Raw genomic sequence first — 65040 nt, 5'->3', positions numbered from 1 at the left:
GGTCGCTTTGGCTCATTCCCCTCCCCTGCTACACTTGGCTAGCAGTCGCATAACACCTGCCATGTGGCAAAGTATCACAGATGGTACACATACCACCGGTTGAAAAGCCCTGTTCTAGTCCAGCCCACTGCTCAAGCAGAAAAACCTATACCATATCAAACAGGTGAATGTGCAGTCTCTTCTTAAAAATCTCCAGTGATGGAGCGCCCACAATTTCTGGGGGTAAGCTGTTCCACTGGTTGATTGTTCTCACTGTCAGGAAGTTTCTCCTTAGTTCCAGGTTGCTTCTCTCTTTGATCAGTTTCCAACCATTGTTTCTCATCCTTCCCTCTGGTGCTTTGGTGAACAACCTGGCCCCCTCTGCCTTGTAGCAGCCCCTTTGATACTGGAACACTGCTATCATGTCTCCCCTATTTCTTCTTTTCTTTAGACTAGCCAAACCCAAGTCCCGTAGCCGTTCTTCATATGTTTTAGTCTCCAGGCCTTTGATCATCTTAGTTGCTCTTTTCTGAATTTTTTCAAACTCTCAACATCTTTTTTGTGACCAAAATTGACTGCAGTATTCCAGGTGTGGTCTTACTAGGGTTTTATAAAGCGGTAATAGTACTTTGCGTGATCTTGATTGTATGCCTCTGTTTATACAACCCAGGATTGTATTAGCTTTTTTGGTTGCTGCTGCTTGCTGCTGGCTCATAGTCAAGTGATCGTCCACTAGGACTCCAAGGTCCCTCTCACAGTTACTGTTTTTAAGCCAGGTCTTGCCCAATCTGTATTTGTACCTTTGGTTTTTCCTGCCTAAATGTAAGACTTTGCTTTTCTCCACATTGAAACTCATTTTGTTGGAAAGGGCCCATTGTTCAAATTTGTCAAGATCTTTTTGGATCCTGAGTTTGTCTTCTGGGATGTGGGCTACTCCTGTCAGTTTGGTGTCATCTGCAAATTTGATGAGTTCCCCTTCAATTCCCTCATCTAAGTCATTGATGAAGATATTGAAGAGTACTGGGTCTAAAACGGAACCTTGTGGTACCCCACAACTTACTTCTCTCCATGTGGATTTAGTGCCATTGAGGACTACTTGTTGAGTACAGTTTGTTAGCCAGCTACAGATCCATCTGGTGGTGATGTTGTGTATTACTCCTTTTCCTAGCTTATCAAGGAGTAGGTTGTGCTGTACCTCAGACATGTCAAACACAAAGCCTGGGGGCCAGATCCGGCCCGCGAAGTGGATTCATGTGGCCCACGAAGCCATCCTGGAAACAGTGAGGGAATGGCCCCCACTGCCTTGGCCCTGGCCCAGAGACCCTCCTTCTGCCAGAGACCCTCAGATCTGTCCCACTCCTGCCCAGGCCCCCATAGGCACCCTTGATGCGAACGATGTAGAGCTGGCCATGCCCACCCAGTAGGCCATACGCACTCTAGCCACGCCCACCCAGTAGGCCACGCCCACCCAGGCCATACCCACCCGGCCCCCTAAGGGCAACCTCAATGCTGATGTGGCCCTCAATGAAATTGAGTTTGACACCCCTGCTCTACCTTGTCAAATGCCTTACTGAAATCTAAATATAGTACGTCCACTGTGTTTTGCTGGTCTAGTCACTTTATTGAAGAATGAGATGAGATTGGTTTGGTATGATCTGTTTTTAACAAACCCTGCTGGTTACTAGTTATGACTTTGTTTGCTTCTAGTTGTTTGCAGATCTGTTTTTTGATATTTTTTTTATTAAAGAGTTTTACAAAATTTTACAATATATCCCCAAATCCCTCCCACCCCAACCCCCCCACTTCTCCCCCCACTTTCCAGAGCTAAATACAGGATTATAGTTACAACAATCATATTCTAAATAAAAATTTACACAATATACAATCAACCAAATTCGTACTGCGCTTTAACTCTCTCTTAGCATAACTACTAACAATAACAATATCCCACTAAATTCTACTCATAAGCTAAATGGAACTTTTTGGTCCCATATTTGTTTTCAATATAATTTATCCATCTCCTCCAAACTGAAATATATCTCTCCTGTGAGTGATCCTTTAAATAAGCAGAAATCTTGGACATTTCTGCAAGATTAGAAACTTTAAACACCCATTCTTCTACCGTGGGCAGATTGTCCTTCTTCCAATATTGTCCCACCAGTAACTGTGCTGCCGTTATCATATTCAACATCAGATTAGTCTCTTTGACATCACAATTTACAACAATACCCAGTAAGAACAATTGCGGGGAAAACTTTATCTTCCTCTTAAAAATCTTTTGAATGTTCCACCAAATTTTAATCCAGAAGGCTTTTATGTTTCTACAAGTCCACCACATGTGGAAATAGGTGGCTTCTAAGCTACCACACCTCCAACACTTAGACTGCAGATTAGGATACATGTTGGACAACTTCTTGGGATCCAGATGCCATCTATAAAACATTTTGTAAAAATTTTCTCTTAAATTTTGAGCCTGGGTAAATTTAACATTTCTGACCCAAATTATCTCCCAGGTGTCCAACGAGATTGGTTCCTGAATATTTTGTGCCCACTTTATCATGCAATCTTTAACCAATTCCGTTTCCAAATCCAATTCAATTAAAGCATTATATATCCTCTTTATATGTGCACAATTTGAATCTCTAATTTGCTTTACTAAATTTTGATCCGTAATTGTGATACCAACCTTTTGATCTGACTTCCACCTAGCTTTCAATTGGGTATATTGAAACCAAGAGTACACAATTTGACCACAATTTATTGTATTTATATTTTTTTTGCCAGAAATTGACATTTACTTCCAGTTTCAGTAAAAATTGCCCTTTGCAAATAGTAGTTTCACTTAATGAGTGTGGCTTTATGTCCACCACATTCACTTAACAACTGCCTCAAAATTGTGAAACATTCGTTTGTGGTTGCATGGTGACCCCCTATAATGATCAGCACGACTGTAATTCAAGAATTATCTCTATATATAGTGGCATACCTATATTTCTTAATTGTCCTACTTGTTCTCTGATTCCACAAGTATTCCATATCGTCACTTTGATACACTCTTAGACAGAATCAGTACTAGAGAAGAGAAAGAGGGGGAAAAATAACTTTTTTAAACTTCTTGGAAATCCAGCCCTTTTGTCCAACTGTCTTCACTGACACCTGATCCGGCCTTTCCAAACGCAGTAGTCTTGGCCACCCACAGTCCACTCTTTGGTTCTCCCTTCCAGGCCCTTCTGGCCCTCAGTTGCAGATCCCTCCTCCCACAATTTCTTGACAGAACCCTGAATATCCAATCCACGTAGCACAAATACGCCTCGAGCGATGTCCAGCATCCATCAACAAAATACTCCACAGCCTAAGAAATCTATTCCTTTGTATATTTTCACTAAAAGATCTCTCAATTAGGAAGAAAACTTCTCAGTGTTTGTATGACCCTATGTATTGTGCTGGCAAACAAGAACAAAACACCCTCTAATACTGAGACTCCACTCATCTCACTCTGCCACAGGATCTCTGCTGGAGATGATGCTAAATTTTCTGAGCTAGTATGGTCAGTGATGAGAGATGCCTGGAATGGTTGTTCAATATCTGGGGGTCTAATGACTCCTCATTCCCTTTCTTAAGGAAATTGTAGTCCTTTAAGTAACGTAACTTTGTATACCTAAGACAGGTGCAAATACATGAGGTTTATTTTATGATAACACTATTTCACAGGATTCCAAAATATCTATGCTCCAGAATAAGAGGAACTATCTTGGGCTGGGTTGCTGAAGAATTCCCTGAAGTTTTATTATTAGAGATAATGGTGGGAGCAGAGGTGATCCCCAGGTTTTCTACTTACAGCTTTGAACTAAAAAAAAAATCTCTGCTTCATCCTTTATACCCCGAATGTCAAGTAACATAACTTGTCCCCTCCCTTGAAATGACCTATAACACAGTAAACAGTTATTAAATTTCTACTCAACAATATGAAGTTCATACTTCTGCTAGTGAAGAGAACATGGGGGGGTATCTGAGGAAGTGCACTGTTGTATTATGACATACATTTTTATGGACTGCAGAATAATTTATATTATAATTATGTTGAAATAAATATTATCTGTTGGTGTTTAAGATGCTGAAAAAAGACCCTCTGCTGTTTTTGCTGTAAGACTAACATGCGTAGCCATCTGGAAAAAACCTGTTTGATGTGTTCTTGAGATGCCATACTTCCCTGTTGCACATTCTAAGCTTGTAATACAAAAGTGTTGTTACCTGATCTTAGTGCTGTGCTAAAATATTTTTCTTCAATGTTTTCTGTCAGAAGAATACAGGCAAAAAAATCCTTATGAAAAGATGAACACTGAAATCTACCTTTACAGAGATATTGAATGCACAGAGAAAGAAATTGTAAGTATTCTACTGGTCAGCGACTGCCTACTTGGTCTCTTTGGATTAGTTTCACATATCCATTGAATCATAGTTTGTTTTACCCAGAAAAAAAGGTAAGGGCAGTCTCGTCATGGCTTCTTACTAGTAAGGAATAATACTAATCATGGTTATAGTTCCAGTTACGATATCTGGAGATAGCTATCAGAAAGATGAATTGTCAAGTATATTACACTAAATCTACACTTTATAACAAGTTATTTTATTCTAATGGTTTCCTTATGTTAGATCAGCAGTCAAAAGTCTGCTTAAAATCCACTACAGCTGCTTGAGTATACTTTTCATTAGAAGGAAAAGCACTGATTTAAATGGATCAAACTTAAATTCAAACATACCCCCCACACACATACACACACCGCTGGTCTCACCACTTTCAGTTTAAATACAAATCTTACTGTTTATTAGGCTGAAAAGATAGTAGTTAACCAGATCATTTTTCCTGACATTTTTAAAAAAACAGGATAATTATGATCAAATCTTTGGGTTTAGTGTACAAAGCAATCTCTCAATATAGTTCCCCAGCATCAGAAAGAACTTTTTTTTCTGTTCGGAAGATATTAAATGCTATCCTGAATATTATTTAGGACTTTAGGTGCTTCGTTAATTTGTATACTTCTGAAATCTTAACTGGTGGCAAATCAGACAGTTGCTTATTATTCACCTCTAGACTAAGAAAAAATGGCTTTCTTGCACATATAGCCATCACAAATGGCCTTCTAGATAAATATTGCAATTGGTTATTGCAATTAAGTGGGAAGGCTGAGCATTAAGTTCCCACTGTTTGTTTTTGGGATAATTGTTTCTGGCCAACTTTCCTCCTCCTCCTCATTTGTAATACATTTTTTTAAAGATTTATCTGCCTATACTGTAGACTCATAAATTACAGTGCTTTTCCGCAACCCTGCTCAAATCAATGTTTTGACTTATGTTGGCCGGCGTATTACTGATTAAAGTTATTATCTGCCAGCAGAATCAAATCAAATTTTCAGGGCACAGAAAGGTTTTTCTTTGGGGGTAATTGGTAACAATTAGGGAGTGGGATAATAGAGAATAAAGTTTCGCATCTCAGTCAAGAATATTATTTCTTCATGGAGCTTTATACCACCTCATCTTTAACCATGTTATAGGCAGAATATCTATTAATCAAAAATAATTTACACAGTGAAAAATCAACCATTTAAAATAAGACAGTAATAACAGTAATACAAATAATCATAAATACAAACTAGAACTTTCTGTATGTCTTAAAGATTTATTTTGGATAATCAAAAGAGAAAAGACAGTTTCTTTGGAGTCAAATAAAAAAGTAGCATATATTGTGGCTAATAGAGCTCCTCAAATCAAATGTCTTGGGTCTCCTCCTCCATTTCTTCTTATCTTGCTCCTTCTCTGCTCTTTCTTCTTCGGTGAATTATTGGTAACAACTAAATATGGAGATTCAACTGTAGTTTGAGAACATGAAGAAAACACATTAAATGCATCCCAGGCCAATTCTCTGGGCTACCATTTAGATTCTCATTTAATTGGAATTCCAATAATTTACTTTCAAATTTCATGGAACTATAATATACATTCAAAATATAAAGGACAACCTGCAGAATCAATAACACTTGCCTAAATTGATTTTCTTTAAAAACTCCTTTTCTTGATATACCATTCTCCATCCCCATGCATGTAGAGTTGGGGATGACAAAATATGTGGACTTTTGAAAAAAGATTTGTAGAGCTTTAAGAATATTTGGATATGCTTTTATTATGTTTAAATATTATGTTTAATGTTAAGCCACCTTGGAAATTAAAATCAAATCTTTACTATGGTCATAGACCAGCATAAACCTTTAGAAGATTGTGAATTTGGAAGGCAGTTAGGAAATGCATTATACATTTTCAAAAACTAGAAAATAAACATGGGTTTCAATTTTAGATTAGAAAAACTAAACAGAATTTGAAGGCATATGAAAGGAGCACCATTTCATCAAGAGCCCGGTGTCGAAAGGCTTTGAGAAAACTAGAAGAAGTCACTGAACAAGAAACAACAGAAACAATGGGAAAAGATGTTCCTGCTCTGAATTGGGCTCTTGCTTTTGCAAAGTGTGAGTAAACATTTTAGAGAAATAATAGACTGCAGGAGTATGAGGGATTTTGTGATTTTGCGGTCTTGGTTGAGTTGATGTTTTGCTAGATGTGTGAGTACTTGAAGTAACCCATTATTGTCTCTTTTCTCTAAAATGTCTGTGATTGGTTCAGGATCATCTGACCAACTTAGTGGTTTCTAATACACAATAACATCATTGTTGTTTCCCCTTTCTGGTATTCTTGCACAAATGCCCTCAACTGGATTCCTATGCCTTGGTCCCTGGATCTCAAAAATGTGTGAACACCTTTCATGTTTAATGTCACTCCTGCTCTCCTTTGTCTGCCCTCGTCTTTGGAGTAAGTGGTACCTTTCCAATCCTTGCATTTCACACATGAGTTTTATCTCACCAGGTATTAGTAGATGTAGTCCTTACCTTATTGCCTCATGACCACAACTTCCATCACTAAGCTAGGCAGTCCTTAAGTGAGTCATGCCCTATTTTGCAACCTTTTTTGCAGGGTCATACAGGAAATCTAGCTTCCCACTTTGGCTTTGCTTGTCAGGGTCCTTGGGAAAGTTATGGATGATAATCATATGACACCCGGACCCTGCAATTGTTAAAAATACGTGCTGGTTGCCAAGGGCCTGAATTTTGATCATGTGACCACAGAGACACTGTGATGAACAACAGTCATTAAACTAATGGTCATAAACTGAGAATTACTGCTTACTATCATTAAGACTTCTAGTTTTTCCTCTTTGTTCTTCATAGCCTCTAATTATATAAAGACTCTGGAAACCTCGAATCATATAATATGGGGAGTTCCTTTCAACTTACTACTAGGTTGATGCCTTCAGATCTTGCATGTTATTCTCAGTAATGAGGTCACACTATTTTCTGGAGTTTTTTTCTCACCCCTCATTCATTCCATATGGGTGAGAAGAAGTCACTTTAAAATTATCTGTATAAGGGGTGTATCTTCTAAATACATTTTCCCAAGCCTCATACAGCTATGCTGAAACATCAACAGGGACCCTCTGAAATCTATTCTGAAGATTTTTTTTTTAAAAAAGGTCTTATTTGGTAGATTTGTTTTCTTGTTGTCTTCAGGGAACCATGAAATACGATGGCACATCTCTGGCATGTTCCTCAAAACATGCTTTTGTGGAATACATTTACATAGTCATCCTCTAAATGGGCATTTTACAAAGTAGTTTACTTGAACTATTCTGTAAAACTCCTGTTGGTTCACTAACTAAATGAATTCTTAGTTTTGGCTTTATTTCTAACATAGTTTCCTTATCCTTTGGTTTGACATTATACAATTTCATTTTATTATGTGGAGAAAGAATTAATATTTCAATTTTTTAAATATCAATTTATTTGTGTTAAGTCATTGATAACACATAACTTTATTTCAAAATATGGGCTGCAGAATAGCAGGGGGAAAAATCACAAAATTGTATTTATTTTTTTAAAGGTTGTCAAAGTGACAAACAGTCTATAGCAGATTACATCAGCGAAGAGAAGGAGCTATTTCTATTGGAGGTAACAGATTTCATAAACTTTATAAAAATAGTATGTGTGTATATGTTTCTGCAGGCATCCTTGAAAACCTTCAAGACTTGGCTGTTCCCTTAGGTCTTGGGTTAGATTGGTTGGAACACTTGTTGAATTGTGTATGGCTGTAGTTATTTGGATCTTTTACTTTTTTATCATTCTTGCATTCTGTTTTCATGTTGTTGGCTTTATTGTACACTATCAGACTAGGTTGGAGTTGGGCAGTGTCTAAATTGAATAAGTTAAATTAAATATCTATCAGTATAGCATTTTTCATATTGATAGTCCTTTACTTAGGACTATAATTGAACCCAGAATTATTTATTTATTTATTTTTATTATTTTAATTCCATTTATATCCCGCCCTTCTCCGAAGACTCAGGGCAGCTTACAAGCTTAGCAGTAGCCTTCATTCTATGTATATGCCTGCTTATTAGGGCTTTCATACACCCCCCAAGTGGCATTATTACAAAGTCAGCTTAATTGCCCCCAACAATCTGGGTCCTCATTATAATCATGTCATGGAGATCCTTAAGTGATCAGGTCCAATTTTACAACCTTTTTTGGGGTGGACGTTAAGCAGATGCTCTAGTTGTTAAGCAACAGAGCAATCGTTAAACAAATCTATTTTATCCAATGAGAGGGCTTTTTGCTGGAAACCAAAATGGCCCCAAACTGGCAAAAAACACCAAAAATCACAATCATGAAACCACAGGACACTGCAAACAGCCGTAAATGCAACCTGGTTTCCAAGCACCCAAAATACAATCACATGACCGTGGGGGTATGTGTCTGTCAGAACTCTGGAACTGGGTCATAAGTTTCTTTTTGGAAGTTCACTGTAATTTTCACTGGTCATTAAAGGACCGGTTGTTAAGCAAAGACTCCCTGTATGAAAATTTTCAAATCTATATCATTTTATTAAAATATATTAAGCTGACTTGGACATATAGCAGCTCCCAACTGAACATAGCTCATTGGCCCCAGACCTTTGCAAAGCCTTCCCTTCCCATCTTACCCTGCTATTGTCTCTCTGCCCACTCTAATTATCTTCCAATATATTATTTCAGTTACAGCACAAACTACCTGAAACCAGCTTTATCATGCACGGACTTATATGTGCCATTTTACACGCCTCTTGTGCTGTGGCATAATTATTAGGCTGAGGGAGAAGTGGGAAACAACTGATGAGGAAAAGTGGACTTTGCTAGAATACCAAAAAGAAAATATGGCGAAAAGATCCAGTTTGGAGAGTTGAAACAGGAAAATAATCATGGGGCTGTTTAAGAACAGCTACAGTAGTTTGAAGACAAGCTATGTAGCTGCAGCTGATACAAAGAGAATAGGAGAAAGAATCCTGACACTTGTAGGAAGATTTCATTAAATGGGATGTGAATGAACTAATGATTCCCCTTTACCAGTTTCGGAATCAAGAAACGGATATGATGGACTGCCAGTTAATAATGCAATTTCAAGATTTTATAAAAATTTTTTAAAAATAGAATATATGTAGTTGTATGCTCAGTGGGACGCGGTGGCTCAGTGGGTTAGGACGCTGAGCCTGTCGATCAGAAGGTCGGCAGTTTGGTGGGTCGAATCCCGAGTGCCGTGTAGCAGAGTGAGTGCCTGTTACTCGTCCCAGCTTCTGCCAACCTAGCAGTTCGAAAACACGTACAAATGCAAGTAGAAAAATAGGGACCACTACGGTGGGAAGCTAACAGCACTCCGTGTGCCTTTGGCGTCTAGTCATGCCGGCCACATGACCACGGAGACGTCCTCGGACAAGGCTCTTTGGCTTTGAAACGGAGATGAGCACCGGTCCCTAGAGTCGGAAACGAGTAGCACGCATGTGCGGGGGAAACTTTACTTTACCTAGTTGTATGCTAGCTCACATTTCTGAATCTATCATGTAGCGGTAAATGGTATTGATATTTTTTGTAACAGAGAAATGTGACACACATGTGAGAAATGATTGCAGGGAAGTAATTTGGGGAAAGTGATCAATGGCTTGACAGGCTTGTCTCTCCCACACATATGAAATCCAAGTGACTATTTTAAAAGCATATAGGATTTAGGTAATCAATATCTAAGTCTTAAAAAAACATCAAGTTCTCTTCAAAAGGCTCAGTGCCAGATAAGTGCAAGGGGATGATTTGGGATGACAAGTTACTGTACATTAAGAATTTTTATACATAACATTTTGCTATGGTTTTCTTTCTCCAGTACTCTGTTAAAATAAAACAGCGCACCATGGCAAAGCTGGAGAAGATGGCCGCAAGAGAAGAGAGGAGGGCCAGAATGGCTGAAGCAAAATTAGAAGAAGATACCCTTGAATTTGAGGAGTTTCTCAGAGCAAATGATAGGAGCTCTGTAGAGGCCCTTAAATTGTTAGTTACAATTATGTTTTTAACTCTACAGCTGATTGTAGTAGCCACATTTGGAGTGTGATTCCAAAGGTTCATTGTCTGGTTCCCTCTTCTGTTCTCCCAAGTAAAAAGCCCTCAGAGAAGCATTGCAGGAAATGGACACTCTCTCTTCTACCTAAGTGCTTTCCTTTTCTCTGTGCTAGATGTGTTTCTTAGGTTGTAGAAGGGTTTTTTGTAGGTAAATTGATCATCCTTGGCTTTTGAATGGTGTCATGGGGGATCACATCCTAAAATATTAACGTCCCAGAAAAAGCAGTGTGTTAGACCAGTCACAAGTTTGATTTAATTTAGCTTATAATAAATAAAAATAAATATTATTAAGGTGCCCATGTCAGATTATAAACATTGTAATTCAGCAGCTTTTGCAGGAGTTTAAGGAGCCAAACATAAGACATTCAGGAACTGTATATTCCCAGGGCTTTTTTTCCTCATAGAACGCCCAGAATGGAGTTCCGGCACCTTTTTTGGATGGAACCTTGTAGGGTAGGCAAGGCGGGTTGTATGACATGTGTGAGTTCCGGCACCTTTTTCTTTTACAAAAAAAGCACTGTATATTCCTATTACAGAATATGAATAAACATATGTAAAAGCCCATAGACAGCTGTTTTCTAAACTGCATCTATGCATTCTATGCAGTGGTCAACTGGCATAAGGAGTTTTACTTTTCCCTAACCCAGGTCCTTAAATAAGCTTCTATTCACCTCTAGATTCATTCCTGCCCAGCCTGCCAAGATATCTCAAACCTATCTTTACCACAACCATCATATCTGCAATGGTAACTGTGGGATTTATGATGTCCCCACATCAATCATTGCTACTATCAGTTACATTGCAGAACTGCAATGGGCTTGCACACACATATACCCTCTGAGTCATCCCAAAAGAGACTCTACTGCCCTAGCATCATGATTAGGCCAATTTTGTTCAAGTCCTTGCTTGAATAAGAAGTTAATGAATTTAGCGGAACTGCAGAGTAGTGTAATGGCATAACAACAACAACAACAACAATATCATCTTCCATTAGGTAAATACTACCTACTAGATTTGGGATCTCTCTAATTTATGCTATTAGATTTCAGACATAATACTTCATAATCACTCATTGCCAACAGCTAAAGGGGTAACAGCTAATAGGAACTAACAATAAATTAATTCAGTTTTAGAAACAATTCTATTACAAGTAAAGAAACTGTTTTTCTAAATGAGATTTCACTGTCTACCTTATCACACACAAAAGGAATGGGGAAAGAGTTTCCAAAGATTCCCAAAGAATTTCTTATTATAAGAAGAAGCTGATATTAGGACTCAGTTACCTTACAATTTCCTTTAGTTAAAAGAGTTTACATCGAGGGAATTTTTTTATTGTGTTTTTCATTTTCAGTATTTTTTACATAATAACAGTAATTGCTGAATGTCACATAGAATTTTTTTTAGTTTTCACATTGATGAAAAATAGGTTTGATTGCTTATTTTTTATTTTTTAAAGTTTTCTTTAAAATTATCCTTGAATTATTTTCTTATTAAGTTTCTGGACTACCAATAGTTTATACAACTATCATCTCTTATTACTAAATTGAAGAGACAAAGATGCCACTTTTTTCTTGGTTTAAGAGGTATAAATTGCATCTGAATAACTATTTCAATATTTGGAAGAGGGGTGCTTATAAGAGTTGACTCCTGGCAATTGCCGGAGTCCCTGCAATTTTCTTGCCAAGGTTTTGGAAGTGGTTTGCTATTGCCTGCATCCCAAGGCTGAGAGAGACAACTGGCCCAAGTCACCTAGCTGACTTCATACCTTAGATGATACTAGAACTCACAGTTTCCTAGTTTCTAGCCTGGTGCCTTAACCACTACATCAGATTGGCTCTCTATTTAAATATGAAGAACTTGTATTAAAATAACATGCAGACTTTTTTTAGGGCAACTCAAGAAGCAAAATACAAAATGGAAGTAACAACAGAACTGAGGACAGCAATGAATGAACTGTTCTCCCTTAAAAGGTGAATTCTTTCTTGTTGCTTTATGAGAGAAATTTATGGGAAGGATTCTTGATGATGTGATTCTTAGTATATTTTCCACAATGCAGCATCTTCTTGCTCCGTGAAGTTGCATTTCAAGTACAAGGGTCTTTATACATCTGGCATACAGAAAGGCACCAAGTGATCCAGCTCAACATCTTTAAAATAATGTAGTAATCATAATGTACATTATTTATACCATGGACAACTAAGTGCACAGCTGAGATTCAGAAAGCTGAGTCTTTAGAACTATAAAATAAATAGAAAATTGACTAGATGTCCTTATTAAGCCCAGGTTAATGGTTCCTATTCTTTTTATAAAGCATATACCATTGTTCTTTTTTAAATTTCTGAACAAGTTCACAGCTGTTTGTGATAAAGGACAGAAAGTTTCTTGATGAAATAATCTTCCCCAAATTAAAGTAATTTTGAAAAACCTTGTTGACCAGACATAGCACTGTAGCTCCAGTGCTAATAAGAATGATTATAAAGCCATATACTTTAATTCAGGGGAAATGCTTTTCTCAGCTTTTTGAGGTATTTTTAAATGTCTGTTAGGCATTGTACATCTGTAACATCTGAGGACTTGCTTCTTGTATCCCTTGCTCTCTTTTGACACGTGCAGTGAAATTGCAAACACTGAAGACCTTTTGAAGATGTATTTATCCTATGAAGCCTTTTTGTTTAGTATTTCTCCCAAAGCTTGGCAAGAGCAGCAGATAGCAAAGAGGAAGAAAGACCGGAAAAAAAGCCCATCAAAATCCCTTATTTCTTTCCCACCAGCTGTGGACAAAGCCAAACTAATCTCAGCCTCCATTGTATTACAAAATAAAATAAGTAAGTACATGGTTTTCAGTGGTCCATTGACCATATAAAATTACAGTGTGGGGTAATAATACTTTGCTGTAATCATTCTATCAACCACACCAACTAGGAATTTTGAGTGATGCAAGGCTAACATATCTGGAACAAAGTAAATTGAAAAAGGACAATATATAAAGTGGAGACAGGAAGTTTCAATATGTCTTAATATATGTAAGAAAAGAAAAGCATTGAACTTTCATTAATATGAGATGGTGAGTAAAGTTTCTGAATAACTGGAGAAATTTAGCATACTTTCTCTATGATACTTTTAATAAACAAGCCTAATCAAGAAACTACCAAGGAGAAAACAAAACCTCCATCGACTGACAGGATAAGCTACTGTATATAAACAAGGCAATCCCTCCTCCCTTCTGGCACTGAAGATGTTACTTAACTGAGTAATAAAACATCTATGTGAAAACAACTATGCTCAGAAAGCACCTGGGGTCCACAATAGGTGAAGTATTAAAAAAAAAACTGAAGGAAGAAAAGTATTGTCTTCTTCACAAAAGGGAATTATTGCATTAGTCAGTCTGGCATCACTATCTGAGCAGGTTCCAGAGGAGGAAACCATAAAACGAAAACACTATATGAAATAAAAATTTGTCAAGACCAAGTCTTAGCAGATTAAATTTATAGTAAAGTTTAGGTTAGATTATATGACAAATGTGTACAGTGTGACTCAAAAATTGTATTTAAAGAGCATTCATGAAAAATCTTAATTCAACAAGAGAGTTATAATTCTAGTGGATGCCATTGCCATTTCTAGTAAAGTTGTGTATTATTGAATAGTAAAAAAAACACCTTTAAATTACTCCTTTATTGTATTGGTTTCCTCATAATTGCTTTTGGGGGAATTTTTTTTTTTAGAAATTTTATCTAGGTATGCCAACATATTATACCGTAAACTTGGAGAGAACAATGTCCTAAAAGAAACACTTAGATGATATAAACAAATTTTGTCATATCCCAAGTTATTGAAGATCCAAAAAAGAAATCAGTTCATGCAGGAAGGAACATTATGAAGCATATACTTTATATTTTAGGTCCTAATGATGTTTATATAGTGAAATGACTATAGTGAAATATTTATATAGTGAAATTGTCAGTCCTGCCCTCTCTTTGGCTCTGACCCTTCTGGCTTTCTGGAAAGCATTTAAAACTATTTCTTTAAACAGACTCTGAGCCAGGATCATCTTGTTTAAATATTTAGAATATTTGTGCATTTCTCCAGGTTGCTGATTTTGGTCTATTTGCTTCAGGGTTTTAAAAAGACCTTTCAACCAACTGGATGACCTGGAGTAATGTTTGATTAGATAACTTTAGAATTTGAATAAATAATTAGTAGTGGCATTACATCAAGATTAAAGAGAAATCTAAGAGCATAATTGTTCTGTTGATGTACAGCTGAAATAATGTATGAGCATTCTCTTTTGCTGCATCCTTAATCTTAGTGTGAGTGATTTCCCTAGGTTTCCTGCATTATAGTTCATTCTCCAGTCACATAATTTGGCTACTTACTTTGTTTGACAACACTTTACAGTGGTTGCAGATTGTTCCCACTTCCTGTCAATGGTAGCCTTGTTTGGCTTTAGCAAGGATTAATAGAGCTACTGACTTGTTCATTTTACTCTTGTGTTATTTGGCTACTACTTTTAGGCAAAATAGCACATCATAAAGGGTCACAGCCAGCCAAGAAAGTGATAATAGACAAATCAGCATCCGTCATCTTAAGCAATCCTGAGGAAAAGGCACAAGTTTCAAATAATGAGGGTAAGGAATAAGGAAGACCTTTGAAAGAAAGGAGTCTGGGCTTTGGGGTGAGATGTTATGGTTGATTAGACAGTTCTGTGAGCAGCTCTGCAGGTGGAGACAGCACAGTGGTTCAATTGCCAACCAAGAGTTGGTTCTGGTGACAGAAAATTTCTCTGGAAGCAGGAGAAATCAGGGGATTACCCACTTGTGCTCTGGAAAAACAAAACAAAAAAAACCATGCAGCAATTTAGTTTCTTGTGGTGAATTATGAGTCGACTAATTTGGGAGGTAAGGGATTTACAATTTGCCCTGAATTGCAGGCTTTTTATGGACATTTGAATGGCAAAAAATTCACCCTTTTAATTACGTCATAATTCAAGTACTTTACAATCTAAGAAAGATATTCCAAACAGCAGGGAAGATTAAATAATTTCGTTGTCTTCTTTTTGAAATTAAAAAGAGGAAAAAAACATATCTTAAAGGATTTTAAGTTAAAGGCACTTTCTCGCCATGGCAACCACAAGAAAAGCTGCCAAACTGGAAGAAGGATGCAGAGGTGGTTAAAAGAGTTGAAATTTACACAGTGTTATGATCTCAAAGAGAATTTTTATAAAATCATTGATACATAATGCCAGAGAAATTATTTAGAATGTAGAAAGGCACTTCAAATGTATGTTGGAAACGTGATGAAGGAACATTTTATCCTGCTTGGTGGATGGGTAAAAAAGCTAAAAAAAAAATGGACCCAATAACTACTTGGATACAGATGATTTTAAAGGTCAACATTCAACTAAAGCCAGAATTTTTTTCTTTTAAGTTTATTGGATAAATAATTAGAAAAAAGCCATGAAACATTATTTCAGCATATGATCACAGCAGTGAGATTACTGTATGCACAGATTTGACATTGCCCATTATGGAGGGATAGTTGAAGTTGACAGATTTTACTGAAATGGATAAATTGATTTCTTTGATTAGAGGGAAAACATTTTTACATTTATTGCTGACTGGATTCCTCTTATGGACTTTTTTGCATAAAAATGAAAAAAAATGAACTTGTGGCATGGTTTTGATGATTAAATGGGATAGATAATAGAAAGAAGCATAAAATGATGTAACTTTATAAAGAAAGGTCAAAATAAGTTTGCTTAAAACTGCTATGAAAATATGAGAAACTGCTTCTATATACTTTTTTCTTTAACCTTTTTCTTACTTCTATGTTAGGTTTTTTATTTTGTTTGTTTTATGAAAATGCATAAGATAGTAATTGGGCAATGAGTATTTATTACATAGAATGCTTCTATTTTTCTTTAAGGACCAAGAAATATTACCCAGTTTGCATTGAAACACCTGGAAATTTTAAGGGATAAAAATAGATGCTTTAATCATTGCAGGAGTTTAATGTACCCGCTTTGCCCCTTATTATAGCAGAACATTCTGCATATTCCTGCTTAGGGTAATCCTTTCCTAGTGGATTCATTTCTCCACTGTGTATGATATAATTTTAGTAAACTCCTGTTGCTAAATAAAAATAATATTGTATATTTTCTTTCTTTCTTTCTTTTTGCAGGAGATTACAAGTTCTTTAGAAAGTCATCACAAACAGTACTGGACCCAAAAATATTCATAGATGATAAAAATGTATCATCAGAAAGGTGACAGCAATCTGAATTTGAAAAAAAAACTAAACAAGCTTATCTATGGATACCAGCTTCCCTTTCCTCACCTCTACTCACCTTTCCACCTTTGTTTTACCAAGCATAATCTTCCTGCTTGGCATTAAACACGTACTTGGCAAGCTTCAGGGTATACACACAAATTATATCTAATAATTTTTCTTTTAATAACAGTGGTTTAAGTGAAACCAGCTTCTCTCTATCTTCAGAAGACAATTTTAACTTGGATGATATCCAGAATTGTGACAAAGTAAGAAATTTATCTTTAAAATATACATAGCTCAGAGTTGAACTGTGGGGTTCTTGGTGCTGATTTGGTTGTTTGCTTGCAGACATTTCATTACCCAACTAGATAACATTATCAATAAAGTCATCATCAGTGATTGTTACTAGTTGGATAATGAAACATCTGCAAGGAAACAACCAAGCTCAAAGAGTCCCCAGGGCTCCTGCGCTCCCACAGAGAGGGCCTCCTCAGGGTGCCTCCGATCAAGGAATGTTGATTGGTGGCCCCCAGGGGGAGGGCGTTCTCTGTGGGCGCGCCAGACCTGTGGAACCGCTTGCCGGTTGAACTCCGAACGGCCCCCGACCATCGCTCCTTTCGGCGTGATCTCAAAACTTTTCTTTTTGAACAAGCTGGCCTGGTCTGATGGGTTGGGGCTGGGTTTTATAATCGGTTTTAACTTTTAATATGTATTAATTTATTACGGGCATTGTAGTTTAATTACTTTTTAATTTTTGTATTCTGTTTTTTATTATGTATTGCCCTGTTCACCGCCCTGAGTTCTTCGGGAGAAGGGCGGTATACAAATTAAATTATTAAATTATTAAATTAAAATTAATCTTTATTTTTTAAATTATATTTAGGCTGCCCACTAAAGTTATTGCTAATTAATTGTTAAGCATGCCTGGCTGAGGAATTTGGGGGGGGGGGAGTCCACAAGTCATAAAAGGGCCAAGTTTGAAGACCTCTGCTTTAAACAGACACAAGCAGATTAAATCCAACCTCTTCTGAATTCCATTGACCCCTATCTAACAGCTAACAGGAATATTCTCAAATATTTGAGAGTCTTCCTGTGCATAGGCCTGAGTAACAATAAATCAGTTTATTTCTTTTTATATAAGTTTTTTTATTCATTTTTTCCATACATACAGTAGTAATTTTTCAACCAACGTGCTGTCTGGGTTTACATACTAATACATATTTAATTCCTAATCCTTTCTTCTTTCCTCCAGCCAATGGTAGAATAAGTCCCAGGTTTGATAATAGTCTGTTTCTTCTTTTTCTTTCAGTCTGTCCATCTCTGCGCATTCTAGTATTTTTTTAATTATTTCTTCATCTGATGGTATTCCTACATTTGTCTAGTGTTGCGCAAATATAATTCTTGCCGCTGTTGTGACATGCAAAGTCACGTATAAGCTTTATTAGTCTTTTCTGGCATTATACCTAATTAAAAAGTTCAGGTTTAAAATCAACATGTTCTCCTAACAACTGTTCTAGCCAAATATGTATCTTTTCCCAATAATTCTTTACTTTATCACATGTCCACCAAACATGATAATACGTGCCTGACTTATGGTTACATTTCCAACATCTATCTGACATATTTTTAAACATTTTTGCTAATCTTGCTGTTGGAAAGTGCCATCTATAAAACATTTTGTATACGTTTTCTTTATAGGAAGTTGACAATGTCAGTTTATAGTTTCTTTCCCATAAATTTTGCCATTTTTCTAATTCTATATTATAACCAAAATTTTTCACCCATCTTATCATTGTTCTTTGACTTGTTCAATTTCCATTTCTAAAGTTAATAAAAAATATACATTTTCTTAATTAATTTTTCATCTGAAGTCAACAATGTCTTATCAAACACAGTTTGTTCCTTATAAAATCCACACATTTTAACATTTCTATGGTATCTAGTTTGCATTTGTAAATGTGTCCACCATGTTAGGTTGATACCGTGATTTTCCATTTCTTGTTTAGATTTTAAATTTCAGAGTTTAGAATATCTCTATATGTCCAGATTTTTTCTCGATCCACATACTGCTGGAGTCTAGCTTGTAGGATTTTAAGCATAACTTTGCTAGCATGTGAAATGAGTGCAATGGTGCGATAGTTTGAATATTCTTTGGCACTGTCTTTCTTTGGAATTGGAATGTAAACTGATCTTTTCCAATCCTGTGGCCACTGTTGAGTTTTCCAAATTTGCTGGCAAATTGAGTGTAGCACTTTTACTGCATCGTCTGAGCTGAATAGCTCAGCTGGAATACTATCACCTCCACTAGCTTTGTTGTTGCTCAGCTTTCCTAAGGCCCACTTTACATTATAGGATGTCTGGCTCGAGGTCAGTGACCACCTCATCGTGGTGATCAGGAATGTTAAGCTCGTTCTTGTATAGTTCTTCTGTGTAATTTTGCCACCTCTTCTTAATCTCTTCTGCCTCTGTTAGGTCCCTGCCATTTTGGTCCTTTATCATGCCCATTTTTGCATGAAACATTCCCTTCATCTCTCCAATTTTCTTGTAGTATTCTTTAATTATCTTTTTTTATTTCTTCATTTTTAAATTGTAAACCACTTTTATCTACTAATTTGTTTAGCATTTTCTTCTTCTGTTTTTTAAGTTTATAAGCTAACCATCTTTCTGGTTTATTTGCATTTTCAAAAAAGTTTTGTTTTGCTCTTTTTATTTGCTGTGCCAATTTTTCTGAGTTCAACAAATTTAATTTATATTTTATTATTTCCATTTCTCTTTTCAAGGTCTTATTTTGCGGATTCATTTGCAGTTCTGATTTTAGTTTTCCAAATTTCTCTTTTAATAGTACATACTGCTGTCTTTTCTGTTTATTTTTCTTTGCCGTGTAGGTTATAGCTATACCTCTAAAATATGCTTTAGCTGTATCCCATACATTTTTAGTGTAGTATCTTCTTTTTTATTTTCTTTAAAGAAAAACTCCATTTCTTTTGTTGCTAATTCTATAAATTCTCTTTCTTGTAATATAGATTGGTTCAAAGTCCATCTTAGGTTTTTTTGTATTCCTCTCCACTTCACTTTTAAAGGGTTGTGATCTGCCTATGTACCTGGTTCTATCTAATTTCCTGTATATTCATCCTCAATTCAGGTGTCATCCAAATCATGTCGATTTTAGACCAGGACTTTTGACTGTTTGAATAAAATGTATATTGTAATTTTCCTGGATTAATTTCCCTCCAAACATCTTGTACTCCAATCTCTTCTATCATATTAAAAAAAGTCTTAGGTAGTTTTCTTTCTTCTGTTTTACTGCTTTTATAGTCTATTGTCCCATCCACAATTGCATTAAAGTCTCTTACTAAAAAATGTTTTGATACTACAGTTCTGTTATTTTTCTATGAGGATTTTGGTAGAATTCTTCCTGGTTGTTATTTGGTACATATATTACTACTAACAATATTTGTTTTTGATGTAAATATATTTCTACCATCACAATTCTTCCTTCTTCATCTGAATAAATCATTTTAGAATCTATTGTCTCTTTAATATATACTGCAACACCTATTTTCTTTCGTTGCACTGATGCATGATAGAGTTTCCCAATTTTGGGGTATTCCAACAGCTTATAATATTGTTTTTTTTATATGTGTCTCATGCAAGCAAATTATATCTATATTTAATTTCTGTAGTTTCCTAAAAATTGTGCTTCTTTTTGATGGGGAGTTTACCGTAGTCCGTTTATATTCATTGAAAAAAATTCCATTTTCTTTCTCCATTTCAGTTATTTATGTTTAGGTCTAGTAGATCTCATAATCCTCTGTTCTCTGGCCATTCCTTCACTCTCTTGCTCAGATTTCTCTCTCTGTTCTAATTGTGTAAGTGCTTCTTCAGTTGCTTCTTCCATTTGTTTCTGTTCTTTTCTCTCTTGTTGATGTTGCGCTCCTTCATCTAGAAATGCTCTGTTTCTTTCATCAAAATCTTCTGCTTTCCAAATTGAATCCAACTGGTATCTTGTTATTCCAGTTGATTAAATTCCCTTCTGGCATTAACCGTTTAAAGTTTATGCCTTTTGCAATCAGCTTTGTGGTTAAAAAATAATATTGTCTTCGAGTATCTCTTACTCTTTTAGGTATCTGCTTTAGGACCACAATTTCTCTACTCTTATATTGTAATAGTTCCTCTCAAACTCTTCTCAGTATTTCATCCCGTGTTGTTTTCTTTATAAATCTCACATGCACTTCTCTGGGTAGTTTATGTTTTCTTGCATAGCTTGAGTTCATTAGGAATATTTCATCTATCACCATTTGCATCTCTGCTCTGTCTGCTTTCAGGGCTTCTACCAAAAGCTCAATAATCACAATTGCTATATTTTCTTCTCTATCTTCAGGGATATTTTGAAATCTTAGGTAGTATTTCGATTTTTCCATTTCTAAGATCGCCTCCACTCCTTCAAGATTTTGATTTGCTTGTTATAGTGTCTCATTTTCTTGCAGTAGTATTTCCTTTTTTTATCAATATCTTCTGTTTTATTTTCCATTTCCTGAATTCCTTGATCATTTTTAAGCATCATTTGATGGTGAACTTCAAATTATGACTTTATATACAAGATTTCTTTGCTTAATTTGTCAAATTTACTTTTTGTCTTTTCATGATTTTTTGCATTGATTCTTGAATCAATTTTAATGTGGATTGCATCTCATTTTGTGCAGTGCTTATTTTCTCATGCTGCAGCATTGTTTTGATAGATCCCTGAGTTGTTGGACTAGATGTTCCCACAGAGGGTGCAGAGGAAGTCTTTTTCATAAGTCTAATAAGGTTTGATGTACTCATTCTTCCAGCCAACTATCTTAGGCTAAAATCCAAACTGTAAAAGGAGCCAATTTCTTTAGGCTAAATGCAATATCTCGAGCTCAGGGTAGGGGAGGTGGCGTGGCGGTCGCTATCAGAGAAACCCTCCATCCGCGGGAGGCCACTGCCCCTCAGATAGACGGATGTGAATCCCTCCTCTTAAGATGGGGTCCTGGTGGTCAGTTGGGCCTACTTCTGGTATACCTCTCTCCAAGCTGCACAGCAATGGTTCTACCCAGACTACTTGACGCCATCTCAGGATTGGCGGTTGAATTTCCAAAACTTATAGTACTGGGAGACTTTAATCTACCTTCCCTGGGCAGTGCATCAGAAGTGGCCCGAGAGCTCATGGCTTCCATGACGGCTATGGACCTGACCCAAATTACTCAGGACCCAACTCACGAGGGAGGAAACATGCCTGATCTTATTTTTATCTCTGGGCAATGGCTAAATGGACTGGGTGGGGTTACTCCAACATCACAACCCCTTTCATGGACAGACCATTATCTCCTGCGGTTGGGCCTCCGTCACGTCACCCCCCACTGTCAGGAGGCGGAACCGACCAGGTGGTTCCACCCCAGGCGCCTGATGGACCCAGATAAATTCCAGATGGCGCTTGGACCGATTCCCACCTCCCTCTCCCACAGCCCGGTTGAGTCCTTAGTTAATGCCTGGCAACAGGCTGCTTCGGAGGCTCTCGACCGCGTTGTCCCTTTGCGGCCTCTGACCCGGCGCAAGTCCCGACTCGCTCCTTGGTTCTCCAAGGACCTGCGGGAGATGAAACGCCAGAGAAGGGGCCTAGAGAGCATTTGGAGAACCAGTCGGTCTGAGTCTGACCGAACACAGTTAAGATCCTTTTCTAGATCTTATCTTGTGGCAATGAGGGTGGCAAAGAGCGCCTACTTCACCACCCTCATTGCGTCCGCAGATAACCGCCCGGCCACCCTATTTAGAGTGGTCCGCTCCCTTTTAAATCAAGAGATGGGAAAGGACCTGCTACATGGACGGGCTGAGGAATTTAGTAAATATCTGGTGGACAAAATTGCTCAGATTCGGGCTGGTCTGGACTCTGACTGGGCAGTATCTGACGAGAGGAAAACGATGAATTTGGCCGAGTACATTTGGGAAGAGTTTGATCCTGTGACTCCGGATGAAGTGGACAAGATCATGGGGAAACTAAGTGCCGCCACATGTTTGTTGGACTCGTGTCCCTCCTGGCTAGTCTATGCATCTCGGGAGGTTACACGAGGCTGGCTCCTAGCAGTTATCAATGCCTCACTGAGTGAGGGGTACTTCCCTGCCACCTTGAAAGAGGCGGTGGTAAGGCCCCTCCTCAAGAAACCGGCATTGGATCCAGCTGTTTTAAACAACTTCCGTCCTGTCTCCAACCTTCGCTTCCTTGCGAAGGTCATTGAGAGCGTCGTGGCACGACAGCTCCCTTTGAACCTGGAGGAAGCTGAATATCTGGATCCGTACCAATCGGGTTTCAGACCCAGGCATAGCACGGAGACGGCATTGGTCACACTGGTGAATGATCTCTGGCGGGGCCGAGATAGAGGTTATTCCTCTGTCCTGGTCCTATTAGATCTCTCAGCGGCTTTTGATACCATCGACCACAGTATCTTACTGCGTCGTCTTGAGGGGTTGGGAGTGGGAGGCACCGTTCTGCGGTGGTTCTCCTACCTCTCGGACCGTTCACAGATGGTGTTAGCAGGAGGGCAGAGGTCAAGCCCTAGGCCTCTTAGTTGTGGAGTGCCTCAGGGATCGGTGCTCTTGCCCCTCCTGTTCAACATCTATATGAAGACGCTGGGAGAGATCATCCGTGGCTTCGGGGTGAAATATCATCAATATGCTGATGATACCCAGCTATTCATCTCCACCCCGAACCAACCCAGTGATGCCCTCGATGTGATGTCCCGTTGCCTGGAAGCGGTACAGATTTGGATGGGAAAAAACAGGCTTCGACTCAACCCAGCCAAGACTGAGTGGCTCTACATACCGTCATCTCGTTTAGTCCAAGAGGTTCCATCTTTGACTATAGGAGGAGAGATGTTACCTCCCATTGATAGAGCACGCAATCTGGGCGTCCTCCTAGATTCACGACTCAGTTTTGAAGATCATATTGGAGTCATGGCTAGGGGGGCATTTGCCCAGATTCGCCTAATATACCAATTGCGCCCCTTTTTGGACCGAGATGCCCTACGTACAGTCACCCACGCACTCGTTACCTCCCGTATAGATTCTGTAATGCTCTCTACATGGGGCTGCCCTTGAAGACCACCCGGAGGCTTCAGCTGGTGCAGAGTGCAGCTGCACGGGTTGTGATGGGAGCACCCTGATACTCCCATATTACACCCCTCCTGCGTGAGCTGCATTGGCTACCGGTTGCCCTCCGGGTGAGATTTAAGGTGCTGGTACTTACCTTTAAAGCCCTACATGGCTTAGGCCCGGGATACTTGCAGGACCATCTGCTGCCAGGAACAAATTCCCATCGCCCAGTACGCTCACACAGAGAAGGCCTCCTCAGGGTACCGTCAGCTAGGCAATGTCGGCTGGCGACCCCCAGGGGGAGGGCCTTCTCTGTGGGAGCACCAGCCCTATGGAATCAGCTCCCCCCTGAGCTTCGGATGGCCCAAAATCTCCAATCCTTTCGCCGCAGCCTCAAAACACTCCTTTTCCACCAGGCTGACCTGGACTGACAGGCATTTTAATTAATTATATTTAGAATTTTTAATTTATTTTTAGTTTTTAATTTTAATTTATTGCACAGACTATTTTAATTTTATTTTTATCTTAATTTCTGTACTTATTATATGTTTTGTTGTTAGCCGCCCTGAGTCCTTCGGGAGATAGGGCGGGATATAAATCACATCAATAAATTAAATAAATAAATATCTCAGGGAGAGAAAACAGAATAAAGCAAACAACAACAAAAAAGAGGGGAAAAACACCAACTGTCTTATGTTAAAATCTAGCCAGGAAGAAACAAGCCAACTTCTTTAGGCCAAATCCAGCTCCTCCAGTCAAATAAAGCATTCACTGTCTTCAAATAATTTCTGTTTTAGTTATATACAGAGTCAACAAGTCTAGTTATGAAGAGTCTTTTCACTTAAAAATTCACACAAAGGCACTTTGTTTAGAACAGGTGTTGTCTCAAGGTCACACACTTTGAGATTTTTTTGTTTAATATTACTATAATATCTTCTTTCACCACTAAATGTCCTCATATGCTGTTTAGTCAATGTCTGGTTTTAAAAGTTGTTACAAAGTTTTCCTTTTAAAGTTCTTTATATGTTATTTACTCTTAGAATTATAGCTAAAAAGGTTTTTCCACCTCTTGTAAATTAAGTTTTCTTTGAATCAATCTGAGTTCAGTTTTAAGAGATATTTTGTATTCCTTAAAAAGCCTTCCCACTTGTAGTTGCCTTCCACCTTTGACTTTCTCCTCTAGTCCTTCTGGGATCTTTACTTTTTTTTAACTTTCTCAATCAGGGGGTCAATATTTTTAATTGTAGTTCCAAAAGAAAAAGGGAAAAAACTGGCTCACCCAGTTTCAGCATGCTGTTGACAGTCAACTGTTTGACAGAGCACCGCAACTCCTCACTTTTCTTCTGGTTAGTGACAACTTGGGCTGCCTGGACAAACCCAGCAGCCTTTCCTCTGTCCTTTCAGAGGGTTTCTTCAGTCCATCTGGACCAATTGCTGTCTGGTCCGGACTCCTGAACCATCCCTCCTTCTTTGGTTGCCCTCCAGGGCAACTTTCTGATCCCTTAGGGTTGCTGGGCAGAAAGAAATCGGGCTTGAAAGCCGGAGCCCCGCCTTCTTCCACCCGTCTTGTTGCGTGCCAAACTGGAAGTCCCAACAATAAATCAGTTTAATTGGACTACATATTTGGACTTGATCTTTTGCACCTGACAAGTAATCGAACTTATTTTATTGTGTTCTTTATAGCAAATGGTGGTGTCTATAAATATATCATAAACTTGTGTCAGTGAGGGACACTTATGAAGCACTTCAGTGTGTTATCAGTTCCCATCACATTTAAGCACGTTTACAGAAAATTGGTGGCATAGCAAACCATACAGTCTGCATAATATATAAATTGATAATTGAAATTAATATATTTTGCTGACTTATGCATTTAATAATGAGGGAAATGTGGTCCTTTATTGCCAGTTCAGTATAATCCGCAAATGCTCTCCTTTACCATATTTCCATTTTTTCAAAAAATGTTTGGAAACAGATGTGCCATTCCACAGATTATGCATTACTGTTTCTCCTTCGTTAGGAGCCAGAGATTTATTTCAAAAACACAGAAGAGTTACTTCAGATGTTCAGATATCTTGAAGAGCAAAATCTTTCATTATTCCAAAACATTCAAGAGATTAGTGGCACATTGGAGGAAAGCCAGCAGAGAGAGAAAATAGTTAAGCAGCATATGTAAGTTATTAATTTAATAGGGTTATTTTATATATTTCCAAAGTGTGAACGTAGGTACAAGGTAGTAGCAATTTATGCTCCAAACAAGCCTATTGAGATCTTGTGATTTTAGCCAAGAAAAGAAGCTGAATTCAATATGCTGCTCTTTTTCAGGCACAGCTGATTAGCTTAATTTTAAGCAAGGTGTGCGTGTGGAATGGTTTCAGCTCTTGAACAGTTAACACAGGGAAAGGGGTTTAATGTTAAAATTGAGAAGCTAATAGATATGACATACCTCAAAAATGTAACATGTTTTGGCTTTAAAATGAACCATTAGAATGCTGAATAATCTTAAGCATTCTAGATTTTGGTTAGAGAATTTTAGGGAGCGAACATACTGCCTTCCGCCCACCACCTTTTTTTTAATGTTTGTATTACATGGAAGCTATCTTCTTCAAAAAGTTTTTCCACTTCAAAAAAAATAATAGGGAATACAACATTGCCCAATGAAATTAAGATTATTGCAGCTGGAAATAATATAATTAGGAAATTTAGAGGATATAATTAAGAAATTATATTCTTACACGAATAAGTCATATTTTCAAATGAGCCACCACACAAGATCAATTCTTTTGAAACTGCAAGTAAGTGGCATGTGTTGCTTTAAACCTTGTGATTGTGGCACACCAATACAAAACTAGCTCAAAAGATGTTGCTGCCTAAGGCAAATCACAATCCCATGCACTGAAGTTGGTTGTACTAGCAATTGAATCTTAGTGTTGGTAATCAGGCAATGCCTTCTATCCTTCCTATGCAGGGCAGGCTTTATGGCACATGGGAAAAAAATGACAATGGGCATCAGGAGGAAAAGCTAGAGAGATGCCACAGCTGCCCCTCTAACATCTGCCTCCTATAAAGGCTGCCTTCTCCTGTCCAATGCAGGATAACTCCCCACTCCGCTTCAATACAATTGATGATCATTCCATTATATGCTATTCTACTAAGTGTATTCTTTTATACTTTTTCACCATTTCTTCTAAAAGATGTTTTTAATTTAAAAAGATACCTTTTGTAATTAAGGGTTTTTAGCTCTTAGCAGCAAATCATTTTGATAATTATTTTACAGCATTAGCCATTTTATAATGACACTGCTACAAACTCAAGACCATCACTGTCACAAATCACTCTATGACAATTTCCAGGAATCCCTGAGTCAGGAAATTCCTATTAAATGTTTAGTCTTTGTAAAAATGTGCTGTTTCCTCTGCTGAAAAATCTTAGAATAGAAAAGCTTGATGAGTACTTGAGCTATTTAAAACAGACAAACTAATTTAAAATTCTAGCTATAAAGTTTTATACTCTCTTTTAATAGGGAACAAAAGGTAAAGCGCCTTAGAGACAAAAAAGAAGCTCTAATAGCTTCTTGCCTCAAAGAAGACGGGAAAAGTGCTGAATTGGCGTTAAAAGCTAAAATGTTTTCTTCAGGAGAATATAATCAGGCATCCATGGTAAGTTTGAGTGCATCAACCATCTTCATCATAATACAGATTGTTCAATTCTAAAAAAGTAATTCACAGTTTGTACTGATGCATTTGTATCTCTTAGGGATGCGGTGGCTCAGTATGTTAGGACGCTGAGCTTGTCGATCAGATGGTCGGCAGTTTGGCGGGTCGAATCCCGAGTACCACGTAATAAACGCCTGTTACACGTCCCAGCTTCTGCCAACCTAGCAGTTCGAAAGCACGTAAAAACTGCAAGTAGAAAAATAGGGACCACTATGGTGGGAAGGTAACAGCGTTCCATGCGCCTTTGGCGTCTAGTCATGCCGGCCACATGACCACAGAGACATCCTCGGACAAGCGCTGGCTCTTCAGCTTTGAAAAAGAGATGGGCACCGGCCCCTAGAGTTGGAAACTACTAGCACGCATGTGCGGGGGAACCTTTACCTTTACCTTTTATTTGTATCTCTTACCTGTATGTAATACCCTGGTGGCCTCAGGTGCAGCACCAGGTCACCTTTGCCTAAGCCCAGAAGCTAAGCAGGGTCAGGCCTGGTTTGTTCTTGAATGGGAGAAGAAGTATCAAGGTTTTAGGTTAGGTTGGGGGGGGGGAAACATCCCAAAAGGCAGCAATGGTAAAGAGCTTCCATTCTGTTGCCAAGAAAGCTACAGGGATACATACAGGAAGTCACCACTAGAAGGTGAGCTTGAACTATAACTTTACCATCAACTTTTGTATGTTATGTCCACTGTCACAACTGGGGAATGGGCTGACCCAGGTTCATTACTGATAGACAAAGGAAACTAATCCTGTCAATATGCCAGTGGCAACATTTAGCTTAAGTAGTGCTAGAGTGGCAGATAAATACTGAGTAACATTGCAGAGCATCCAAAATGACCACCAGCAATTTATTATTGATTTGGTTACAAAGTAATGGCTTTGATTACCACTATAATATCTAATGGTGGTAATTAAATGATTGGTTTATTGATTTATTATATCCCATCAAATCAGGGATACATTAATGATCACAGATTTTCTCCATGACAATCTGTCCCTAATTTGGCCCTTCAGGTCTTCCAATCACACACTCATGGCCACCATAACTGAATCCATCTGCCTTGCTGCTGGTCATCCACTTCTCCTTCCTTCCATATTTTCTACCATTAGTGCCTTTTCCAAAAACTAGGTAACTAAGTAATGGAACTATAAAGCCAGAAGCTATTTAGGCTACAACTGATCTAACTCAGGGGTGTCAAACTGCCGGCCTACAGGCTGGATGCGTCATGCCGAAACCGCACTCACCCCAGCTCCAGCAATGGGGAAAAAGTCATGATACATCACGACATGTCACGTGACGTGGCAAGTTTGACACCCCTGACCTAACTGATCTCCAAGGTCCCCCTTCCAACTCTTATGTTCTGATTCTATATCTGAATACATGCAAACATTGCACAGCGTAAAAATCCAGCTTGTACATTTTCTAGCTTGAACATATGCAGCAAAGGGGTGACTACCTTATTTTGCCTAAATTGTTATTCTATCAAATTCCTCTTATAGTTATTTTTCCCCTACAGTCAACTGGCATTATCTTCCTGTTCCTTAAGTGTCTCCATTCTGGAGAGACGTGATAGGTCTTTAATCTTTTTCCAAGTGGCACCCTTTCAGATTTCTGAAAAGTGATATATCCCCGTAGATTCATGGACTGCTTGAAATGCAGTCTAGCTGCTGCTGAATAAACTGGTTTTTTTATTTTTATTTTAGGGCCTTCAAGTTATTCTTGGCCCTGGTGACTGAATAGATACACCCCTGCAGTTTTCTTTGCAAAAGTGATTGTCCTTAATTCTTCCTAGAGCTGAGAGAGAGTGATACCCCCAAAGTCATCCAGAATGGCAATACAACCTCCCAATCTCTAGCCTTTAACCAGCCACAACCCAACTAGCTCTGAAACATATGATTGAGAATCTGTATTTGTATTAATATAAAATTGCATTAGACTATTTAGCACCCATACTGTAATTCTGACCAATACTGAAGTTGTCCCCTTCATGGATTACTGCCTTGTCGTGGCGAAGGGGCTTGCGTAATTCAATGAAGCTATGAGCTATGCCGTGCAGGGCCACCCAAGACGGACAGGTCATAGCTGAGAGTTCTGACAAAACGTGATCCACTGGAGAAGGAAATGGCAAACCACTCCAGTATCTTTGCCATGAAAACCCTATGGACAGTACCAAAAGGCAAAACGATATGACGCTGGAAGATGAGCCCCTCAGGTCGGAAGGCGTCCAATATGCTACTGGGGAAGAGCAGAGGGCTAGTACTAGTAGCGCCAGAAAGAATGAAGCGACTGGGCCAAAGCCGAAAGGACGCTCAGCTGTGGATGTGTCTGGTGGTGAAAGGAAAGTCCGATGCTGTAAAGATTTTTTCTCCATAGGAACCTGGAATGTAAGATCCATGAATCAAGGAAAGCTGGACGTGGTCAAACAAGAGATGACAAGACTGAACATCGACATCTTAGGTATCAGCGAACTAAAATGGACAGGAATGGGTGAATTTAATTCAGATGACCATCAGGTATACTACTGCGGGCAAGAATCCCTCAGAAGAAATGGAGTAGCCTTCATAGTCAATAAAAGAGTAGGAAAAGCAATACTGGGATACAATCCTCAAAATGACAGAATGATCTCAGTTCGAATCCAAGGCAAACCATTCAATATCACAGTAGTCCAAGTCTATGCCCCAACCACCAGTGCTGAAGAGGATGAAATTGACCAGTTCTATGAAGCTCTACAGCACCTTATAGAACTAACACCAAAAAATGATGTTCTTATCATCATGGGGGATTGGAATGCTAAAGTAGGAAGCCAAAAGATAACCGGAATAACAGGCAAGTTTGGCCTTGGAGTACAAAATGAAGCAGGGCACAGGCTGATAGAATTTTGTCAAGAGAATACGATGGTCATAGCAAACACTCTTTTCCAACAACCCAAGAGACGGCTCTACACATGGACATCACCAGACGGTCAACACAGAAATCAGATTGACTATATGCTCTGCAGCCAAAGATGGAGAAGCTCTATACAGTCGGTAAAAACAAGACCAGGAGCTGACTGTGGCTCAGACCATGAGCTTCTCCTTGCAAAGTTTAGGCTTAAACTGAAGAAAGTAGGGAAAAGCACTAGGCCAGTCAGGTATGAATTAAATCATATCCCTGTTGAATATACAGTAGAGGTGACAAATAGATTTAAGGAATTAGATCTGATAGACAGAGTGCCTGAAGAACTATGGACAGAGGTTCGCGACATTGTACAACAGGTAGCAACCAAAACCATCCCAAAGAAAAAGAAATGCAAGAAAGCAAAATGGCTGTCTGAGGAAGCTTTGCAAATAGCTGAGGAAAGGAGGGAAGCGAAAGGCAAGGGAGAAAAACATAGATATGCCCAATTGAATGCAGAATTCCAGAGAATAGCTAGAAGAGATAAGAATGCCTTCTTAAATGAACAGTGCAAAGAAATAGAAGAAAACAATAGAATAGGGAGGACCAGAGATCTTTTCAAGAAAATTGGAGAGATGAAGGGAACGTTTAATGCAAAAATGGGCATGATAAAGGACCAAAATGGCAGGGACCTAACAGAGGCAGAAGAGATTAAGAAGAGGTGGCAAAATTACACAGAAGAACTATACAAGAATGAGCTTAACGTCCCAGATAATCACAATGATGTGGTCACTGACCTCGAGCCAGACATCCTAGAATGTGAGGTGAAGTGGGCCTTAGAAAAGCTGAGCAACAACAAAGCTAGTGGAGGTGACAGTATTCCAGCTGAGCTATTCAAAATCTTAAAAGACAGTGCAGTAAAAGTGCTACACTCAATTTGCCAGCAAATTTGGAAAACTCAACAGTGGCCACAGGATTGGAAAAGATCAGTTTACATTCCAATTCCAAAGAAAGGCAGTGCCAAAGAATGTTCAAACTATCGCACCATTGCACTCATTTCTCATGCTAGTAAAGTCATGCTTAAAATCCTACAAGCTAGACTTCAGCAGTATGTGGATCGAGAACTACCAGAAGTACAGGCAGGATTTCGAAGAGGCAGAGGAACTAGAGATCAAATTGCCAACATACGCTGGATCATGGAGAAAGCTAGAGAGTTCCAGAAAAACATCTACTTCTGCTTCATTGACTATGCTAAAGCCTTTGATTGTGTGGATCATAACAAACTGTGGCAAGTTCTTAAAGAGATGGGAGTACCAGACCATCTTATTTGTCTCTTGAGAAACCTATATGCGGGTCAAGAAGCAACAGTGAGAACTGGACACGGAACCACTGATTGGTTCAAAATTGGGAAAGGAGTCCGGCAAGGCTGTATACTGTCGCCCTGCCTATTTAACTTATATGCAGAGCACATCATGAGAAAGGCAGGGCTAGATGAATCAAAAGTTGGAATTAAGATTGCCGGAAGAAATATCAACAACCTAAGATACGCAGATGATACCACTCTAATGGCAGAAAGTGAAGAAGAACTAAAGAGCCTCTTGTTGCGGGTGAAGAAGGAGAGTGCAAAACTTGGGTTGAAACTTAACATTAAGAAAACCAAGATCATGGCAACTGGCCCTCTCAATTCCTGGCAAATAGATGGGGAAGAAATGGAGGTAGTGACAGATTTTGTTTTCCTGGGCTCCAAGATCACTGCAAATGGGGACTGTAGCCAAGAAATTAAAAGACGCTTGCTCCTGGGGAGGAAAGCCATGGCAAATCTAGACAGCACACTAAAAAGCAGAGACATCACCCTGTCAACAAAAGTGCGTATAGTCAAGGCTATGGTCTTCCCAGTTGCAATGTATGGCAGTGAAAGTTGGACCATAAGAAAGGCTGAGCGCCAAAGAATTGAGGCCTTTGAACTGTGGTGCTGGAGAAGACTCCTGCGAGTCCCTTGGACTGCAAGGCGATCAAACCGGTCAGTCCTAGAGGAGATCAACCCTGACTGCTCTTTAGAAGGCCAGATCCTGAAGCTAAAACTCAAATACTTTGGCCACCTAATGAGAAGGAAGGACTCACTGGAGAAGAGCCTCATGCTGGGAAAGATGGAGGGCAAGAGAAGAAGGGGACGACGGAGAATGAGGTGGCTGGATGGAGTCATTGAAGCAGTAGGCGTGAGCTTAAATGGACTCCAGAATATGGTAGAGGACAGGAAGGCCTGGAGGAATGTTGTCCATAGGGTCGCGATGGGTCGGACACGACTTCGCAGCTAACAACAACAACAACTGAAGTTGTAATCAATTACTATTTCAAAAACAATTGTTTTATTTCCAATATCCTTTCAATATAGCCCCTTCACTGTAGCTAGTCTTATCAATTTTCTTTTTTATCCTGAGCATATACAATAAAGTCCTTTTTTATTCTTGCCAGAATCCTTTGTTCAACACAGTGTTGGCCTACTGAGCAACGGCTACAAAAATGAGCTGATAAATAGATAATAAGTATTCTTTATTGATTTTTTTGACAATCCTCTTTGGTTTTTTGCTCTTTATGTGCCCTTCCTTGATGATGTGCATGCCTTTCCATTTCTTATATGTGGAATTATTCTCTTCAAATCCTTACTAAACATTCTGTGGAGGAACAGTGGCTTCTTCTGCTGTTTTGCATGGGTTTTTTCCTTCTTGCCAATCCCTTCTTAAGCTGTTTTTGAAGTCGGCACAGAATCCTACTTACTGCTTCCCTTAATAAGTTTTTCCAGCTTTACCAGAAGCATCCAGAACTTAAAATGGATGATCTAAATCCTCACTTCGCAGTTCCAATTGATCAGAATAGCCAATTCCAACACTGAAACTCTTTTAGTGAATTCAGGATGAGCCACTAAGGAGCAGGATGTTTTAACCTTGAGCTGAACACCTCTTCTTCCAGTGTGCATTAGGTTCTTTCATTTGTGTTTGCATCCACAATGGTTTTATGCCTCTTTGACCACCAAACTGTATCTATTTTTTAACATTTACCCATTTGAATTTGCCTGATATATTTTGCCAGTTTTGTATTGTTAGGTCTTGTTCACTGAGCAAATACCATTTTGCTTATACATTATTTTCTTCCCTTTTAGCATGGTTCAAATTCTTACTCTAAATTTGGGAAAGGCTTACCTCTAGTATTTAGCTTTAATATTTCACTATAAGTTTTGATTCATGTTTTCTAACATAACCTCAGAATTTGCCTCATTTCGTTTATGTATTTATTTACTAAAATATACTCTCTATTCCATTCTCAAGACTAAGTTAATGATATTTTCTTCTTTATATCATAAGAATAAAATACTGGATTCGCTTACTAAAAAAGTAGCAGAAGTATACAAAGTTTGCTGTGGGACACAGGAAGTATCCAGCATGAGCTCATTCCAAATGTTAAAAAAAATAGAAATGCGAGTTTCAGAACTCTGTGAGATGTTCGATATACTTCCAAAAGAGTATCTTGAGATGATTGAAGTCACCGAAAAGCTCAGAGCAAAAGAAAGACGACAAAGGTAAGAGTTTGCCAAAATATAATCTCATCAATGAACATAATTTTAACTCTGAATTCTAACACCATTTTTAACCAATATTGAGATTGGCCACGTGTCCAGCTTTTGACCTAAAAGGTAGACAAAAAAAAATCAACATTTTTGTTTGCTGGATGCTTTTAGGATCCCTAAGGCCCTTTTACAATAAAAAAAATTGTACGAGTAAAGTTGGGGTGAACAGCTACAGAATGTTGGACAGATCAGATATGTATTCACTACATAAAATAGCAGTCAGCAATGCTGAAACTATACAAGTGATGGAGTATATGGACAGATAGAAAGATTATTCCCAATAACCTCAACACATGATTGGTGACATAATGGAAGATTATATTTGTTGCATTACAACGTGATAATATAAATAGGGAGCCTCCATTAATGGTCAGAGAGTGTTTGCAGGCATGGCAAACTTGTGATGTCATGTGACGTCGCATGACGTATCAGGACTTCCCCATTGCCAACAATGGGGTGGGCGCAGTTTCAGCATGACACATCCAGCCCGCAGGCCGGCAGTTTGACATGCCTGGTTTAGAGGATTTAGAAATAAGAAACACATGAGTATGCAAACCAAAAATATCTCCCAATTTAGCAAAAAAAAGTCTATGATTACAAACTGCAGGATGTTCAGCCTCTGTGGGGGGAAATTATGTGGATAGAGGGAAGAGAAGTTCAGGCGTTAGGAAATTCTTTCTCACCAATATAATGCATAAAGTTCCCCATATAGTGGGACAACATTTGTGGGGGTTTAACTTATAAGGGACGCGGTGGCTCAGTGGGTTAGAATGCTGAGCTTGTTGATCAGGTCGGCAGTTTGGCGGGTCAAATCCTGAGTGCCGCATAGCAGAGTGAGTGCCTGTTACTCGTCCCAGCTTCTGCCAACCTAGCAGTTTGAAAGCACGTAAAAATGTAAGTAGAAAAATAGGGACCACTACAGTGGGAAGGTAACAGCGTTCCGTGCGCCTTTGGCGTCTAGTCATGCCGGCCACATGACCACGGAGACATCCTCGGACAAGCGCTGGCTCTTCGGCTTTGAAACGGAGATGAGCACCGGCCCCTAGAGTCGGAAACGACTAGCACGCATGTGTGGGGGAACCTTTACCTTTACCTAACTTATAAAATATTATTCTTGCCCATTAGGACACTCAGCTTTGTCTTCTAAAATGAACAAATGTAGCACTTTCTTAGGGGCAAAGCAAATGTATAATTGATGTAATTATACAATATAAGGATGAGGTGCTAAGTACTTTTCATTAGAAGGAAATCTTTTGGCACCAATGGAAGCTGTATCCAGAAGGCATAAAGAAAAGGCATGGAGATTTCCTTTTGACTGGAGCAAGAAAGAAGTTGAAGTGCAATCCCTCACACAAACAGGGTGTGCCCATCGCAGGTTTCCAATAAGTCACTATGACCTTCTCTCATTATCTGGTCTAACATGTTTTTTCCCCTCACTGAAATAATGTTGAGTTCTTCAAATTTAAACATAATAAAATGCCACACCACCAGGGAACATTAAAAACAAAGGAAGCTTTTTTTCAGACAATAAACTTTTCATTTTCAAAGTCTTCCCTTTTTCCGTTCTTGAAGGATACGTGAAGACAAATTGAAAGAAATCAGAAGAATTCAGGAAGAACGGCTGAAGCTTGCTCTTGAGAGAGCAATTGCAGAACCAAAGAAAAGGGTTGGTAGTCATGCTTTAAAGATGTCTTCTTGGATTGTGCCACCTAATAGCAGAATAATAGCTTATCCAGCTACTTTGTCAAAGCCTAAATTATTTGTAGTTAAAACTTTCACTAGCGTCTTATATTATATCTAATTATGCCTATTTTTGGTTTGTGAATTGTGCGTTCTACCCATTTAAGAACAGACATGTTCCTATATACAGAGTCATCACACAATATAGTTTAGTAGTGGTTGCAATTTTAAAATAAGATTTATAAATATTTGGTCAAAGATTGACTTAAATAGATGTACTATAAGAACAGGATTAGCCAAAGTAGCAATATTATCTACCCATGTGTGTTTTTGGAATGATGCCTAATGAGGTTATAATTATTCAAAAGAGATGCTTCATAATGCACAGCAACACAGAAAGCATGAAGACATTTATTTGCAAAGCCTGACTGTTTCAGAAGCTGCTCCTAGCTGTCTCCATGAGCAATTAGCTTTAGCCGAATAGCTATAGATGTGTTGTTGTAAGCTGAGAAGTCGTGTCCGACCCATCGCAACCCCATGGACGTTCCTCCAGGCCTTCCTGTCCTCTACCATCCTCTGGAGTCCATTTAAGCTCACGCCCACTGCCTCAGTGACTCCATCCAGCCACCTCACTCTCCATCGTACCCTTCTTCTATTGCCCTCAATCTTTCCCAGCATTAGGCTCTTCTCCAGTGAGTCCTTCCTTCTCATTAGGTGGCCAAAGTATTTGAGTTTTAGCTTCTGGATCTGGCCTTCTAAAGAGCAGTCAGGGTTGATCTCCTCTAGGACTGACCAGTTTGATCGCCTTGCAGTCCAAGGGACTCGCAGGAGTCTTCTCCAGCACCACAGTTCAAAGGCCTCAATTCTTTGGCGCTCAGCCTTTTTTATGGTCCAACTTTCACTGCCATACATTGCAACTGGGAAGACCATAACCTTGACTATACGCATTTTTGTTGACAGGGTGATGTCTCTGCTTTTTAGTGTGCTGTCTAGATTTGCCATGGCTTTCCTCCCCAGGAGCAAGCGTCTTGGCTACAGTCCCCATCTGCAGTGATCTTGGAGCCCAGGAAAATAAAATCTGTCACTACCTCCATTTCTTCCCCATCTATTTGCCAGGAATTGAGAGGGCTGGATGCCATGATCTTGGTTTTCTTAATGTTAAGTTTCAACCCAAGTTTTGCACTCTCCTTCACCCGCAACAAGAGGCTCTTTAGTTCTTCTTCACTTTCTGCCATTAAGCTATAGATGTACATGGAGAGAAATAACAGCAACTTCTGAAGCAGCTGCACAAATCTGAAAAATAATGTCAGTTTTAAATCTGTAAAAAAAGCTGCTTTGCATACATTATTTTGGAGCACCCCTTGAATACTTTGCTACAACTCTAGTATTATCTTGGGCAATAGTAATATGGTACACAAAAAAGAAAGGGCAAATGGGGCCTGCAATGGGGTATTTGCCTTACTGACCTCCACCTTAAAAAATTGACTTATCATTTTGCCTGTCCCCCTTGCACTTACTAATCTGATAACCTACTATTTGATTCAACCATGGTAAATATTCTCAGTGAAAGCCAATTTTTCCACCCACAACTTTGGATTATAATCCTCTCATCTCCATGCAACATGGCCAGTGGCCCAACATCATTAAAGAAAATACAGCCTTGGAGATTACTGTTGTGCTTGCCACGAGGTACCCCTCCCAGTAGAGATGCCCTATGCTTCACCAAAGTCAATTAAGGCTGTCCTTGTCACAGCACCAATCCACACTTCAAACTGCCAATATATCTACTAAGGGGCAGTGAACCCCATCTTAAAAAGGCACATCTCCGAAATCCTGAAATTCAGCTTACAGAACCAACTGTGACTTTATGTGGGCTTTTTTGTATGAAAGATGATTCAAAGAATTGGGCTATACATACTGTATGCAGACTTATTGCTCTTACAGTGAGGGAAAAAAGTATTTGATCTGCTGCTGATTTTGTACGTTTGCCTGCTGACAAAGAAATGATCAGTCTATACTTTTAATGGTAGGTTTATTTTAAGTGAGACAGAATAACAACAAAAAAATCCAGAAAAACGCGTTTCAAAAAAGTTGTAGATTTGCATTTTAATGAGTGAAATAAGTATTTGACCCCTTCGCAAAACATGACTTAGTACTTGGTGGCAAAAATCTTGTTGGCAATCATAGAGGTCAGACGTTTCTTGCAGTTGGCCACCAGGTTTGCACACATCTCAGGAGGGATTTTGTCCCACTCCTCTTTGCAGATTTCAAGGCTGATGTTCAGCAGCTCAAACCTTCAGCTCCCTCCACAGATTTTCTATGGGATTAAAGTCAAGGGACTGGCTAGGCCACTCCAGGACCTTAATGTACTTCTTGAGCCACTCCTTTGTTGCCTTGGCCATGTGTTTTGGGTCACTGTCATGCTGGAATACCCATCCACAACCCATTTCAGTGCCCTGGCTGAAGAAAGGAGGTTCTTACCCAATATTTGATGGTACATGGCCCTGTCTATTGCCCCTTTGATGCAGTGAAGTTGTCCTGTCCCTTTAGCAGAAAAACACCCCCAAAGCATAATGTTTCCACCTCCATGTTTGATGATGGGGATGTTGTTCTTGGGGTCACAGGCAGCATTCCTCCTCCTAACAGGGCAAGTTGAGTTGATGCCAAAGAACTCGATTTTGGTCTTATCAGACCACAACACTTTCACCCAGTTCTCCTCTGAATCATTCAGATATTCATTGGCAAACTTCAGACGGGCTGAAGTGCTTTCTTGAGCAGAGGGACTTGTGGGCACTGCAGGATTTCAGTCCTTCATGGCCTACTGTGTTACCAAGTTTTCTTGGTGACTATGGTCCCAGCTGCCTTGCGATCATTGACAAGATCCTTCCGTGTAGTTCTAGACTAATTCCTCATCGTTCTCATTATCATTGAAACTCCATGAGGTGAGATCTTGCATGGAGCCCCAGACCGAGGGAGATTGAGTTATTTTGTATTTTTTCCATTTACGAATAATCACACCGTTGTCACCTTCTCACCAAGCTGCATGGCGATAATCTTGTAGCGCATTCCAGCCTTGTGTAGGCCTAGAATCTTGTCCCTGACCTCCTTGGACAGCTCTTTGGTCCTGGCCATGGTGGAGAGTTTGGAATCTGATTGTTTCTGTGGACAGGTGTCTTTTATACAGATAACAAACTGAGATTAGGAGCACTCCCTTTAAGAGAGTGCTCCTAATCTCAAGCTCGCTACCTGTTAAAAGACACCTGGGAGCCAGAAATCCTGCTGATTGGTAGGGGATCAAATACTTATTTCGCTCATTAAAATGCAAATCAATTTATAACTTTTTTGAAATGCGTTTTTCTGGATTTTTGTTGTTAATTCTGTCTCTCACTGTTAAAATAAACCTACCATTAAAATTATGGACTGATCATTTGTCAAACGTACAGAATCAGCAGGGGATCAAATACTTTTCCCCCTCACTGTATATTTTATATGCTTTCAGTTCAGGTCTCTGTGTGATCCAGGACCTGATAAAGCAAGATCCTGTATTGTGTTGACAGTTGTATCCATTTCATGTTCAAGCAGTACAATTCATTTTCAGAACTTCCATTTGAACACATGGACATTGGGCAGAGATTAGGGCAGGGCTGTGTACTTACCATTTCTTGATTCACTTTGAATTCTCCATATATTCAGGCAAATACTTGAATTCAAGCACTTAACTCAATTCAGCTTGTTCTTCCATTTTGAATTCATTAGCAATGTTGCCCAAACTCAGAAAATTGGGTTTTGTTAACTATGGTACATGTGTTGTGTTCGGATAACAAAATGTATCCATATTTATCTAAAATTTCTTGTGCCAAAGAAATTAAGAGCAAAGCAAAGCTGCTTAATCTAAGCCAAAAGAAAGGTAGTTTATAAAACCAGGGTATGTGAATACATTTTTCCAAAAGGAAGACTACTCCCCATCATGCACATATACATGAGACAAAAGTTTCATCCATTTTTCTCAATGTGGCTCCCTTCAGCCATGTGATCTTCAAAATCTTCAACTGTCAATGTTAATTGGAGAAATTGGGGAACTGAAGCTCACACATCTAGATTAGATTGAGATTGGAGAAATCCAACAGAATAGTTTGTCTTCATTATATGCATAGTACTGTCAAGTAACATGCCAACTGATGCACAATGCATTTATCTACACTAAAAATTTATATATGTGGGGATATTTCTGAAAGAAAGTGACCTTGCAACTGTATTTGCACAAGTTAATTTTCATACCTTTATAACTAGTTCAGAAATTTAAAATTGGCACATAATTCAGCAGCCAAATTAGCATCTGGAAGAATTCAAAAATTCCATTATTCTTCTCTGGAAAACACTGCACCAAGGATCCATCTCTTCCAGGAAAACTACAAGGGCTAATCATTATTTTAAAAACCCTTTAGAGGTTACTAGAGTAAAGCTACTTGGCAAAATACTTTTTTGCATTTCTTTCTCTGCCCACACAAAAGAAATTATCCCAGCAGCTAATCTTTGGGTGGCATTCTGAGTTCAACGAGATTTAACTACTTTGCCTACTTTTAAAAAAATCCATTAAAATCACATTTAAATCAGAGCTTAAATTATTTTTATCTTATTGGTCTTAATTATGGTTTGTTTTCTGAAAGATTAGGATATTATAAAATAAATAATAATACAGACCACGACTGTCTACATAACTTTTTTATCCAGTTTCTTCATTATAAAGTCCATAACAAAAATGTGCAGATACCTAGCTTCTGGACCAATACCAGCACAACATAATTTCAATCAAAGTAGGATATTTAACCTCTAGCCTTAAGATACATATCCATATTAATGGGGTCAAGTTAGTAATGACTATCTTAAACTAATGTTTTCAGAATTCAAATAGAGTGCTGGAAGGTATCCAGTAATGTGGCATTACTTGGTTCCCAGGCTAAAAAGGCTGCACCTTTTCCCCCCAGAACTAAGCAACTTTGAAATGAGTGTGTTTTGTCTGACAGTTTTGTTCCAAGTAGATCCACCTACAGGAATCCATTTCAAGTGTTTCTACATTTGTATAAAATATAACTGAAAGACTATGTATGGAAACGTTAACAGGAAAATTAAGACTGATTTTAAAAATCCATGCATATGAAGGTTTTATATTTTTTGGCTTTCTTTTAGATGGGAAGAAAACTAGTGTACCGGTCACAGCCTCCAATCACTAAGCACGAAGCAGAACAAGCTACAGATGCAACTACAAAAAGTGAAGATGATTACTACTTCACTTGATATTTTTGCGATAGGTGTATTTCTGTACTAGTTATAGATTTTGCTCCTAGCTTAATGCAACTGAATCATATAAAGTCAATGGTGATGGAATAAGTCTGATCCCATTTCCTTTAAAATATTTGTATTAAAGCTAAATAATCCCAGTTTTTATACTTGTTGTTTATCTTTCATATTGACTGTTTCTTTCAACAATATGTATTTTTATGCCCCCAAAATGTAAAGTTACAAAACGTGTAATTTTTTCAAAAGCTACAACTGAACGTATATTTTACACATTAAAAAACACAAGATTTTCCAACATTATTCTCTCATTTCTCCGTCTTCTTCTTCTTCTTCTACACCCCTTATGTATAGGACATTGTTGCACCTGACAATGAAAAGTTATTTTTGCTGTAATTCACATGAATTAAAAAAAAGACTGTTTTCTATAGCTGATTTGCTTTCAATTTAAATTCTGTATTTTGGTGTTATGGTTAACATTAAAATTACTTTTTATTGAATTTGTGTCATTATTTTAGTACATTTTTTCTATTACTGTCAAATACACTAAAGAAACAGTGGTTTATAAAGAATTAAATTTTGAAACAAGCAAACTTTGGCTCATGCAACAGATCTTTCTAGCATTTTGCTTAGCCAGACCTATGCCTTCCATTTTCATTTGTCATTAAAATCTTGGGGGAGGGAGCATGTTTTGCGGTGCAAAGGAAATTCAGGAGAGAGGAAGAAACATATTTTTGGATTGTTCAAGGAGAATCGTGTAACTAAATTTCATTTAGCAACAACAGAAAATTTAAAATCAAGACTTTATTATAGCACTAAGATATTTGATTAGTGCACCTTTTCCAATATAGGTAGTTGTCAATTGACGAGCACAATTGAGCCCAAAATTTCCATTGCTAACCAAGAAAATTGTTAAGTGAGTTTTGCCCTATTTCACCTTTGCTGCCACAGTTAAGTGAACCGCTGCAGCTGTTAAGTTAGTAACACAATTCTTAACTGACTCTGGTTCTCAAAAGGATGCAAAAGGTGATCACATGACCTTGGGACAGTAAAATTTTGCTTATGTGACAATGGGGATGATGCAACAATTGTGTGAAAAATGGTTATAAGTCACTTTTTTCAAAGCCATTGTAACTTCGAATGATTACTAAACAAAGAGTTGCAAGTCAAGGAGCACTTGTACCAAGTAGTAGTCCTTGGCTTATGATGGCAACAGGGACTGAAATGTCTGTTACTAACCAGTGTGGTTGTAAAGCATACCATCACATGACTGCGTTGCTTAGAAACAGCATTTCCAACATTCCTGGTTGCCACTGTCAATTTCAGGACCGTGTAGATTATTAAGTGAGGACCTCACCTGATTGTAATTTGGGAAGAGATATACAGTCATGGCCGAAATTGTTGGCACCCCAGAAATTTTTCCAGAAAATCAAGTATTTCTCACAGAAAAGTATTGCAGGAACACATGTTTTACTATACACAGGTTTATTCCCTTTGTGTGTATTGGAACACAACAAAAAAGGGAGGAAAAAAAGCAAATTGGACATAATGTCAAACAAAACTCCAAAAATGGGCTGCACAAAATTATTGGCACCCTTTCAAAATTGTGGATAAATAAGATTGCTTCAAGCATGTGATGCTTCTTTAAACCCACCTGGGGCAAGTAACAGGTGTGGGCAATATAAAAATCACACCTGAAAGCAGATAAAAAGGAGAGAAGTTCACTTAGTCTTTGCATTGTGTGTCTGCGTGTGCCACACTAAGCATGGACAACAGAAAGAGGAGAAGAGAACTGTCTGACAACTTGAGAACCAAAATTGTGGACAAATATCAACAATCTCAAGGTTACAAGTCCATCTCCAGAGATCTAGATTTGCCTTTGTCCACAGTGCGCAACATTATCAAGAAGTTTGCAACCCATGGCACTGTAGCTAATCTCCCTGGTCGTGGACGGAAGAGAAAAATTGATGAAAGGTTGCAACGCAGGATAGTCCGGATGGTGGATAAGCAGCCCCAAACAAGTTCCAAAGGAATGCAAGCTGTGCTGCAGGCTCAGGGAGCATGAGTGTCGGCGCAAACTATCCGTCGACATTTAAATGAAATGAAACGCTATGGCAGGAGACCCAGGAGGACCCCACTGCTGACACAGAGACATAAAAAAGCAAGATTACAGTTTGCCAAAATGTACTTGAGTAAGCCAAAATCCTTCTGAGAAAACGTCTTGTGGACAGATGAGACCAAGATAGAGCTTTTTGGTAAAGCACATCATTCTACTGTTTACCGAAAACGAAATGAGGCCTACAAAGAACACAGTACCTACAGTGAAATATGGTGGAGGTTCAATGATGTTTTGGGGTTGTTTTGCTACCTCTGGCACTGGGTGCCTTGAATGTGTGCGAGGCATCACGAAATCTGAGGATTACCAAAGGATTTTGGGTCGCACTGTAGAGCCCAGTGTCAGAAAGCTGGGTTTGCGTCCGAGATCTTGGGTCTTCCAGCAGGACAATGACCCCAAACATACGTCAAAAAGCACCCAGAAATGGATGGCAAGAAAGCGCTGGAGAGTTCTGAAGTGGCCAGCAATGAGTCCAGATCTGAATCCCATTGAACACCTGTGGAGAGATCTTAAAACTGCTGTTGGGAAAAGGCGCCCTTCCAATAAGAGAGACCTGGAGCAGTTTGCAAAGGAAGAGTGGTCTAAAATTCCGGGTGAGAGGTGTAAGAAGCTTATTGATGGTTATAGGAAGCGACTGATTTCAGTTATTTTTTCCAAAGGGTGTGCAACCAAATATTAAGTTAAGGGTGCCAATAATTTTGTCCTGCCCATTTTTGGAGTTTTGTTTGACATTATGTCCAATTTGCTTTTTTTCCTCCTTTTTGTTGTGTTCCAATACACACAAAGGGAATAAACCTGTGTATAGCAAAACATGTGTTCCTGCAATACTTTTCTGTGAGAAATACTTGATTTTCTGGAAAAATTTCTGGGGTGCCAACAATTTCGGCCATGACTGTAAGTCCCAGGCAAACAGGCCAATGGGCGAAAGTTGCCAGTGAAAGCTTTGGGCAGGCAGATGCTACAGAGTGCAGGCAGGTAGGTGCAGGCAAGCATTATGGTGTGTGGGGAAAGTGCTATGGAGCACTATGGTGTGTGGGGAAAGTGCTATGGAGCACAGATGAAAAAGTAGCAAGAGTAGGAGTGACTGGCAACCTCCTGCTAGCTTTCTCATTGGCTTTCCTTTTTGGAAGTGATCACATGACCATTGGATGCTGCAACCAATACAGTAGTTGCAAGTTGGTTGTCAAATTCCCAAACTGTAACTATGTGACAGTGTGGCTGCTACAACACCAGTGTTTCACAGAGCAGTCTTAAGTCCCCCTCATACAGCTTTATCGTAACTTTAAACAGTTGCTGAATCAATAAACTAAGGCTACTTGTAGTTGATAAAGGTTATTTGTTAGATTTATAACTCAAAATTTCTCCCAGAGTTTAAGGCATATCACATGGAGGGCTCCTTTCATTTGATTTTCACAATGATCTGGCAAGATAGGTGCAACGCACATCTGACAATGTAGTAATTGGCCCAATACTTTCTAATAAATTTCCTGCTGTGAATTTTAAGTTGTCTCTGTCTTCATCCAGCACTTCAAACACTTTTATCACACTACTTCATTTTAACCCACTCAGTTACATGCAGAAGTTACCTTATCAGAACTTCACCAAGATGTCCCGACAATGCACCATCAATATATTCCTCTGTATTGGCAAGCTTTACAAACAGAAATGAGTATTACTGGATAGGAGTCACATGTATTCCTTTTAGAGAATATTTTCTACAATCCATACTTAAAAATTAATAGAAGTTCAAATATTTAGTACTCTAAATTGGTGGTTCCCAAAGTATGAACTGATTTCTGAGATCTTACAAGGAGTCTATCATATGCATGGGGGGCACAGAGAGAGAGAGACAGACAGACAGACAGACATGGGTTTCTCTGTGTGTGTCCTGAATTTGATATACAAATAATGAAAATGTGAATTTATTATTTAAGAAAACTTTGCTGTATTACCTAACAATATCTGTGTAAGTGCAATTCTATGTAGGCTGGTGAGCCCCAGGAAGAAAGACGATCACAGCAGCCTGTTTATTTTCCATTCTGGCCATGGAAGAAGAATCCCCTCTTCTTTGTCTATCATGTAATAAAAATAGACTGTTGAACATGGAACAGATAAGTCTATTCTTCCTTTAGCAACCAGCCTAGTAGGAACTGGGATATTTAATTGGGGTTTTGGTAAACTAAGAATCCAATTTATATTTGAATGCTATCAACAAAGAAGGCCTCTCCTCTTCTTTATTAGCAATACCACTGCACAGGGTGAATGCTTAAAAAATATAGACAACAAAGCATGAATCCTTAATTGAACCCTGTTTGATAAAATAGAGGGATTAACCTGATTGCCAAATTTAGCAATTGGGCTTTGCATTTTTTTCTGCATTCATATAATTTAATGCTATATTTGCATAGATTAAACCTCAATTTATTTGCTCAAATCTAATCTCTTACCATCCTTAGGTGCCGCACAGAAGTAGCATTTTCTCCCTATATTTTCACCAGTTGCATAACATGGATATTTTCTTCCAGCTTGACTTACCTGCATATTCATGTAGCCATCAACCGATACAAGATAGCCCTTGTATTCCATTCCCCACTTCAATTTCACCATTACTGGCTTCCCAGTTAGCCCATTTAGAAATGGCTTTGGATTGAGAGGCAAACTCTGCATAGATAATAAAATAAGAACAAGACAAATATTATAGCATTTCAACAACAGTTGCCAAATTATCTTAGTGCATCCCAAAGTTAACTGTAGAAAGATGTATTTTCTCAAGTCTTTCACAAATCATTTTGTATTTCAGTTCCAGCACCATAGTATCATCCAGACCATGAATACTTTGATAGACCACCAACTGGCCTTATTTTAGAGTCTTTTAAACTTTAACTAAACAAATTCCATACACTGTGACAAGAACCATATACAATATTTTAATTACAATCAATCCATATATTTATCAGAAGGCATTCTAACATGGAATCTTATTTTTAATCACCCAGGAGAGATATGCTGGGGTCCTATCTCTAAAGGAATTCCATATAATGGGACTCAAGCAACATGCTGCTGCTGTGGTCCACACCCTTGGGAACATAATTCCAGTGGCCCTGAAAGTAGAGTTTCTACATCAACCTCAAGGATTTCATGCAAGGTAGTTGTATGAATCCAGTGACTGCTATTCTCCTGCAATCTTGGTTTTATGTTTTTTTCATTCTAATTATGCTCCACTTTGAAATTGTTAGGTAGTTTTAATTGTTATGTTTGTGCACTGCCCAGAGTCACGTTATATGAGATGAGTGGCTGTATAAATGTGCTAAATAAATAAATAAAATGTACGTCTGTACGCATGCTCCCGCACGGTGTAAATAAAAGTTGCAAGCAATTTCCATAAAAAATAGATCCCATTCTTCACTCCACAAGATGCACGGATATACACCCACAGAGAAAACCAGGAATTTGCAAAGACCAGGATAGTCCATTGCCGATTCTAAGCTCGGTACTGCATACAATAGCCTTTCCCAACTGGTGGGTCCATTCGGCTAGAAGTGATAAGAACTCTATCCTTCGGGAGAAGGGCGGTCTACAAATAAAATTATTATTATTATTATTATTATTATTATTATTATTATTATTATTATTATTATTAATTATTATTATCCCAACACATCTGCTGGAATAAATGTGTATTAACCTGCAGGGTCGGCGGTACACTAACCCGCAGCATCCTGCCAATACTGCAGCCAGGAGGCTCTTTCGAAACCGCGTTCCCAGATCCATCACCCCGAACCCGGGACCTCCCGAACGCGCTCCCCTACTCACCATAGCAACCCGGCCAGGCAAAGGGGCGGCTACGACGACGACTGCAAAAATTATTCGGGGGCAACACGTGCACCCGCCAAACTTGCAAAAGAAAAGGCCAGGAAGTGATGTCACACGCCGTCTCTTTCCTCGAGCAAAGCTTTCCTGTTAACCTTTCACCTGAACGGAATAATATTTCCCGTCCTGTTGATAGACTTACACATTTTCCTATCTCTATGATCCACCCGAAGGCAGGAAGCAAAGGCACTCTCCCATAGGGCAGCGTTTCCCAACCTTAGGAACTTGAAGATGCGTGGACTTCAACTCCCAGAATTCCCCAGCCAGCATAGCTGGCTGGGGAATTCTGGGAGTTGAAGTCCACGCATCTTCAAGTTCCTAAGGTTGGGAAACGCTGCCATAGGGGGCTTTTCAGAGACAAGGCTGATGGGCGGGGCTAGAGAAGCTGAGTTTGATTGAAGCTGGAGACGGAGTAAAGAGCGGCGGGCTGGTTGACCTCCACTCAGTGCCTGTTAGGCGGCATGTTCTATAGTGGAAATCAGTTGGGTTCGCACAGCAGACTAAACCATTAGCATACACAAACCCCATTCGGCTTAGCGTATCGACACAGCTGCAGTGAGAATGCCTTTTATGAGTGCCGTTGGCTATGATTTCTATAGTGAGGGTCCTCCAGTCTTTGTCACCCATTGCAAAAACGGGCAGTGCCCATTAGTGAAAGTAAAGAGTCTGTTCTATTTGAGGCTGAAGCCAAGTGCAGTTGCCAGCTACAAAGGTGCATAACTTTCTCACTGAACGTTTTGAAATGTTTTCGTTAAAACTCCTGCCTAGCTTTCCTGCAACTAAGCCTGTGGAGCGGGACTAAGGAAGTGTAATTGCTCTAATGCTAACTGTTGTGCGCCCGTTTATAAGACTCGTCCCTTTCAGCAGTGAATGACTAATTATTAACCATGTAGTGGTGGGCATGTTTGCTTCGGAATTTTCCAGCATCCTTGTCACCATGGCAGAAAAACCTTTTTCGCTTGTTGTAGAAAACATGTCCTTCCAACGTCACTTATCTCAGAGCCAAGCAGAGGCAGCTGGAACAGGTTTAGATATTCCGGTATACAATTTGTTGTTTTTCCCTCCCATCACAACTCAACACACTGTAGGGACATTTTATCATGTTTGGTAGACATGAAATATAGCCAAAAAAATTTGGGTACAAATATATTTACTAATTCAGAATATTTAAAAAACATGTACAATTGAAACCAGGGCTTTTCTTTGGGAACTAACGGATAGACAGTTTGAAAAATATCATAAATGTTTTTATACAGTATACTTGTTCAAAAGTGGAAGTGTTCAACATCATACACAGTAGATGAATAGTTGGTGAAGATGATGGAAGATGATTGTTAGACTTACTTCCTTGATTAGAGCAAAGACAATATATTGCTGACTGGAAACATTTGCATGAAAGAAAAAAAATGAATTGATGAATTGTAGTTTGATAATTAAGGAAAAAATTAGATAATAGAAAAAAGAGCTTTTTGTTTTCATATAATAAAATATATTTTGTACTCATATTTGCTGCAAAGATAATCAAAAAGTAGCAAAGTTTATGGGAGAATTTTCTCCTGGCTCCAAGAAATAAAAGAAGCACAGCAAAGTGGCTGAATAATCCCTTAGAAATAAGCTCCATGTAACCAGTTGATTATTACTTAAAATGACAAGCTAGGGTGCACTGAGGAGGACCCTTGGGATGAAATGGGCAAAGTTGTCATTCTGCTCAGCTCCAGTTCTCTTAAGCAAGTCTTCTGTGGGACTGCCCTGAAACCTCAGTGCTATCAGGGCCATCAGGCTATTCTTGCAAGAAAAATCAGACTGGTTCATTCTTTTGCGGGATGGTTGAACATGGGGATACTGTATCAATCTCATGGAAGATTCAGTGGATCTTCTAGAAGATATTTATTCCCATTGATTAAAAATAACCTAGAAAATATTTGCCCTTAAAGATTCCAGAAGACTCGTATCAGCTCCTTCCCTCACAAGATGCAACTGCTTTGCCAGCCTGCATAACCTTCAGATGTATGGATTTCAACTCTCAGAATTCTCTGCAATGGTCATCCTCCTTCAGAATTCTGGGAAAGCTTAAGTAAGGAATCAAAGAATTTTGTAACATTACAAATTTATTTGATAGCAACAATGGAAATACTTTCATTCCTGAGGTATACTTGTTTTAAACTAATTGTTATGTAAGTTGCTTCCTCTAAAGTTATTTCCAAGCTGGACAATATTTAAGAACATAATGATCAATGGTCATATTTTAATTGTTTCATCAGAAAAAAAATTGTTAGTGTATGAATGGCTGTAATAGGAAATCTTTGCGTATATTGCCATGATCTTGTACAGTGAGGACACTTTGCTAAGGAACATCTGTAAAGCTTATATATCTTATTTTTTATTGTCAAGAATAGCTTATTTTTATTGTCAAGAATAAATCTATTGTGCTGAATTATTTCTACTGGAAATGGCCTGGTATTGTTATTTTTATTGTCTCTGTGTGTATAGGTATAAATATAATGTGTTTGCCTTGCTATTGCAGTTTAAAGGTTAAACAATATGTGGTGCATTATTAATTTGGAGCAAATTGGATTTCTGGAAAAGTAGATTTGTTGTGGTTGTGAAAAACATTAGATCCATGGCATCATGCAGTATGAAATGTGTCTAAATATGTGTCTAAAGATTATAAGTTATAATGAGTCACTGATCTCTTCCATCAAGTAGAACCAAAAGCAAAAGTCCCAAGGTTACATAGATTTTATATGGAATGTTGATATGAATAAGAGCATGCGTACATATTACAGAAACCCCAGATACGTTATAACTGATAAGGATGCAAAATAACAAGAACTGAAGCATGGGTATCATTCAAAGTATGAAGACACTACAATAACATTCATTGAAATGTAACAGAGCAGCTTTGATATACAAAAAGTGTTAAGATATTTTAACAAGCAAAGAATCAGGAGAAGTCTAGTAGCACCTTTTTGGTTAATGAATTATATTTAGCAACTTAAGTTTTTGTGAGTTACAGATCACTTCATCCAATGCTATGGGATGGCTAGACTGATGTAGGGTTTAAATTGGGATGAGATGTGTGAAAGGAGGGGAAGACAGAAAACAAAGTGATTTTGTAAAGTACATTATTTTATCAATTAACAATTGTAAATCTACATTTGTATGTGTTGGGATAGTCTGAAACCTTTTGAAATATGTGAGTTCCACAATCTCTTGCTCAATTGTGCTGGGGAATTTTTATTTTCCAAGATAAGAATGAGATCTATAATGGATTGTCCCAGGAAGTTAAAATGCTCTGATATTACTTGATCCTTGCTTGAGTCCTGATGCCATATTTGTGTACATTAATTCTTTTATACAAAATATGATCTATTTGTTCTATGCAGAATCCAGAGGGCCATGCTAGCAGATGATGGCATATATCATATTAAAGGAAAGCATAGGATGGTACTTCTAATCTTTTATGCAAAGTTGTAAGGTGATGGTCCTCTTGATGTGGGGCATTGTTATTCCAACAAGCTGACTATGTACTTAATTGCAAAAAGATAGAGAAGCAGTCACTACACAGCTTTGAATTTGTTCCATTTCACTAAAAACTTAAATTCTGCAAGTATTAGTGTTAATTGGCAAAATTTGGCAAAACTATAAAGAATTCTCACAAGTAAATGAACAACTAAAGAATAAATGATACTGATTACAGTACATACCATGAAGTTAACTTACAGCAAACGTGTTGTTTCAATTCTATTTCATCCCTCCATAAAAAGATAAAATTAAAAAACTCATAGCCTATTATTAAATCTTAGAAACTATGCATTGTGCTGTTTTTTATGGATAAAAAAACTCTAAAGGTTTTTTATTAACCTTTTCAGAACAAATATCCAATCTGAAAAAGTTTTGATCCATCTGTGATATCATGATCTGTCTAGGCTCGTTTCAACTCAGGGCAGTTTCAGAAGGTGAAACTTGATTATCAAAATTAAAGAAAAATATCATACTGACACTTCAGGAACATGTATAATATATATGGTACTGTTTAGTGTATTATCAGACATGAATTTAAAAAGCCATTTGGTTTATTCATTGAACACTGAAAATCTAACATTTTGCAAATAGAATTTGTTCTGATTGAATAAGAAATAGCTCTAGCAAAATACACTTTATATTAATGTACAAACTAAAGGTTTTAACAGATGTAAGTCAGTGGTAGAGTTCATTTTTTCTTCAAAACTAAGACTGTAATTTGCTGTGCTTGATTTTAATGCACAACAAGCTGACCTCACTGGTGAAAATGTATAGCAGTCCCACATTTAAAAAAAGAAAAGTAAAAAATTAATGTATTGGAGTCTGACTATAGATAATATATTAGAATGTATTACGTATAGTCGACTAAGTGGGATAATTTGAAAAGAGATGCTCTCAGAAATATCTGGGATATAAAATATACAAGGAATTAGTTATTGGTAAATGTGCGGTAAATGTGAAGAGAGAATGTAGTCAGGCATACTACATGTTCTTGTAGCATGGCTAACAACTGTATCCTTCCAAGCAAGTTTGCACAATCCCACTAAGTCAAATGTGGAATACCAACAAAATGTTATTAGTATCCTTTTTGTCCCAGAGCTGCAAAAAGAGGTATTCATCCAGAAATATGTAGACTGCAATCCAAAACGTTGTAACTATGTATGTATCTGCAGCTATGTATGCAGCCTTGCAGGAAGGGGTGATCACATCTTCTGCAGGATTGACTGCAAAGCAGTAGATCTACAGATCCATCCCTGCTTCGTAAGACTGAAAAGAGGGAACTTGAGCTTGTCCAAACAAAAGTATAATATGACAGAAAGGATGAAGGCAGCTGACAATCTGTAAAGTACAGTGTGGTTCTCTAAAACCTTCTGTCTTTGTTTCTATGGAGGCAAGGGTAATAGAGGTGGAAAGGGCTGCTTTGATGGGCGGATTCCCAGGACCTCCCTTCTTAAATACCAGGTGGATTGCTCTCTTCTTTGAATCTATAATGCACATTCCAAGTGACCCATTTATAAATGTGTCAATCAGGATAACTTCGTAGGCTTAGCCAAATGTAGCCACTTTCACATGGAAATAATGCTAACACCATAATGTGCTATTTGTGCTCAGATGGATTACACAAGCAAGGCCTCTGCCTGGCCTGATATAATTATATCAATAGGACATTCCTGTTCCTTCGAAGCTTAAAAATCCATCAAAGAAACTTAATTCGAATGATACTCCAAGCATTTTGTGTGAAACTGTCAGTTTCCTTGCATAAGTACTGTGAACTTTAATTTACTTGTTACACTAAAGCGTCCACAGCCACTATGTCAAAAGATGAAAACAAAGCAAAGCAAAACAAAACAAGCAGGCTCTCATCAGCTTCAAACTTTTATTGTTTCAAATGCTAGGGGTTTTTTTTCTTTTTAAGGGAAAAAAAAGCAATACTGCATGATTAAATCATGGTCCTGCTGAAATCAATACTGTATAAGAACTACTGTGGGCTTCTGAGTATTTGAATAATCTTTCCAATGGGCTTCTGGAAAGGAAAAAAGTATTCTGAGGGTCATTTAAAACTGAGTTAGTTTCAAACAGAAAGTGCTTCTATTTTCTACATCTCTCTCTTGTATATGCGATTTAGGTTCATACTGGCGTGCAAATACATGCACACATATACACAGATATATAATGAAATTTTACACAGAGAGAGAGATAAAAGAATTCAGCAGGTGCTGACAAAAGGATACATTAGCCATCTGTCTCAAAACACACAGCTGAAGTATTAGTACTATATGCCACTTCTCACCTTAACCTTTTCAGATATTTTTCATCATTTTGACATTCATTAAAATATAACTCACTACTCATTCTCAAGGGGATATTCAAAGCATAAGCAAACAATCCCTTTGCCAATCTTCAACTTTCAGTGAACATAGTGATTCTAATGGAAGATTTTTTTTTCATATAATTGTCACCAGCTCATTTTCTGGTTCAGCATGTTATTGCATCCTTGCCGCTAACTCCTTTAAAGTTTTAGTAAAAAGTGGAACTCAAAGTGGAATATCACAATGTTCAATCCTCGTTACTAAAGCAAAAAAAAAGTTATAAATTGATGATAACCCAAATATCTCTGTATCTTTCATTAACTTTCTCAGTTAATGAGTTGTACTAATTTTTAAAGCTCTATACGAGCTATGCTTTAACAAGAACTTTTTTAAATTTTAAATATTTTCATATAATTCCAATAAGTAAGGCATAAGCAAGAAAAAATAGATCACTATCCTGCTTTGACGCTTTTATTGTAATATTTTCCTCACAGACTATGTATTCATATTGTCTGTCTAGAATAGATAGAGACAATTATAGATACAATAGGTGTAGATATACTGGTTATCACTTTGTCTATATAGAGATAATACTTATTATATCTATAGAATTGAAGGTTGGATTATTGCAGTGCACTCTACATTGAGCTGCCCTCAATAAATATTTGGAAACTATGGATAGCCCAGAATATATGGTTCAAAGTAATAGTGGTTATGTAATACCTTGCTTTGAGAATTGCATTGGTTACTAGTTGACTTCAAGGTGTTGTTGTTACCATGGCTCAGAGCCCGGGTGTCTGTGGGAGTACTTTCTTCTACCAGTAATTCAATAAGATCACTTAGGGAAGAGATGTTCTGTATGTTTCCTCTTAGGGACTAATATGTTTCTTTTCAGTCACAAATGCCATTATAGAATACTTTGCCCCAGGTCAGGACATCCGCAGGGCCCTTTCTCTCCTGGTTTTAGAAATTGCCTAAAATATGATTGTTTCACTTGGTGCTGGAATGTTGTAATTGCTACCTCTAGAAAAGAATGGTGTTTTTAACATTGGACTGTTAATTGTTGTATGTTCCCATTTTTTTAACATATTGGTTGTTCTGTAGATTTCTGTAGATGGGAATTTTATACTATAAAATCATTTCTAACTGAAGCAATGTAGAAGCTTTCTAAAATAAATACATACTTGTTTTTCAAAGAGATAACAAGGAATAAGCTCAGTTGGGCAAAATAAATTAATTAACAAAGGATTATAAACATTCTGGAATAATTGCTCAAATAAATTTTACATCCATAGTTCTGCATTCATGTTAGGATAGCATCAGATTATAGATGGAAATTTTAAATAATATAATTAATTCTAAATACTAAAAATATCAGAGACAAAATCTGTTTAATAATGGATGTCAAATTTTATAACTGAAAATATAGAACAATATTTAAATAATCAGGTTAACAGAAATGTCCTGGGGGGACTGCTTGTTTTACAATTGTCTACTACTAAATTCCTTGACTTTTTAAATTATTACCATATTGTAATAAAATAATAAGTTACATTTGATATATATTTTAGATTTTAAAAAGATTTATATTTTAAAATTTATCCTATTTTTCAACATGTGGTAAAGATAAATGAGTAAATAAATTATTGGCATCTTTTCTGTAAGCAAAATTCTAAAAACATTAATAAGAGTTGAAATCAGATGATATTTGAAAATATATGAGTGAACAGATGTTTTTTTAATAACATGTATTGTAAATAAAGGTATAAGTTGCTCAAACAGCAGAATACAGTAACAATTTAATTATAAGTCAATACCAAGGAAAAGGACAATATTATAAAGAATGTAAGCCAAAAGTTAAGTTTACAGGCCAGAATCCTTGACACAGGTAGGATAGGACTGTAATAATAGAAAAGATGTATATGAAGATATGTTAGAAACACAGATAAGTGCTTCATGTGTCTGAATTTAATCAATTTTTCAACAAAGCCTTCTTCAGTTTGTACTCAACTCTGAAGACTTCATGGATATATCCATGTAGCTTTGTAAGATAGATTGGCCTGGTTTCAACCTCATTCATGCATACATTCATTGCAGAGGTTCTCCAACTCCATACAAGTCAGAATGGCTCACAGCATTAAAAATGAAACAAAGGAACAAAGTTCACATTTGATTAGAAGAAAGAAGATACTTTAATGGACTGGTGGATATCCTGCTTGAAGGTATGTAGCATGGCAAGTAAGCCGGACAGGACACTTGCACTAGAAACCAGAAAACAATATTTTTAATGTATAGCAAGACAAGACAGGCAGAAGTTGCCTTGCTGGTGGACTATCATACATAGAGGATGGCATTGTACAATCCTGTCCTTAAAAAATGGCCAGTTGCTCATACTTACACCATCACAAGCTGGTTAGCCTAGACTAACTGATTCCAGTGAATCAGGCCCTCATATCCATCAAGATAACTGCAATGCTATTGTCAAAGAAAATATTCTTGAAGAGATCCCACAGTAAGCTTTCTAGCAGTTGAGAGGCTGGATCGGGGTGACATGATCATATACTATCAGTATTATGTCCTTTTTATGGTTTCCATGTTATTTTGTTTTCCTGGACATACAAAAGAAACTGGCTGATGTATTAAAATTAAAATTACTCAGGAACATATGGACCTTGCATCTAGAGAAAAAAATCTTTTTTTATTTATCAGCATATGTTATCATAATATAAATCCCCTAACTATTAGACATTTTTTAACAACAGCCAGATATAGATGAAATGAAGTGTTGTTTTCTAAAATGGACTACTATACAGTATTACAGTTACCTTATCAGGTATTTTCAGCTGTACTTCATATTTCTTCAGATGTTTGCAAACATTGCCTTCCTTTATCTGTTCTGGAATAATAAGTACTGTAAGACAACTGTAACTTAGAAAATTCAGAACATTGATTAATTAGAAATTTTAGGTCACCTGATTAATTGTCATGCAATAAATTCATTTGACATATTTAATTTAATTTAATTTAATAATTTGATTTCTATACCGCCCTTCTCCCGAAGGACTCAGGGCGGTGAACAGGGCAATACACAATAAAAATCAGATACAAAAATTAAAAAACCATTAAAAACCAATTAAACATCATGCCCATAAAATCAATACATATTAAGTTAAAAACTAATTTTAAAAACCCAACCCCATCCCGTCAGACCAGGCCAGCTTGTTCGAAAAAGAATGTTTTAAGATCGCGCCGGAAGGAGCGAAGGTCGGGGGCCGTCCGGAGCTCAACCGGTAAGCTGTTCCAAAGGTCTGGCGCGCCCACAGAGAACGCTCTCCCCATATGGACTATAGAAGAGCTACATGTTGCCTTTTCCTCTCTGAAGTATCAAAAAGGTACTGAAACACACTGCTTCCCATGAATACAGTGTTTGATAATAATTTTATTAAACATATCTAGATCTGACTTTTTAGGCAAGATAATTAAGTAGACTCTTTCCCTAATTTCTTTCTCAGGTGAACATTAATCTGATTAACTCAGATTTGATAATTACAATTTTATTTTAAAAATATATTACAGAGCTTGCTTTAAGAGTGAAGACCCAATATAGGGGTGCTCTATAATTATTATCCTGACTGATGTATGAGTGTGGACTAACTAAGTGAGCTAAATTTAGTCTCAAATATGTGAACTGAATATAATTGCTACACATTCCTGAGCAGCTAAAATTATTTGATTCTTGAATTCATACCTTAAAGCAGAAAGACACACATAGTAAAATTGCTTTGAAATGCTTTGGCAGACACTAGTGTCTACATTGTGTTTAATTGTTTTATATTCATTTGAAATAATTTTCCCCAGACAGCCTTAATGTGGTGAAAAAGGGCAAAACATGACTAGAAACCTGAAATGAAGGGGGCAGAGATAGTGAGTTGGGGGGGGGAATCAGTTTTTCAGTTCAGTGGAATAGAAAAGGATATTTAGCCAAAGCAAGGATGATGTAATACCAAAAGTATGCAAAACAAAACAAGAGCTTGAGAGGAGGACCCAATATGTATTGTAAGGAAATTAGATAATGTAAAAAATAGTTGAAATGAAGAAAACAAAATACATTATAATCTATGTAATTATAATTATACAAGTAAAGTAAAATAATTATTCTGTTGCTATCTTTGGGGACCATTTTCTTGTTTCAGAATACGATAGAGAAGGGGAAACAAAACAGAGAGGATCATACTGCTAAGCTTGTAAGCCGCCCTGAGTCTTCGGAGAAGGGCGGGATATAAATGGAATTAAAATAATAATAATAATAAAAAATAATCCATGGAAGGCTATCTCAATTAGCTTTATATTCGGCGTTAGTTTTTTCTGACCTACTGCCATTCAGGTCTTCAGGGATTAAAACTTCCAGAAGATAATAGTCAGTTTTGCCAGGAAACTGTGATTCTGCAATTGAATCAATAAAATGGAATTGGAAGAAAAATGCATTCATTGTGAATCATGGGGTGGAGACAGATGTTTAATTTTTAAAAACAATACAAGAACTTGGAAAGAGATCTTCATGACATATGGATTCAATCCACTTTTACAAATGATAAAGATGTACTGGTGTTACATTGTTTTTCATATCTTCAAAAATGAAGTCAGTTAGCAGTGAGTGTGGTATAAAAAATGCATTCCACTGTGTACTGCAAGAAACAATACATCTCTCCTATTCAGCAATTATTTAAAATCAATCTCCTTCAGGGAAAATAGCTAAGAACCATTTCTGAATCCTGTGAGAATAAAACTAGGATCATCACAAGCACATTCTTTTCTTTTCTCTACTTCTTCAGCTCATCTACTTCAAAAGTTTGAACTATGGAAAAAATTTAAATCTGTAGTTCCTGTTGCGTAGTGGGTTCTGGAGAGCAGGAAGGACGCCGAGACGATGAGTACAGCATAGCCGCTCTTTATTAGGTGAAGGGACTGTACTGGGGTAATAGGGGTTACCTGCACTCTTTATATACCTGGCCAGGTACACATCCAACCAATCAGGGTGAACCTCTGTTTCCCGCCGAAAACTGATCCCGGCAACAACAGTTTCGGTTCAGCGCCACCTGGTGGTATCTGTTATGCCAGCGTTCACGGTGTTCCCTTAAGCCCAATACATAACACCCCTTCCCCCTTTGAGATCAAACAATCGTCTCTATATGCAGGTGTATACATACATAATTCGACAATAATAACAACACGAGCAGAATACAATGACCCTCAGCCTCCCCTCATTTGCGCATATAGTCAGCGAGGTAGGCGGGTGGCCTGTGAGTTCGGGATGAACGTCTTAGGGGTTCCCCCATATCCTGGACAGTAGGGTCAGTGGTTAAGTCCTGACTGACCATTTCCGGTTGACCCACCCCAGAGTCTGACCCTGTGGCAGGGTTGTCGCGGTGGTCCTGGGCCTGTTGTCCTGGCAGGACAGGGCTCTCTGGAAACAGTTCTGGGTCAGTGAGGTCTTCCTCAGGCTCCGGTTCTGTTGTTTTTTGGTAGGGGGGATTTGATGTTGATGATGGGTAGTCTTCCGAGTGGTTGCTCTGTGACCATTCAGGAACCCGTTTCCTGACCTGGTCTATGTGTCGTCTGACCTGACGACCCCCCTCCACCCCTACTACATAGGATAAAGGCCCGGTTTTGTCAACCACCACCCCCGGAATCCACAAATGTCCCAGACCGTAGTTCCTGGCCCAAACCAAGTCACCAGAATGTAATTCCCTAGGGGTTTTGGGTTGCTCTGTCCTGGAAACCACTCTGTCGGGGTGAAGTCTGTCCAATTTGGTGATGAGGCGTCTGCCTCAACGAAGTTCCACCGGACTCTTCCCCGTGGCTGTGCATGGTGTGGTGTGTTGGGATAATACGAATTCCGCCAACCTGTGATGCCAGTCACCGACGATGATGCGCCTGAGTGCGTCCTTGGTCGTTCTCACCATGCATTCAGCTTGTCCATTAGTCGACAGGTGGAAGGGCGTGGATGTGATGTGTCTAATCAAATTCGCTGTCATGAATTTGACAGCGAATTCAGCAGCGGTAAGTATGCGATGGGCACCTGTTCCCCATTTCCCTCTAGATGGCTTAGTACTGCGCCCACTCCATAGGGTGAATCATTGCAAGCAATGCAGATGGGCTTTGTTTTGATGAAGTGGGTGACTGTAGACTTGTTTGAAAGTAGGGCCTTTAAGGATTGGAAACTTTTCTTGTGGACATTGGTCCAGCTCCATACAGCTTTCTTATCTAGGAGCCTGTGCAAAGGCTCAGCTATTGCTGCTTTGTGGGGTAGGAAGGAATGGTAAAAGTTTAGCAGCCCAAGGAAGGGTTGCAGTTCAGCCTTGTTCTTGGGAGTGGGGGCCATCTTAATTGCCCTCACTTTGGATTCTGCAGGGTGGATCCCACTGGCATCTATTTTAAACCCCAAAAATTCTGTGGATGCAATCCCAATGCTGCATTTGTCCCTTTTTAATTTGAGACCTGCAGAATGAAACCTACTTAAAATTGCCCTCAGTCTGTCTGCCAGCACTTCTTCTGTGTCCCCTGCAATGAGGACATCATCAAAATAAGGGCATACCCCTTGGATGCCCTTTAGAGTCCGCTCCATTACCTCCTGGAAGATTCCTGGTGCTACACTGACACCAAATTGCAGGCGGTTAACCCTGAAGGCTCCCTTGTGCGTTACTATTGTTTGTGCTTCTGCCGTCTCCCTGGTAACTGGCAGCTGCTGGTACGCCTGCGCGAGATCTAGCTTAGCAAAGATGGCGCCGCCTTGGAGGGAAGCAAGAACGTGGCTGACCATTGGGACCGGGTAAGCGTGCTGGTTAAGGGCCCGATTTAATGTACACTTATAGTCGGTGCAGTTCCTGACCTCCCCGTTAGTTTTGAGGGGGGTGACTATAGGGGTCTCCCACTCTCCCCCTTCTACTGGCTGCAGCACCCCCTGTTCGACTAGTTTGTCTAGCTCTCTCTCTATCTTGTGTTTGAGAGCAAAGGGAACTCTCCGGGGTTTAATCCTAATGGGCAGGATGCTGGGATTTAATTTAAAGGAGATGGGGGGCCCAGTGTACCTGCCTAGCTTGTTATCGAATACATCTGCAAACTCTTTGCAGACGGATTTGATGCTATTCCCTTGGGTCCTGTGGATGCCTGATATTACTATGCCTAGTGCCTCAAACCAATCTAGCCTGACTAGACTAGTTCTCCAGCCCTCAACTACAATAATATCCACGTGCCCTTGGAACCTCTTAAACCGCACTGAAAGGGTGGCCTCCCCCTTGATTTTTACTGGGGTGTTTTGGAAATTGGTGAGGATAATGTTGGAGGGCCTCAATTTGACCCACTGCTTGCTCTGGCTGCAAATAAGTTTAAAAGTCTCATACGAGATGACTGAGACTGCAGAGCCGGAGTCAAGCTCCATTTTACAGGGAATGCCCTGTAAATGGATGTCCAATTTAAATTTGGGTTTAAGTGGCCAGCGGGCCCCGGTTCGGCAGATGGCCCTCTGGCTTTCGAAAAACCCTATGCTGGTCGGTTTCTGGGCCCTGGTACCTTTCCATGACGCGTCCTCCGGCTGTAGCTCATAGAGGCCCTCTTGGAAACGGCTACGGCAGACTGCTGCGATGTGGCCTGATTTTCTGCAGGCCTGACACGTGGCTGACTGGAACTTGCAGTTTCTCCATGCATGGTCTTTGCCGCAGCCTGCACATTTCGGGAAGGGAACTGCCTTCTGCTGGTTCTCCCGGCTTCCTCGTTGTCGCTCCCTTTGTTCCAGGCCTCCTCCAAACCTGGTCGATGCCGGTCTCCTCTGCTTCTCCGCTCCCGCCGTATGCAGTGTCTTCGAGGTGGATGGATCCTCCTGGGCTGCTGGGTTGGGGGGTCTGGACCGCTTGCCCCACACCACTGGCTGCCTCATTGGCCAAGATCTCATCCTGAGCATCTTGGAGGGTTAAGTTGGGCCTTGCGAACAGCCTCTGTTGCAGGCGCTTGTCGCGTAGGCCGAACATGAGCCAGTCGCGCAGCCTCTCATCCAGATTGGAGAACTTGGAGAGGCGGGCGGCCTGCCACAAGGCCGCAATGAACTCCGACGCTGATTCACTCAGCAGTTGGACCCTCTGGACAAACTGGAACCGCCAGGCCAGCTCGGACATTCGTGGCTTGAAATGCCCGTTCAGCTTCTCGGTGAGGTCTCGGAATGAGACAGTCTCGATCGGCGTTGGCGAGCACAGGCTTACGGCCGTTGTAAGTGGCGGGCCCGCTTATGCAAAGCAGGGTCGCCGCTTTCAGGCCATCTTCGGCAATCTGGTTTGCCCGGAGGAAATTTTCAACCTGTCCCAGGTGAGAGTCCCACCGTTCACGGTGATGGATGTCAAATTCTCAGGGCTGGCCGATCCGTGCCATCTCTGTGTCCGGTTTTCGTGAATCCTGCTCCACCGATGTGGCTGCTAGCGTGGTGACTAGCTGGTCATTGAGGGGGGGAAAAGATGCCTCTTTCCTCCAGCAAGCAATGCCGTCCCCTAGTGACTTTCAGCACTTAAGGTGAAGCAGGATCCCACCTTCATTGCCACTGTTGCGTAGTGGGTTCTGGAGAGCAGGAAGAACGCCGAGACAATGAGTACAGCATAGCCGCTCTTTATTAGGTGAAGGGACTGTACTGGGGGAATAGGGGTTACCTGCACCCTTTATATACCTGGCCAGGTACACATCCAACCAATCAGGGTGAACCTCTGTTTCCCGCCGAAAACTGATCCTGGCCACAACAGTTTCGGTTCAGCGCCACCTGGTGGTATCTGTTATGCCAGCGCTCACGGTGTTCCCTTAAGCCCAATACATAACAGTTCCTACTATGCAAATGTTAGGGTTAGCATAGTGTGAAAAAATAGTACTATAGTTCTCCATGGTCTTAGGACAGAGGTCCCCAACCTTTTGGGTACCAGGGACCAGTTCCATGGAGAAAGGTTTTTCCACAGACCGGAAAGTGCATGGTTTTGTGTTCGGCCTCCATCCCATGGATGGGCCTTTGCTTGTTTGTGCGGACCGGTTGCTGGCATGCCACGGCTCAATACTGGTCCACAACCGGGAGTTGGGGACCCGTGTCTTAGCAGCCAAGATAGCCCAAGATATTTCACTGGCTCCCACTCCAAATTCCATTGAAGAGAAAATGGCTGGACTGAATCTTAACTGAATGCTGAGAGAGCATAGAATCTTTTACAACAGAAATGGGCAAAATTTTTCTGGCCTGGGATAGTCCAACTGGGCAGGCTGAGGATGCAAAGTAGGTGGGTAGCTGGTCATTGTTTGTCATAAAAGATTTAATAAACAGAATTGGATGGGTTATCTGTTTTCTCTCTTTTATTTTGTGTTAAATCAAATGACTGGAAACTGCAATTTTGGGCAGTTGTTTTTGGACAGGGTTCTTAGGGATATGAAAAAGTTGCTTCTGCGCAGCCCAGGGCCTTGGGGCTGTAAGTAGCTTGCCCTCTTTTTAAGATTTGAAGTAAGTGAAGCAGTTTAAGAAACTCTGGACTGCAAGTGCAGCGTTTATAGTTTTCTCTTCTAACAGAGTGGAATGTATCAAGTCGGATACTTTTCTTTTTTTCTTCTGAGTATTTAAACTTCAAGCACTGAGAAAATATAGAAAGACAAAAAGCCAAGTAACTTGTCTCTAAAAGCTCCATAAATCACAGCTCTTATGTACACATCCATACTAAAGGAATCTTCTGCAAGATGCAAGAGCAGATCTCCCTCCAGGGGTAACTGTTCTAGTTTGCCTGTATTTTGTGTTGTATCCTACCTTTTACCTTGCTAAGGAAACTGGCAAGGAACCAAGTGGCTTACAGCCATAAGTGAAAGCAAAGGAATTCTTAGCATTTTTCAAATAAAGGTTATATGCCAATAGAAATTCTTTGTTCTGAAGTACTATTTAAAATTACCAAGCAGCTATTTTGGCCAGCAAACTCACATGCATTGGGCAGGTAATGAGTAACAAAACCTATCTACTAGGAGCAATAATAGTAATATATTGCTTTTACTTTTTCAACTGAAAATAGCAGCAGTGCAAACTAACATATTTTTAGATTTTCCCAACTGCTCATTTTTGAGTATGAAAATGTAAAAAGGCAACAGGTTAGGAAAAGCTGATCTAGCTCAGCTATTGTCACAAGCAACAGCAAATAGTAGTGATTCCCAATTGGACAACAATATAATCTAACAGGCATGACATTCATTATATGTCTCTTTGATCAACATATATTATTTCTCTGTTGCCTTTCCCTGGAGGGCTGGAACTCTGATTTAGATACATTTCAGAAAAGTCAATTTCAGTTATTTCAACAGTTCCAGTGCAAACTAACTATGCAATTTGCTGAGCTTTCCAATTAAGTTAAAATGCAAACTCTACTTTGAAACAGACCTCAACTGTCTTCCCACTAGGCTGTAGAACTGGAATATATTGTCAGTAAGAACAAATCTGAGTGCTTGAAACAAATAATAAAAAAGCAATTGATGTAGCTGTGTTATACATTTTGTGATGAAATCCACCACGACAGTAGTTTAAGAGAAAACAATATGTGTAGGTAATAGTCTTGAATATTACATGTGGCTGTATTTAATTCTTTAGAAATGAAATTTATATATTATAGTAATTATAGCAGAGTAATGATCAATTACTGCAATAATTGTGGAGAAATTTCACTTGAAGAGATCTAGGCACTGAAAGAATTACAGTAAAGGAAAGCTAGCTGATCTGTCTATTTAGATAATGGGTGGAAGAAACCGAAGGCCAGAAAACCTCGAAGAACCAATAAAAATGTGCATTTACCCACTAAGATGACTTTTCATAAGGGCAGTCTCCAGTTTTTCTTCATCTTTTGGGGTTTGTGTTTTCTCTTCTGGGTCTGGTTGAAATAAGGAAATAGGGCTGTATCTTGAACAGCAAGGTATCTCAACATAATTAGATTGGCTCTTGAATGGATTACCTAAACTTTTGTGGATTAGCATCCTAATTGCAAAAAGTGCTTCTGCTGCTTCCTATTGACATATAACGATTTTGGCTCATATGTCCCTATTATGACTAACAACATTCAACCTCTGTGTTGATATACTCCATCGACATGGACAAGGACTTGCTACAGCTTTTATCCATATTTTATATGCTGTTTTAGAAGTGGGGTTATTTTAACCATATAAGGCTTAATCCCCTCCATTTTTAAATTCAATTTATGTACGTAATTCTGTAATTGCATTAAAGCCTTTACTGTTCAAGATCCTGTTATAGGGAGAACAAGTCTATCCAGCTTTGTTGACTCCATTTGTATCATTACTCATGTTCCAGCATTTGATTTGAGAGAGAAAGCCAGTAAGCATGTAGACACTGCAGATGACAATTCGTTTCACACCTGCATGTGGAAACTATTCACGTGCATGTGAACTATTCATACAGAGGAGGTTTCATAACTTCAAACTGTCCAATATAGGGGGAAAAACCTGAAAATGTGGCTTTAAGACTTATTACATTTCTTTCTTCTACCATATTGCTTTGTATGTTGTTGTTTTTCACCACCTAGCCTGATGAATGAATGCGAGCCAGTCTTGTGTAGTAGTTAAGGTAGCAGGTTAAAAAGCAGGAGACTGTAAGTTCTAGTCCCATCTTATGTGCAAAGCCAGCTGAGTGATCTTAGGCCAGTCACTCTTTCTCAGACTTGGGAGGAGACAATGGCAAATACTTCCAAAAACATTGCCCAGAAAACTGCAAGAATTTTTGCAGGGTGTCGCCAGGAGTCAACACTGAATCAAAAGACATACAGACACACACACATGAATGCACACACACACACCCGCTACACACACACACACACACACACACACACACACACACACACACACACACACACAAACACAGAGAGAGATGCTGATAAATCTCATTCTCGAAAATATGGACGTTTTTACATTTTCTTACGGTGGAGTTTCCACATTATTTTATTTCTAAATTATTTCTGTTTAGAAAGTTTCCAAGTTATTATGAAGTATTCTAATAAATACATTGCCTTAACATTAATTTTAAATTGTATAATTTATAATCCATTATAGAATTTTTCCATCTTTTCCAAAATGAGGATTTGGGAAGAATTCCATACAGTTCTAAAA

The 65040-nt window shown here is 38.8% G+C and overlaps 2 protein-coding genes across 3 annotated transcripts; one reads left to right on the top strand and one right to left on the bottom strand.

Moving 5' to 3' along the window:
- Positions 1–4311: 4311 nt before the first annotated feature.
- On the top strand, positions 4312–41058 carry CCDC38 (coiled-coil domain containing 38; the record flags this gene model as incomplete). The annotated part of the gene is made up of 11 exons (XM_081330631.1): positions 4312–4365; positions 6329–6497; positions 7963–8030; positions 10266–10429; positions 12388–12468; positions 13112–13304; positions 25896–26047; positions 27399–27534; positions 33821–34035; positions 35656–35749; positions 40951–41058. 11 exons carry the CDS (start codon positions 4312–4314, stop codon positions 41056–41058), a joined length of 1434 nt encoding a protein of 477 aa, XP_081186757.1.
- SNRPF (small nuclear ribonucleoprotein polypeptide F) lies at positions 40473–47126 on the bottom strand. 2 transcript variants are annotated; one of them, XM_081330199.1, is made up of 4 exons: positions 46988–47126; positions 45710–45835; positions 44761–44825; positions 40473–41425 (listed from the first exon to the last, which is right to left on the bottom strand). In XM_081330199.1, exons 1-4 carry the CDS (start codon positions 46988–46990, stop codon positions 41359–41361), a joined length of 261 nt encoding a protein of 86 aa, XP_081186325.1. In that variant the 5' UTR covers positions 46991–47126; the 3' UTR covers positions 40473–41358. The 2 variants fall into 2 exon arrangements, with proteins under 2 accessions (XP_081186325.1, XP_081186326.1); XM_081330200.1 differs by lacking the exons at positions 40473–41425; positions 44761–44825 and adding an exon at positions 45027–45246.
- Between the last annotated feature and the right edge of the window lie 17914 nt (positions 47127–65040).

Source organism: Vipera berus (assembly GCF_964194415.1).
Source record: "Vipera berus genome assembly, chromosome: 6".
NCBI lineage: Eukaryota > Metazoa > Chordata > Lepidosauria > Squamata > Viperidae > Vipera > Vipera berus.
Note: the sequence above shows the minus strand (reverse complement) of the source record. Positions and strands in the feature narration are given on the sequence as shown.

What these genes read in the sequence shown, in the direction of transcription:
- SNRPF (XM_081330199.1), bottom strand. An exon ending in ATGGCTACATGAATATGCAG is followed by an intron (nt 44,826 to 45,709) that starts GTAAGTCAAGCT and finishes CTGTTTGTAAAG; the next exon opens with CTTGCCAATACAGAGGAATA. An exon ending in CTTGGTGAAGTTCTGATAAG is followed by an intron (nt 41,426 to 44,760) that starts GTAACTTCTGCA and finishes TTTCATTGTCAG; the next exon opens with GTGCAACAATGTCCTATACA.